The sequence below is a fragment of the Gavia stellata genome, chromosome 7 (assembly GCF_030936135.1).
Source record: "Gavia stellata isolate bGavSte3 chromosome 7, bGavSte3.hap2, whole genome shotgun sequence".
In the NCBI taxonomy this organism is placed as follows: Eukaryota; Metazoa; Chordata; class Aves; order Gaviiformes; family Gaviidae; genus Gavia; species Gavia stellata.
In genome coordinates, this window is record NC_082600.1 from 14,918,975 (window position 1) to 14,989,669 (window position 70,695).

The 70,695-nt window shown below is 46.8% G+C and overlaps 3 protein-coding genes across 3 annotated transcripts in view; all 3 read right to left on the reverse strand.

Annotated features, from left to right (window-relative positions):
- Positions 1-17,014: 17,014 nt before the first annotated feature.
- On the reverse strand, positions 17,015-24,851 carry LOC104251737 (extracellular tyrosine-protein kinase PKDCC). Its single transcript, XM_059819498.1, has 7 exons — positions 24,330-24,851; positions 24,009-24,131; positions 21,624-21,895; positions 20,407-20,486; positions 20,208-20,312; positions 18,529-18,705; positions 17,015-17,118 (listed from the first exon to the last, which is right to left on the reverse strand). Exons 1-7 carry the CDS (start codon positions 24,849-24,851, stop codon positions 17,015-17,017), a joined length of 1,383 nt encoding a protein of 460 aa, XP_059675481.1.
- A 6,133-nt stretch (positions 24,852-30,984) lies between these two features.
- Positions 30,985-46,786, reverse strand: LOC104264892 (cholesterol 24-hydroxylase). The gene is made up of 15 exons (XM_059819704.1): positions 46,659-46,786; positions 43,085-43,162; positions 42,725-42,806; positions 42,098-42,171; positions 41,319-41,405; positions 40,509-40,647; positions 39,788-39,898; positions 38,848-39,004; positions 38,454-38,516; positions 37,276-37,348; positions 36,765-36,849; positions 34,802-34,912; positions 34,449-34,537; positions 33,476-33,542; positions 30,985-32,592 (listed from the first exon to the last, which is right to left on the reverse strand). The coding sequence occupies exons 1-15, from the start codon at positions 46,784-46,786 to the stop codon at positions 32,431-32,433; spliced, it is 1,506 nt and encodes a 501-aa protein (XP_059675687.1). The 3' UTR covers positions 30,985-32,430.
- Positions 46,787-59,693: 12,907 nt separating this feature from the next.
- Positions 59,694-70,695, reverse strand: part of HHIPL1 (HHIP like 1) — a 20,518-nt gene continuing 9,516 nt past the window's right edge. Inside the window, exons 5-9 of the mRNA XM_059819726.1 lie at positions 69,024-69,150; positions 68,038-68,183; positions 64,886-64,967; positions 62,950-63,032; positions 59,694-60,328 (exon numbers count right to left, since the gene is read on the reverse strand). Coding sequence (XP_059675709.1) covers positions 59,724-60,328; positions 62,950-63,032; positions 64,886-64,967; positions 68,038-68,183; positions 69,024-69,150 — 1,043 coding nt within the window. The 3' untranslated portion in view covers positions 59,694-59,723. The remainder of the gene's footprint in view (positions 60,329-62,949; positions 63,033-64,885; positions 64,968-68,037; positions 68,184-69,023; positions 69,151-70,695) is intronic.

Sequence of the window (70,695 nt, forward strand, 5' to 3'; positions counted from 1 at the left end):
GCTGCGCCCCCTGGACCCGCAGCCGCCCCCCGGACCCCCCCCCGGTCCGTGATAGCGACACCGGTAAAGAGCCTAACAGCTTAATCATGTGTAAATGATTTGAATAAATGTAGGCAGCCCGCCACTATTATTCCGAGCAAGAGAAGTGTGTGTAATCAGATCAGCGGTGTGTGTCATACATAGCGTGAGACTATTAGCGAGTTAAATGTTTCAGATGCCCAAACATGCAGCAAAGTCAATCACGGCGTCTAGATCTTGCTGTGTTCGTGATAACGCATGCAGGACTGGGGAAGGGAAAATTTGCTGTGATTTCATGCTCCTGGAGCATTTATCCAGCTAAGACTCTTCTCTGTAGGATTTAAAAAAAAATATTACTCATTAATGTAAATAAAGATGCTTGTCTTTTTTTTGGTAGGCATTTCTAGATGCTTGGTTTCTGTCTACAGTTTTCCATCTGCAGCTCAAGCACAGGCATAGTGTGTCTGCTCTGATTACTGCCTAGTTATACGCACATATCCTTCAGTAGCCTAAACAAAGGTTGGGAACCAATGCTTCAAGGCAGATCTTGGGCTGGATCCGAAGCTTGCCGAAGTCAACAGGACTCCCACTGGGATTTTTATCAGGCCTATCAGTAATTCCCTAATGAAGTTAGCCATTTATCTTTATTAGATGGACTCTTCAATGAATTGATTTAATCTAGAAGGCTTCTTCTCCATGACAGATTTTCAGAGCCCCGTGCACTCCTGCCTCTGCAAGGATCCCAGCCTGCCCTCTGCCAAGCGTGCTCAGCTTCCCAAGGAGCTAATCAACTGGCCCATCTCCTCTCAATCAATAAGCATTTATTCTAATTGAAACCAACATCGACTGGATACCGACCAGGAATGTGAAATGCTCTATAAATAATGTGCATGAGCTGGAGCCTGAGAGCAGGCAGTGGCGGGACTGTCAATGGGATCACTAACTGGGGGACATGCCACCCACCACTCTGTCACTCTCCCAATGCCCTATTTACAGCTCTCACCAGGGAGCTCCCTGTTGTCTTGCTTTGATGATGAATTAATTTCCTCTGACGGATCAACCTCCCAGTCCCCCATTGCAACACCTTGCAGTATGCATTGCCTAACGAGAATTGCTCATTAACATATAAATCATGATGTATTTCTTTTTGGCACCTCAGGCAAAACAATGAGCAGAGCGTTCCCCCCTCATCTAGCTTTTCCCTGGAGGGAGAACTTTCATTGATTGCTAAATGGAAGGTGGAAATAGTGAAATCATTTAATTGTATGAGTCCTCTGATGTGCTGCCGCATAGACTTTAAGTAAGCATATGACTTCCCCAGCGTGTATGCTGTCTTTGTATTTTATTGCAGGATAAGGTACGATTCTTCTCCGTCATAACCAGTTATGATAGTACATGTTCCAGTGTTAGTTTACCAACAATATTGGGGTCTTCTGAATATCCCACCTGCAATGGGGATAAAGCCTAAATTAACAGATAAGGTATAAGATCAGAAATCCGTTGTATCTGTCCAGTCTGTTGTAGACGGATCTGTTTTCTTCGTGCCACAGGGGATATACCCAAGCTGCATGGATACAAGGAAGCTCCGAGTCAGGAGCTGGGCAGCCAACGCTAGCACTGCTCTGTGCTGAAGTTAATAAACCCTTTTCATAGTCAGCCTGGGAAACACCAGCAAAAATACCTTCAGGCATTTAGTGTTTTATATCCAGCTCTGCTACAAACTCGGTGGGTGATGGTAGGTGGCTGCCTCAGTTTTTCTGCCTTGATAGACAAGTTAGGATCATCTGAACTAGTAAATTTTCAGTTCCTAGTATTTTACTAACTATAGCGATTAAAGAAAGTGCCCCAAACTTCCCCTGTTTCTCCTTGGTTGGACTATGCAGCAACTTATTTCTGATTCTGGATTTTCATATGGGTATGTCACAGGCTGATAGCAATGTGGCAGCTGCATCTGTCAAATCTGACTTGAAAATAGGGATAGGAAGCACCACTTTTTCCACTGAATCAGATGAGGCTTATCTTCATGAGAGATACGCACTGTAGTTCCACTTCAGAACTTAATAACGTGGCCAGGCAATGGACCATGCTGGCACCGCTCTTCAGCAGCAGAAGGAAGGAGCTGTTGAGTGCTGGGAGCCTGCAGTGCAGCCCCCTTGGAGCACCCCCTTCCTCCTCCGGAACCGCACCAGAGACATGGCATGCAGGAGCCGCCAAACCCAATGTCAGCATAGCTTCAGTACCTGAAGAAGTAATGAGCGCTATGAGTTATTTCACTTTGATGAACGGCAAGGAAATCCATTGACCACGCAGACTCAACCCATCCTGCATGCTCCTCCGACTTCCACAGCAGTGGCACAACCCACGTAATCTGTCCTTCCCAGGACTTGCAGGGAAGCCTGTCCTGCGGCCTCTCCTATTCCCTGGCATGTCTGGTCGATGAATCAAACTTCCATATGGTGCATTTGGCATGAGAAGCCTGTCTGGGGAACACAGTAGATGGTCTTTGAGGAACAAGATGTGGTTGCTTGCACAATACCTCATCCCAGACAGTGCAGCAGAAAGTCTGTGAGTGTCCGCTTTCCATTTCTGCGTACACACTTTTTACTGGAGTCTCCATGGTTTCAGGGAAGCTGCAGAGAGGGACCTCACATGCCTGAAATATCCACCTAGCCCACCATCTGAGGCCAAGACGAGAAGCATTTCTGAGAGGCTGACCAGCCTGGGGTGGATCTACGACAGCAGTTCCCACCACATCCTTCCCGCCAGCAATACGCCAGCCACCTCCTGAGCTCGGGCAGCCCGGCTTCTCCCCAGAGCATTGCCAGTGCTGCCCCGTCCCTGCCTCTCTTGCCTCCTCCCAGCCCCAGCTCCTGCTCCACAGCAGCTCTTCCTCCGCAGACTTCCTCCTATGCCACGCTACCGATGCTCCTCAGGTTGAGGGTAAATGCAGTTAAATCAGCACGAGTGCTATCTTCTTTTCTTCTCCCACCTTTTCCAGGTAACTTTCTAATTTCACACTAAAATCAGTTGAGAATTTATTTTTTGCCAGTTTTAACAGGAATAATAAGAACAATTTCACTGTTGCCAATTTGCGTTTTTGCTGTCCTACCTTCTGTCAACACTAGGCAGCACCTGACTTTGCCTGCCTTTAAATTAAACACTAAATGCAGCCTCTGAAGTTAAACATGCACAAGCCAGCTAACCCTCCCTTCAACCTTCTGTTTACCATCCATTTGCTATGTAATGCAGGATTTAAAGCAGGGATACATTTTTTTCTTGTTTTGTGTTTACATTAGCGAGATTGGTATCAGTTTAATTAAATCAGCTTACAATCAGTTCATAGCAGGCGCTATTTTCCTTGTGTAGACGGCAGCAGAGCACAGAGCCAGCGTAGCTCCATCCAGCTCTGCCGAGGTGGGGCTGAGCCAGCCAGGCAAGGAGGGGAGCCCACAGCGATGCAGCTCGGGGTGATCACCTCCACCAGCTGTGCCAGAAGGAGAGCTTGGAAATTCCAGCAAGTCTTCTTGGAAGTTGTCCTAAAAGGTGTCCTTCGTTAACATGAAGGAAACGTTAAAATTTTTCATCGCCACTAAAGGAAGCCTGGTGCCATTAGTGCAAGGCGGGCTATAAAATAGGAATAGTTTGTTTGCTGAGGAGCACAAGGCAAGTTCTTCCTAAACCCTTGTGCCTTTTTGCAATGTATGCATCACCAACACCCATTTCTCTCACTTGCATGGAGCGCTATTTTCAGTTTTACAGCTTTTTTGAGGTGCTGTTTGCTTACCAGCCAGGTCTTAGCTGGTGCACCAGCATTAGTCCATAGCTGTCCTGGCACCACCTGGTGATCTAGTCCTCTTCCCCCCCAAAAAAAAATACTAGAAGGACCTGGAGTTCTGCCTGTTTAAACTGCTGAACATTTCCTTCATAATTTTTAGCTGTGGGCTTGAGTCATGGCTGTGGATTCTCTTCTACTGACTCAGATGAAGGGAAGAATTCATCTCCGGTAAAAGGCTGGGTGATCAAAATGATTTACACCCGTCATACATTTATCCCTTTAAAATTTACTGTACGTCACACAGACCCAAATTGCAAATGTCTTGCGAGGAAATTAAATCCATTGTGAGTGACTTTGAACATGCCGGTTCTCTGGGAAGCCTTAGCCACCCTCAGCCATGGGACCAGCTTTTGGAAGGAGCCTCACGATGACAAAGCTGCCCACCAGCCACCATCAACAGAGGTGACCAAGGGTTGGAAAACATCCAAAGTAGGCTTGTGATTGTGGAACCTGGGTGCCTGGCTCTTTCCACCAAGCACAAGGACTTGTGAACAACATAACTCTTGCTCAGAAGAAAGTTCTCAGCAACACGTAGCAATGCAATACACAGGGCATGAAGCATCCAAGGGCACGTGGGATCTCCTCTGTGGCCTCACCAAGGACAGGGCGTGACAGCCTCTTCCCCAACAACCATCACCTCAGTCTGGCAGAGCCCCTGCACAGCTGGGGAACCTGAGGAAAAGCATCTCTGCTTTTGCTGCTGTTGTGGGAAAGCAGATTGTTGCCATCAGTAACCAGGCCATGAGTGATTAGAGAAAAGATGTATGCAACCCCTTGTAGCTGGGGTCATGCAAAATACTTAGCATTTCCAACATCCTGGCCTTCCTCACTGTGCTTTCAAAATACAAGTTAATGGGTCTACAGAATCCCTCCGGGCAGTATTATATCTAGCGATTTGGAATTTTCTGAGGCTCAGAGGCTCAGGTGACTAGTAGTCACCTGAATAGTGCAAGGTGCGGTTACACAATAGTTAAGCATCCCTAACCGGCTGTTTCACCTGGTATGCTTTCCCAGTCCCTCCTGCATGCCTGGTTCCTGGCACTGATGCTTATCTGACCATGGAGTAAGTCAGCTCAGGAAACTAAACTGGCAGAAAACTAACCTGGCAAAAAAAGAGAGTTCCTTTCTGCCAGGTAAGCTCCTGCACTGGCTCATTGCAGGGTCAGGGAGATGGGAATGTCCCTGAGGGCGTGGAGGAGGTATCTTCCTTCAGGAAGAGGGTGACTGTACCAGCACTTACCTAGGTCATTTTAAAGTGATGTGGCAGAGCAGGCTCTGTTGCCCCACCGTGTAAAGGGACAACTAGAGTCAATGCATCGTGATGAAAAGGAGTATCCCACATGTTAAAATTTGAGGTCTTCCCTAAAATTTCTTGTAGAAGAGAGCTTCCATGTGCACTTGTGTTGTTCACATTATCTTTGTGAATAGGTTTGCAAGGGAGGTTGTGGAGTCTCCCTCCTTGGAGATACTCAAAAACCATCCAGACACAGTCCTGTGCAACTGGCTGTAGGTGGCCCTGCTTGAGCAGGGAGGTTGGACAAGATGACCTTTAGATGTCCCTTCCAACCTCAACCGTTCTGTAATTCTGTGAGATTCTGTGATTCTGTGTTGAAGTCCCATTAAATATAGTTCATGAGCAGCTGTAAGCACAGGAACCTTAGGGTGGAAGGCCCCAGCTGCCGGGGTAGAGAGCCAGAGTGCAGTTTCTTAACGTGAGTCAGCCCCAGTTCTCGCTGGTGATTTGGTGGAAAAGCGGGTTTTATGGAGCTCCCTGGTTCTCAGCCATGTTCTCACTGCCACCCTGGCCTCCTGACCACACTCAGGCAGCCACATGCTCTACATCAGGGAGCTCCCCTGACTAAACACTAATGTATTTTACAGGTTAGCGTCTAGGTCGCTAATGCCTGTTGATCTGGCTGGCTGTGGAGCAGCCCCGTTGTAGGTGATGGTGCAAGTGAAGTGGTGGGAAAGCTTTTCCAGAAACATGGATTTGCATTTGCTTAAGTAAAGCATGAAACCACTTGGGCAATGGTGCTGTACCATGGTGCCCTGAGCCATCCCTGACACAGCTCTGCCCTTCCTCCTATCCTTTCCATGTCCTCCTGCCCCTTCTCCAGCCTTCCTTTGCTAATAAATGCTAACTCCTCAGCAGCCTCCCCCCTCCTCTGGCTCTTGTTCAGCCAGCTTTTTCTCGCTAACCTCGCATACTTATTTTCATTTCTTTGCTTGGAAAGTTTTCTGTCATTTTAATGGGTTAAATTGTTTTTCCAGGTAGCAGGAGCTAAAGGTACCTGGCAGCAGCACGGAGGCAGGGGCAGGGAAGGAGATTGTGAGACCCTTTGGTGGTGGTGAGATGCTGCTTTGGCTTGGCAGAGCCAGAGTCAGACACTCTTCTTTGTTCTCGCTCTCTGATTTAATTATTTGCATTATTTCCTGCACTTTACTGATAAAAATTGAGGTTTTTAAAAGGGTATGTGAACTGGCCTTGTAAATGTAATCACTTTTTTTTCCCCCAGCCACTGAACCAATCCATTTAACTGCTCACTAGCCCAAAAGGAACACTATTATATGGCTGGAGCGGGGATAAATACTGAGTTGATAGCAGGGCTGAGATGCAAACCTACAGATAGCATTTGACTTCAGGGGAGCCAGTTGAGGGGAAGAGGCTTGCAGAAGCCCTAATACTCGGCTGTATGGTACCTCAGGAGCAACCCTGGAGGAGCAGAGAGAAGAGCCAGCAGGCTGACAGGCAGCCCCTTCCCATCCCTGTCCTCATGTTTAAATGCAAACAAATGCTGAGAACAGAAAACAGAGAATTATTAAAATATATATATTCCTGCCATTCCCTGCATGTGTTTAATCCTCTTTTCCTCTACCAGAGAATATATTAGTGAGAGTGGGCTCATAATACAGAGGCATCTGGCTGAGACTAGAAAGAGCAGCATGCTTATGCATTATTAATGCTTTAGAAAAAACAGACTTCCGTGGCCTGACTGTATATATTGGATCAGTATGGAATGGCCTTTATAGGATAATTAGCACTGATAACTGGCCCATTTTGCTTACCTTTTGCAATAGAATAATCTCTAGGATGAGGCATGTTTGTTTTGTCCAACAGCAAAAGAGATTATGATTTGAAGTAGCTTTTAATGAGCAGTTAGTGCCCAACACTACTTTATTCTTAAAAGAGAGAATGTGATCTGGGAAGCAGCACAGAGCAAGCATAATAGGGAAAATGCAAATCTCCACCTTAGCAAACCTGTAATCATAAACTGTGTCTTGAGGGATCCTTGGTTATTCGGGAACAACAACGGTGCTGCAGTCTTGCCAGTGAAACAGGAAACATTTGAGGGGAATACAAAATTATAGTGGGGCTTCCTAAGGCATAACTTTGGCACAGAGGACCTGCATTTCTTTAACTGGTTTATGTCTTGACAAATATAGTATGACAAAAGGAGGCTAAAAACCCAAAGCCAGCGCAGCAGAGCGGGGAGCTGTGGGGGCTGCCCAGGTATGAGACATAATAATCAGGTTTATCTTCCAGCTTTGTCTCCCATCCATTTATCTGTTGGAAGGTGGTTAAATCAGCAAGAAACTGGAGGAGGCCCTAATCTTGGGAAGATAGAGCTGCATTCATTCGTGCACTGCTCCTTTTCAAAGGATGAAGTGACTTCGCGAGTATCTAGCTCGTAAATCAGGGGGGGAGAGGAGACAGCTCGGCTCCCCTCTCTCCAGCCTCTGACATGAAGACCTCAGCTCAGCAGAAGGATAGAGTCACATTTCCAGCAGCACACGGTACGCACCAGCCATATCTCTGAGCTCACACGGCCGAGTATTGGCACCAGGCTCCTTGAGTAGGATTCATTTCACATGTCTGTGTCTGAACTGGTCACCCTGGGCCGCTTCTGTAATCAATGGACAGTTTCAGGATGTAATTCATCCCGTGTAGGAGTAGATACCCAATAGAGGTCAAATGCATTGCCCCAGAAAGGGCCTGTCTCTGTTGATTACAAAGAGAGCCGAGACTGCTGCCTCTGCTGTAGCTGCCCACAAAACGCTGGACGAGACTTCACCCCTGTGGCAGAGGTGGCTGGGCACAGTGTCCCGTGTGCCGGCGGCTTGGCACTGCAGCAGCACGGGGCCACGGCCACGTGGCCATGAAGAACCGCAGCTCCACAGCGGAGGTGGCAGCACCTCAGGGCACAGCACGGTGGCACCCCAGCAAATGCCTCTTACCAAGCAGGCTCGTGGGAGCACCACGGCGTCTGCTCAGGGGCTGGGGTGCACGTGGTGCCTTAGGGCAGGGTGTTTCTTCAGGGAAACTGCTGTCTGGGTGCACAGGTAGTCAACGGATATCTGAGGCATCTTGAAATCCCAGATGAAACTGGGGCTCTGCTGAAGCAATAGGATAACATGCATGAAATAGGATTTTTTTACTCGGTTGCAGCAAGATGCACCCTTCCAGTGCAAATTGCTACCTGGCCAGCTTAAGAAACAGCCTCCTCTGGAGGTGACTAATGCATGGGCACCGATCTGCCATGCACAGCTCCAGCAGGTCGAGGCGGCACGGAGCTGCTGTGCTCATCCAAGGGATGTGCAGGCGTGCAGTGACTCCAGCCAGGCTGGGGACGGGCTGCGGTGGCTGTGCAGACACCGACTCACTCCCAGGACTGTATGGGGTAGCTGTGCCACGCTCTGCGGTGGTGCTAAAAACCAGCCAAATCTTTGCCTTTTGGAAAGACATGTCTTTCCGGAAAGCCATGAAACAACAGTAAAACAAGTTACTCAGAAGCCTGCCACTTTTCAAGCCCCCAGGCATGGTGCAGCTTGACAGTGGCTCCCAGGCAAAGCCAAGCAGTCGCATCCACCGCCCAGAAACCCCTGGGCAAGGCACAAGACCTCACTGTAGCTGCTGGAAGCATTGAGGCAAAAACCCATGGTGCGAGATTCACACCCAGCACGTGAGACTTGACGGGTCTGTCGCTTGACAGAGCCAGGCTCCGTCCCCCGTGAATACGGATGACAAAAGGAGAGATGCTGCCAGATTGTTTGGCCTTGCTGTCACTGCAACGGCAATGACACTTGGCTCGAAACCCGGCAGCTCTGGAAGAGGAATCCCAGTTCTTTGTCCTGCCCGCAGGACTGTGGCTCTCCCCCAAATGCACGAGACCATCTGGGTTTCTCAGTGATATTTCCTGTCCCAAGGGAAAGGAGAAGTCCCAGAAATCCTGTTTTCACAGTGTGTTTGAGACAAATTAGCACCTCTCTGGTTGGGAGACTCAGAATATTCAGGCCACGCTTCTGCAGTGTTCGACCCCCCTCCCACCTGGTCCTACCTGCCTCCTTTGCCCCCCTTCAGAGCCCTCTTTTTCTCAGAGGGGGGAAGGAAAGCAGTTTGCCTTGGCAAATAGCTTGCTATGAAAATTATGAATTCAAGAGCACGTGGAGCTTGTGGTTGAAAAGAAACCGTCTGATCAGCAGAACTTTTCTCCCTCAGCTTGTAGGGGCAGATTCAGTCTCAAGGCCAAGCTGCCATGTGGTTATAAAATAGAAGCAGGCCTTGTAAGAACTGATCTAACTTTCTTCAATTGTCTGTGCATCTTTAATCATGTTCACCACTTAAAAAGCAGCAGAGCTGGCAGCTGATAATTAGGCTGAGCCTGCAGCAGCATGGCCAGTGGCCAGATCACATGGCTCCTTTCATCTGCATATTTATGCATTTAAAGGAGAGGAAAACTTTCATAACATTTTAATAACTAGGTTCTTCTGAATCCATAAATCCAGTCCTCCGGGCTTAGCCTACACTCTCTTTCTGATCTTACATAAGTGGAAGAGGGTGGGGTGTTTTGTTTGTTCTCCCTATTCTTTTCCTGTGCATGAACGTGCAAAGCCCATCCTCTCAAGTTCAGGGTCCTCTGGAGGATGGGGGGGTCAGGCAAGGTAAAACTGCGCTTCTAAGGATGAAGGTATAACTTTGATTTGGTTTCTGGCATGGGAACAATTCCCCTTTCCCAAGATAGCTCATCTACAGACTGGCAGGACTGAAGCTCTTTTGCTAAACAATGGCTCCAAACAAAGAATCCGTGATATCTGCATTTGAAACAGAAGCTACGGTGCATGTTGGCCGTTGCACTTCTTAGCAAATCACCGTCAGGTCCAGCCCTAGGACAGCTATGTTTCAGACCATGGGCGGGAAGATGTCAAAACGCGGGGAGCTGGCCCCAGTCTGGGTCTGTGGGTGCTGCTGCTCTGCCTCCGTGCACCCTGCCAGAGAGAGCTGCAGGTGGGCAGCCTCCCTCCCTGCCATGCCTCCAGCCTCCTCCCGCGGGCACGCACAGTCCAGCAGTGCCCGACCGCGGCCAGCCTGCTGCACAGCTCTGCACTGGCCACCAGCCACCAGCCACTGTCCCAGCCACTGCCTTATCTCCTGGTGGGGCGGTGTCAGGGTGATGCTGCGAAGGGCTGTGACAAGGGGGATGCCATCTCCATCTCCCCTGCCTACGGGTGGCAGCTTCCTTGACAGCCTTGGTGACATCCTGCAGGGTCCTTCACAGTGAGGCTTTGCAGACGGTCCTCCCTCTCCCTGGCAGCATCGCCTGGCATGTGCACATGGGCTTTTCCATTAGTGCTGAATGACAGCCACTATCAGCAGGAAAACAGAGAGGTGAGGATGAGAGCCTAATCCTTATGCTCCCATGTTATCTTAGTAAGATGGAAGAAGCACTGTTAAAATAACACGTCACTGAATTCTTTCAAAGATGAAGGACCCAGTTAAAATAAAATAAAAACTATTTAATGAGATGTAGTTCTTAAACACTATTACTTTTATTTAAATGGAAAAGTTAGTTATTCTGTGCTGGAAGCAGCTTCTACCTAAGATTCCCTGGGTGAAGCAAAGAATATTTATAAATGTCTTTACTGGAGGCTTTAATTGTTGTTACCATACAGCAAGCGAAGAAACAAGCCAATTGAAATGATTAGGCCATTTCCAGAGTACATCTTGAACTGGCCTTTAGCTGTGCCAGTAAAACTTTGGGGTTTGACGCTGCTCTAGAGTGTGAGTGAATTTAGGCTGGTGCAGCTGCTTTGTTTCAGAGGTAATGTTAATCATCATAGTCATGTAACAATAGTTTTGCTAGACAAAGTGAAATAGTCAAGCCCTGAAGAATGCAAACCATGGCATTAACTTCACTGGGAGGGACCATGAATTGTTTCTTGTGTATTTAAAGAATCAAAAGAAACAAACAAGGGCGAGATTAATTAGAAGTGGGAGTTCATGACTCCCTCTCCAAGAGAATAAGGAACAGCACTGGACGAGACACAGCAGCAATGCTGAAATGTTTCTTGGCATTTTCTATCGTCTGAGGTCTGGGAGAATTTCCTTTGCACCCCAGCGTCCCCAAGACATACATAAACTGCTTCTCTGACTACCCAATGTGATGATTAACTTGTGTCCCCAGGTTTCATTATCAAGCTTTTAATCTAAGCCTGAACTCTCTGATCTGTCCTCTGAAGTAGTGAGGGAATTTGCAGCCGGGTTTTTCCCAGCAAAGAAAAACAATTCACTTGCTAAAGACCTTATGTGGGAGATATATCTTACAGATACAAGAATTTGGAAATTTGGGTGTTTATTTTGTAGCTTTGGGGGTCGCTGATGTTTTACTTCATTTTGAGGCTGGATCTTACATTTCCAGTACTCTAAGTAGGGCAACAGATTTCAGCCAAAAAGTCTGCGAGAGACTTCCATTGATTTTGGTGAGGTTTGAGGATAAATACTGGTTAATGTAATGTAATGTTGAAATTTGCACTTCCTTAAGCCTTGTCTAGACTTGGATTTGGAAGGTGTGATGCGCGGTGTGAATGATACAATGTAGTGAAGGCACCCTGTTTTTAATGCACCGCTTTTGCCCTGGTTGTTTGCAGGAGGCTGTTACCGCATTGTATTTAGCACTTGCTAATTTAGCAATCATTGACGGTAAACGAAAAGAGAGGTTACAAATGAAAGGCAGGCTGGTCTTGTGGTTACACCTTTCAGTTGTGGCCTCCTGCTACTTGCAGGACTATTTCACCTCTGACAGTATAGAAATAAGGGCTCCCCAGCTGTACCACCACCTATATGTTGGCTGCGAGGCTGTGGGGCTGTATGTGAATGTTGAGGGTGTGGGTCTACAAATCTACAAAAACGAGTAGGTGGGCTGGGAGGGCACATGGGGCGTGGGGGGTGAGTAAATGACAGGAGGGAGAGACCTGAGCATGCAGCAGTCAGGTACGGATTTGGGGGTGAGAGGGGATACTGGTTATGGTAGCTGGGAGTGGATGTGGATAGGGCAGCTGTGGTAGTGGGTGCAGTGCAGGGACATAACTTGGTCCCCAGAAAAGCCAAGCATATATTTCTTAAAAAGCCATCAGCATCTCCATCTCCTCCAAAGCTACGTCGAGAAGTCTCCTCTACCAGTAACCCCAGCACTTTTGCCATCTGGGTTGGCCAGCCAGGAGGGCTGAGGGTCCAAAGGCTCCAAAGCACAAGCAGTTGCCTGGAGCTCTCACACAGAGCCAGGAACTGAATTTCAAGCAGAGGAGTTTGGCAGCTGTTCCCTCTGGCTATCACCCCTCCTTGCTGCACCCAGACTTGTTTGATGTGATCTGATACATTTTCCCATTAGCCAAGAACTATCATTCAGGGCAAATCCACCATCCTGGGGTCTAAGTATTTGCTACAGAGCAGGCAGAGGGGCTCACGGTTGCCTCTCATATAAAACTCTCTTCTGTGAATTTTCCTTCACCACCACCTTCTACACACTGTTGGTGGCACTTTGGTACACTGGGACAATGGAACCAAGGAGAAAGATTGCTGCAAGTGCTGTAGTTAGGGAAAAAGATTCACTCTGAAGTCCTACCAAGCCATCATGATGGGCTATTCTGGAATCTGGAGTTACACTTCACTAATTCCTCAAACTGGATCCCAAACCAGGTCCTTCATCCCAGTAGGACCAAAGTGCTTTGACTTCTAGCCACGAAGATCAGTGCTTGGTACACGAATTTACAGGAGACCTTACAGAAATCAATGTTAACCCAGATGTGTGATTTGGGCCTACAGTTGCCTGTGATAAATTCCTGTTTTCATCAAATGCTCCAAACCAACTTGAAAGTTCATCTATTTGAATGCTGCTTAGAGCATCACTGAAGTTTGCAAAATACGTCATGTAAGAATTTTTTTACAGTGAGAGTGGTGAGGCACTGGCACAGGTTGCCCAGAGAGGTGGTAGATGCCCCATCCCTGGAAACATCCAAGGTCAGGTTGGATGGGGCTCTGAGCAGCCTGATCTGGTTGAAGATGTCCCTGCTCATTGCAGGCGGGGTTGGACTAGCTGACCTTTAAAGATCCCATCCGACCCAAACTATTCTATGATTCTATGAATACAGGTATGACTTTCATTGTTATTTGAACCTAGTCTGATGCACCAGGAGTTGCTTTTTCTTTATTGGGCTCTGTCCCCCTCGCTCTGCTCCTCAATCTGTCACGAAGTCGCCAGTCATGTAAACGCCTGCACAAACATACTGAACATGAGTCATGCGGCATCTGTTGCTGTTTATTAAACTGTGGTTTATATCTTTGGAGTACATGGTATTATCCTTCATGGATGTGGCTTTATCTCTGTTATTACAATATGGAATTAATTAAGAATATTAAAGTTTATGTTTAAAAAAATTATATTCCTAACTTTTATCTATGGAGGCAATATTTTCATATCCATTCTCTCCTAATGGCAGCATCCTTTGGGAAGATGTGATAGACACATTTAGGTAAATATTATTCCTCCAGCACACATGGTTTCCATTGCAATTGATTCCCTGCTGTTTCCTTCCAAGCACTTTCCTCTGTTACATATTCCACAATGGTGGCTGAAATACTGATCAGCGATAGTAGAGACAAATTGACTCCAGCAACTGGGAGTTTTAAGGGCAACAAATGTTTGTATCTGAGGTTTGTACGTACCGTATTTACTGAAATACAGTTTTGAGGTGCGCACTGCAATTTTCACTGTCATTGACAGTCTGAAGTTGCTTGAGGCAGTTATAAAAGGACAGAATGAATAAAGACTGACTGAGTGAGATGGGACATAAAGATACTGCACTACAAAACAGCCACATGGGCCCAAAAGCTGTAGAGAAGATGCTTGCTGCCGTAGCCTCCCCTTCAGCTTGTGAGCAGCCTGGGTGCTCCACACAGACCTGGTTGCAGAAGATGCACCTGAGCTGCTCACAAGCTGCCTGAAGTTTAGGGGTCACAAGCTGCTCGCTGCAGGCTAGCAGAGAATTAATTCTACATGCTTTTAAACTGGCACAGCCATTGGAAAAGGTTTCTTAGCAGATGATAACAGCAAGAAGCAGGGAAAAAGCAGGGTGAGAACTGCTTTTTCCAGCGACTGTGTTTCCTTAAATGCATGTCAAGCTGTATCTCTAGATGCAGCAGGGTCATAAAACATTTTCCTTCATCCAGCATTCACTAGGCGCCATTGGGTTGCAGTGGGATGTCACCCTCAATCAGACTGAAGCCAGCATGCCCACCAGCTGTTACGTGCTGTGGGGAGCTGCACAGAGGCACAAGGAGAATGGGTGCATACACTTTCACCAGCATATTTGCAACATCTTCTAAGTCTCTAGCACATGAACAGAATTGGACATAAATGTATGCCTGTGCCCTAGCTGTCTGTGCTAGTGTGATGAATATGCTCATGGGGGTCCAAGCACTAACAACGCACCTACTCATTTGCAGGGGGTAGACTAAAGGTCCTACAAAAGCCACTCACTGTGGCAACAGAAGATCGAGCATTGGGATTCTTTGAAGCCTGACTTACCGTTTTATTTATTTTTTTATTATTACTATTATTTGTTAAGCACCGTGTGCTCAAAACTTTCAAGGCAGGATGATATAGTCTCTGCTCCCAGGCTGCAACTGCAGGTTTGATGCTGGAACCTCCATCTATACAAGCAACACTGCCATACACTGCACCATCTGCCAAGGGGCTGGACCAGACTGCCTGGCAGGCAATCATACAATGAAAACTTGAGGGAAAAATCAGCAATGTGAAGGGAGCATCACATGACTAAAATACACAATGTTTTTTATCAGGAGAGATTTTTAAGATGGGAAGATCTTTCTAACACAAACTGGAATCACTTCAACTTTTGCATTCTCTCTGTTTCTTCCTCTCTGAAATGACCCCAGGCTGGCCCTTGCCCTTGCTTTGGGGGATGTACTTCTGATTTGTATCTCAGGAGGCTGAAAGATACAGAATAAATTCTCATTACCTCTTGCTAATGTAAAGCACCACACAGCAGCTGCCTGAAGCCCTGCTCAGTGGGGTCAATGTAAAACAATAGCGGACCCCTGGCAGGACCTTTTCTTCAACTTCCACAGGACCCACTGTAATGGAGAGAGCAATCCGTGGCTGTCCATTTAAAAAGCATTGCCTTCACAAAGCCTGCAATAATGTGGCCATCACTGAGAAGAGCCTTCTTGTTGTGCTAACTAGGAATTCTCATTAATTGATATCACTATCAGAGTCCCCAAGCCTCACTGTAAGCGGCAGGGGTTATAGCGCATGAGAAAGCCCCCATGCAATGGCATTGCTGTGGGTTAATAGAGTACTAACGAGCTGAAAGGTGAGATCCTGCACTAGGAAACACAGGACCAGACCATGAAAAACACAGCACAACCCCGGGCAAGAGCTCGGGCATCTTTAGTTGGGGATACCCTGGCTGCCACAGGGGCCTGCATGGAAATAGCCACACCATGGGAGGCTACAAGGAGTCAACAGCAATGTCGCAAGAGCCATCGTTTCCACCCAGCAATGTGGGCCAAGAGGAAAACTCAACACGGCATCGCACAGAGGCTGCAACGTGGCTCTCCTGCACAAGGCCAGGGCTCTTCCCTTGTGGGGGGGTGAGGTCAGCAGTGATTTGGGCTTTCAAAGTGTTTTGTAGCTTTTTGTGCTACAGAAGAAGAGGTACCGTATGGTCACTGCTTCCAGGCACTCCCAGGAGTGGCACATTACGTTGCCATCTCTTACAGCCTGAAATTATACTAACCCCCACCTATTTTTCAGATGCCACATCTACATTTTTAGTGAATGGCAGATGCAGGAGGCTCTTGGGACCAGACGGTCTCTTCTATGCATGTAAGCCTGCAAGTGCAGCCACAGAGCATCCTCCAAGACCTACGCATCCAAGGGGCTCAGGCACATTCGTACACTGCTGAAACCACTCGCAGGTTGTCCTCAGGAGTGGGTGAAGATGCTAGGTGAGCTGAAGGTGGGGAACACTTGCATTTGTTCATTTGGTTGCTGTAAAGACATAGACAATTAAAAAGAAAACCCTTTCACAGCATACTTAGAATAAACGTAGTCATTCTTTATAATACAGTGTAATGCCTTATACATAAATAATTTGAATGTCTCGCTCTTTCACGGAAAGTAACAGAGAAAAACCTTCAAGGTTGATACACGGGAGCTGGCATTACAAATCACATAGGGTCAAACCTAAATCCTGCAACCAGACGTCCTGGCATTTGGTTCCAGAGTTGACCTATACACCACCTCCCTCCCCTGCCCTGGAAGGAACTGAATCAGGGCCCTCCTTGGAAGACCACCCCCATCATCAACCTCTGGTTATGGATCCCAACCCTGCAACCTCGACCCATCGCTGAAATCCAGTCCTTTACATTTGCAGGGGTATGAAATCCTGGTCGGCAGCTGCAGAAGGAGCCATTGCCTTCTCCAAGGTGCATTATCCATAGGTTTTTGGAGGTGACTGAACTAACTAAGCCTACCCAAGCCGGATCCCTTGCAGCTATTTCTATTTCTTGGCTGACAAGCTGGTTACCAAAGCAGCAAGGTTAGGTACTGCACAGTCTAGTGACATTTGACTAAAACTGGGAGCGTTTATGTGGAACAGCAGTGTGGGAACAGATAAAGAAGCTCGCAGGACTGCAATGAGAAATCTGAGCTTTGATCAAGGAGACAGCAGCATTTGACTCTATCTGAGCTGGCAAGGAGATCCCATCCCAAAGCAAAATAAAATATGTCATTCTTTTCAGCAGATGAAATTCTCGCCAGTGGTTTGTTCCTCCCAGGATCATTTTATGTGATCTCACTGTCTTTAAAGTCTTTCCCCTGAGGAAGCCGATCGTTTAATATAGACTACAGCGTTAGCATCCGGTATCAAATCAGTCAGGCTACTCTGAAATGAGGCGAGTGGGCGTCCTGGAAAGGAAATAAAAATGCAAGTTTAATAGAGGAGATAGGTTCACCTTGACCCATGCTATTTATTGCAAAAGACACAGGAACACACTGCTTTCTCAACAGAGGGTCACTCCACCTTGCCATAGATGTGGTTTACACTCTCAGTAAACTCCAGATGCTCACCAAGTGTGCACGAGGAATGCACAACTGGATCCCAGAGGTTTTTACGTCTTGCTTTGCTTTACCGAGCTGCTGAAAGAGGGACTAGCATGTTTCCCACAGCTCTCATTAATCCAAACAGCAAAGTTAGGCACTCTGCTTTTCAGTCACATACTTTGGCATCTTTGACTGCAAAGATGCACTGTAAAAATGTGAGAAAGAAAAACTGCAGCAAGGGAAATGTTAACACACTGCAGGCATGGTGTGGGATGGCAGGGATCAGCATCTGAGCCAGGCGCTGCAGAAAGGGTCTTCTATCCTTCACACTTCTTCTGCATCCTCACCGCCCTTTTAAGCGGGGTTCCTTCCAGTCAGTCACCAAACACAGCGACGAACAGCCACCCCGTGAGGAAGCCAGATGTGATGCATTAGGCTCAACTCAATTCATTGCTGGTGTGAAACCAGCTCAAAGAGATTTATGTTGCATCAGTGTAAGTGCTCTTATGTCACTAGTTAGCCACATGCCAACTGCACACAAACTCACGGAAAAGCTGTGGGTTTGGTAGTTTAGCGTTTTTTTTTAAATGTCATGTGAGCCGAGAAGATGCGATTCTTCAGCACCATCACGAGTGAAAACACTCATTTACCTTATTTAGTGTTTCACTTTATAAGTAACAATTTAGCCCACAATTGAAGTGTCAGCTAAATGAGGTAATTTATAATAATTCTGAAAACATGCTAACCCTAAGAGGCTATAATCAGAGCTAATTACAGGGACATTTTGGAAATCCATTGGTTTGGGGCTTTAGTTTTGATAAGGGGGATAACAACTTGTAAGCTATGATTCTTTTAATTATAACAATAGTAACCACCTTCTTTTACATAGCTTCTTTCATCTCTAAAAACCCCACAGCTTTTTGCAAACTATACATACCACAGGAATCATTTAGCCTAACACCAAAGTGAAGCCATCTCTGTATTAAATAACTGTTTAACAATACCCAGCAGTCCTGTGCAAAATTTGTAGGGGAAAGAAGGTGCAGAAGGAGAATATAATTTCTCTTGTGTCTCCTTACAAATACGCAGGGGATCCTTGGATGCCCACCACGGCAGCTGTCTGATCTTGAGAACAAGAAAGGCAGCTTTTGTATGCGCCCATAGACTCAAGGCACTATGGAGGAGGGCAGCAGCACCACCCCCACTTGCAACTGAGGAAGCAGGGGCACCACGTGGCAGCATCCTGTCACATCTGTCACATCTGTCCAAGCTCACCTGTCCACGTCCGCCGCTGGGTGATGATAAAACTTTGACACTGCGACTGGGCGTTACAAATTGCGGCGGCTTCCTCAGCGCTGTGAACGGAGAGCAGGCATCCCAGGTGGCTGTAGGAGGGCCAGCACTTGTAGTCTTCTCCTTCCACCGTTCGGAAGCCCTTTAGGGAGATGTAGTCTGGGAACAGAAAGAGGGTGTTTAGGGAAACTCTTTGAGTGCACTTTCAGAGACTAGTTACACTATACACTTGTTATGTTGCACTTCAGTGAAACTCTTAAAGGAAATGTGACAGTGATAGATTGAACTGACCTGCTTAGATGAAGTGGGTGGAGCTGCAAAGTTAAAAGAAACTAAAATCCTGACTTTTGGTTCTGCTATGGAGCACAGGACAGCAATTCCCCCATGGATATAAGAGAGGGGGCAGAACTCTCAAGCGTGAAGGGTCAGGGGAGCGACCGCAGGGATGGGTGACAGGGGGAGGCTGCCGCGCAGACCCACCTTTCTAGCAGGGCTCCGGAGAAGCCAACCTTACAACAGCCTCTCCTACAGCTCAGCCCCAACAGCAGAACCAGCTCATCACAGATCCAGCACCGAGTTACACGGGGCATGTGCTGACCCACCCACAGGTACAGGAGATTTAGGAACCCCAGTGGGGGAAAGGGAGGCCGGATCCTGCTCCAGTGGGATACAAAAGACCTGACAAGCCTGAGCAGGCAATGTTCAGGCTATTGGTCACTGACTGCTAAGAGTCTCTCCCCACCTTCCCACACCTCTAGGATGGTGATCATTTTGGCATATTGCTACTGGGCCAGTTGCGAAGCCAACAGGTAGGTGTTGTTGGAAAATACTAGTAATTCCTGTTAAAGCTGCTGGTCCTTCAGTGCAAATGACCGGCTATCTTTGTTCATAACCATGCAAATTCCAATTCTTTCACACATAAAGAGATTTCCTTCCACAAGCCACCATCACCACCCCACCATCTCACGTGAATTCTCAGGAAAATGTAAGCCACAGTAACTAGTGGATTTGGAAGCCTTCCTTTTGATTAGCCTCATCTCTACCACTGAACGGGTCCTTTTCAGAGGAATGCACTTCACAGAGGCTCATTTATACATCCACAGGTCCAAGAGGATGGTCTTCAGAAAAAAGACATTTAGGGGGCACCAAGCCCCTAGCTACTCTGCCACACTCATCTTGGTGTTGTGACCTCCCCACTGTACATTCCTCTAATAACCTGAGCTCAGCAGTCAGAAACCACCAAGTGAAATGGGAAGTTTCAACATCAGCCCAGAAAACTGACCTATTGGTCCATAGGATAAGATGACCCCAAAGAGGAATATGAGAGACCCAGTTTGCTGCTCTGGTCTAGTTGCTTAAGCTATCCCAAATATATTCACTTGAGACACTGATGCACATTATGAGAAGAATAGTTAGAAGCAGTGCAAACATATGTCCATATGTAAGCCAGATTGTCTGCACTGCATTTACTTTGCAAAACAATGCAATCATGCATAGCTCCCATGAAGAAACAACAAAAGGCTGCTCAAAAAAAGACACTTTTGGTGCTTTTCCTAGTGACTATATGCTGCCTGAGTGTATGGGAGATCAGAATTTGTCCAGTTATCACGTTCCTCACTGCCTCAGGAGTTATGTTACTTAAAGCATTCAAAATCATGTACCTTTTAAAAGAAGAGGTCTTTTCTGCAGATAGAGCCCAGACTTGTACAGATGTAAAACCTTTTCAAAAGCTTTCAGGGTTGCATTTATTCCGTATCGTAAATCACCTACATTTAAAGAAAAATATGACAAAGATGAGCAATTCCATGAAATACCATTTAGAAACTTCTAATAAAGAAGTTTATGAATATCAGCTGGTACCTGTTGCATTCAGAATATCGCTCAAAAAGGGTTGCAAAGCCGGTGGTGCAGAGTGTGGCAAAAGATAGGTGAAAAAATACCTGCAAAAAGATCCCACAGACTGGTTGGAATACAGTGGCTTAACTTCCCTAGTGATTAAGTTGTCTACATTTTCCCGTGACTCGATTATCCATATGCAACTCGTAAGTCTGCTTTTGTCATTAAGTTATGTTTGAGCACTTCATTGGCATCTCGCAGACCGTTCCTGTGATTTGGGTTGAAACGTTGGTCCTTGCAGCACAGCGTGCTGCCAAGCACCACGTGAAATCTACCTTGCAAAGGCTCACGCAACGGAGCTTTCCCTCATTCCCCAGGGCCATTTTTGTGCACTAAGCAATGTGTTGCCATCAAAAAAAGACCTGTATAAAAGAAGACTCACGCAAGACCTTTCTGTTGCCCTGAAAAGGTTTGGCATTCTTATTACCCCTGGAAAGGCTGGATACTCCTCTGTTCATTCCCTAAATCTTCTAGAAAACTCCCATTCTACAAGAGACAAGTGTGTTACTGCAAGGCTACAATAATCTATACAGGGATTTGCTCTTTAACACTGAATCCTGCAAATTAGGCTCCCTTACTACGTCCTTTTGTGTAAATACCCAGCTGCCAAGGCTTCCCCCGGTACTTGACCTGCCAAGCATCAACGATGAGTGAAAGTCATCGTGCTTTCAGCTGGCGGCCTACACGAAGTGCTGCAGCAGTCTCAGACTGCTGCCCATTACCTGTTTCATCCCTCTTCCATAGGTGCCCATAGTCTCCATAGGGAGACTCGGAGTCCAAGGGAAGAGTTAGCCAGCCTGTCTCCAACAACGGGGCTCAAAGGTGGTGGGCTTTGGCAGGCAGCCTGCGCTGCCACTGCTTTCGGCAAACACAGCCCATGGACGTCAAATGCCAGAGCTTGTTTGGCAAACACTAAATTCACAGGTGCAACCTTTGGGGCGAGTTTCTAGAGGGCGTTGGGGAAAGGGAGCAGCAGAAGAAAGATGCCTGCATTCTCACCAGACAACAACTACACTATTTTCCTGCCTTATAAGGAAAACAAACTGGCTTCAAAGCAATCCTTAACTACCCTTTGACAGAGGTGAGGAGGAACCACCGCATGGAAGAAACACGAGATGCTAGAGGCTACACGGCAGTATGTGAGCAAAACCCAGATTTTTCCTCAATCCTGCTGGACATACCGATAGGCATTAAAAAGATTCTTCTTTTCATTTATTCCTTCACATTTCCCAACTGCGGAGCATTTGAGAGGAAAGCTTTTTGTAGGGAAGTCGAGTGTGCAGTCATTATCTTCCTTGCATGACAGTTCCTCAGTGCTGGCATCATCCATGTCTGTCACTTTTAGGTTTCCATCCACCATAACAAACTGCCTCGGCTGGAAATCCAAGAGGACTATTGAACCCAGGGGGGAATGTGCCAAGTAAAACAGCAGTTTCACAAGACTCAGGCAAATCTGAGAAAGAGAAGATGAATATGCATGGGAAAACCAGACGAAAAACAGCTATTAAATTGGAAGTAGAACAAAGGGGAGGGCATTCAATGGAATTAAAGGCAAAAAAAAAAAAAGCATATAGTACTTAAAAGGTAATTATATGTATGCTACAAAATTTATTATCAACATTGCCACAGGATTTGACTGGTAAGTAGTTTAGCAACATTTTTTAAAAACGTTCGTATACAAAGAGACATTTGCAGTTAGAGGAACTAGAGGAGAAATCTGTGAGGAAAACAATAGCAGCCTTCATGTTTCAGGAGCTATATTGATTTGCTAGCTGAAATCAGAAGGATTTTTTCCCACTCTGGCATAGAATTAATACATTCCCCTCCCTTCCCCCATGCTGCTCCATACAGACTGAGGCTTCATGGTCATTAATACCAGATTCATGCCTTGCTGCATCACTCAGCAGTATGAATTTGGGCACACAATCGTGCTTCTGAAGAATTAGCCAAAGCATGCAACGCATTTGTTGCCAGCTTTTTTGCTTTTATGTCAACTTTCTGGCAGCAGGGAAAGGTCAGACAATACCTGATCCAGCAGAAAGCTCGGTAAATGATTTTTCAACAAACTACAGCTCGAAGAATGCATATATACTGCCCCAGCACTTTGCTCAAGTAGCTTTTTGCAGCAGTTTTCACTCAGTATCGGGAGCCCTGGCATCAGACAAACTGTATCATCAGGCAGGTGTGCCAGGCAGACCCGCACCACCCCTCGCTGCCTCCGATAGCGATCTGTGCAGGCGCGAGGGTTTGTTCACTTGGAACGGCTCGCAGCATCGCTGGTATCTGATGTGGATCATCAGAGGGGAAACCCATCTGTTTAGACGCCCTAATTAGGAAACAGGACTAGACAGTGCCAGTGTAAGTTCTGAATTAGTGTCTTCATCAGTCAAAAGATTATGAAAATCTTAATGCCACTGTACCAGATCTCACCACCAGCTAATCCAGCATCTTGGCTTTCTAGTTCTACAGAGACTTTGGCACATGTGAGAAGATGAGGTGCTAGGTAGAAGCCAGTATGAAATAGTTTGTAAGCAAAAGTGGAACTCCACAGGCCAAGAGAAATGACTCTGGAAGCTCTGACGCTATTTTAACTTGATTAGTGAAGCAATCATAAGAATCCCAGCTTCACATCCCACAGCTCATTGAGCTCAGTTGCCACACTCCCCCTCTGCCTTGGATGGCAAGGCTCCTTTGCAACATTGCGGACCGCATGCAGGCAGGGATTTTACTTTGGGACTTTTGTTGTGTTTCTATTTTGCCCACAGCATTTCTTATTGACATTAAGGTACCCATGCTTTTACTTGATCCTGTCTTTCCTCCTGGGAACCAGACAAGTAGTTGTGAACCCCCAACTGAGACCTTGAGGCAAACTGTCATACAAGCTAGAACCAAAATAAGTGCCATGTCATAAGTCACTTCTGTTCCTGGGGACCTGAAGAGTCCCTATGCGGGATGCTTAGGAGACAAGGCAGATCTCACTAACAGGGATGTGATCCTAGCACCTACAGCAGGAGGAAAGCAATTTACTAGTGTTTGTAGTACAGCAATACCTAAAGGGCTGAGATCAGAAACATCGTACAAACTCACGGTGAGAGACAGGCTGCTCAGCTTGCGTCCCAAAAAGAGATAATACACAGAAAACAACAGACGCATAGCACGGCAAGGTGGCTTTCCCGAGTCAGACCCAGCCTGCTGAGGGGCCTCGCTAGAAAAGCCCCTCTGTGGAGTGGAACTCTATATAGAGAAAACTAGAAACATCCTATAATACTGGGTATTAAACACCACCCCAGCCCTGAGCAAGATTCGGTGGCCATTTCCTCTCAGGTGTAGCTCTCGTAACACCGCTTTAGAGAGAAGGGATATAACAGCGAGACGCCAGGCCAGGGCTATTTTAATGTGATTTAAAAGCAGCGAAAGCAAAACGATTTAAGGACAATTTGCGGGAGCAAAGAGAGTGTCAGCACGACAATCCCGTTTGCCCCAGCAGTCACCGAGGGGCTCTTCGCATTTACCCAGTTTGCGGTCTAACAGCGACTGATAAAACTCCCTTTGCTTTGTTTTCTTACTTTAAATCTCTCCTCCCAGGGGGTCTGCAGAAGCTGAATCATCTCCAGGGGGGATCCCAGCTCCAGCATAGCTGTGACCCGTATTTCAGGATCGCCGCTGCTATCATAGCATTGACCGTGCAGCTGCCGGGAGGGAAGGAGCGAGCGTCAGAGCGATGCCGCTGCCAGTGCCGGCAGGTCCGGGACGCCCGGGTACGGGGCGGGGGGAACACGGGCGGATCGACTCAGCCCCAGCACCGAGCCGCACCCCCCCGCCCGAAAACTCTCCGTACCGAGGCAGCACGTCCCGCAGCCCGCCCGCTCCGGCGCGCCCCGCCGTACCTGGACGATGCCGGGATGCTGCAGGCGCTGCAGCAGCGTCACCTCCTTCAGCAGCTTGTAGGCGGCCAGGCGGCGGCAGCCCGCCGGCGCCCCGTACCGCTGCACGCACTGCCGCACCTCCCGGCCCGCCCCGTGCACCGACTTGAGGGCGACGGCGCCGCCGCCCGCCAGCGCCGCCCGCGCCACCACCTTGGTGAAGCCCCAGCCCAGCACGCTGACGCCCGTCGCCAGGCTCAGGTCGCCGCAGCCCAGCCCGCCCGCCGCCGCCTCCCCGCCGCCGCCCGCCGCCGCCGCCAGGCGCCGCAGGTCGCGCCGCCGCTGCCGCAGCTCCTCCCGCAAGCCCGGCGGCAGCGGCAGCAGCGGCGGCGGCGGGGCGCCCGGCTGCCCCTCGCCGCCGCCACCGCCGCGGCGGCGAGCCGTCAGCGCCAGCAGCGCCAGCAGCGCCAGGGCCAGCAGCGCCAGCAGCGCCGCCGCGCTCAGCCGGGCGCCCCGCCGCGCCCGCCCCGCCGCCGCCGCCGCCATCGGGAGCGGGGCTGCGCCGCAGCGGGCTCCGGCCGCTCTGCCGCCCGCGCTCCGCGGCGGTGGGAAGGCGAGCGCCGCCGAGGGGGCGTGTCAGGCGGGCGGCCTCCCCCGGCGCCGGGCGCCCCCACCCCACCCTGCGGGGCAGCCGCTTCCCGAGGGGGGCCCGCGGGCGCGGGGGGCAGCGGCGGCACGGACCGCCTGGGGAGGGGAGGTCGCTACGGCGGCGGAGCCGAAGCGGTTCTGGGAGAGGTGGCCCGGGGTGGGAATGAGAGCTGCCGGGAGGGAGCGGTACATCCCCGCAGACGCCCGCCCCACCCTTCCAGCGGAGGCTGCTGATAGGAAACCACGCTGGTGCACGGGCGTGAATTTCGTCAGTCCTGCTAAAGTTAGGGCAGAACGCAGCTGAGGGATGTAAAACAGATTAGAATTAGTAAGAACTGAGATACCACGTTCCTGTGCCTTTGAAAAGTCTCAGGTTAGGTTTCTAAGAAAAGCAAACACTGGCGGTCTCTCTTACTGGAAGGATAAACCCTATTAGGTTGAAACAGCAACACACTGCCGAAAGCATGGAATTGTCATTTTTTCCAGGAAAAAAACCACCAAACCCCTCCTCCACCAAAACCAGCCAATCCAGGCAGAAAATGCAACTTTATCATTTATTTGTGAAGAAATCGATCAGCCTGGTGACACACGGCCAGCTCAGGGTTGCCTTCTGTGACACGCATGTACCTGCACAGAAGAGGAAAGCGTTACCGAGATGGCTGCGAGGAAGCGGGACAGGGTGCCTGCCTCGGCCCTGTCACCCGTTTTATACACGCGTCTGCACCGGGCGCTGCTGTGGAGAAAGTCAGTCGAGTTAGCTTAGGGCAAAGGCAGATGGAGTTATCTGCTTCTAGTTTAGGCGATACGCAGTGAACTCCCCACTGAGTGCCCTGAAACACCAGCCCAATGGGTTGATTCACTTCTCTATTTACCATTACACTGCTGGGTTAGAAATTAAAATAGTGCTCTGCCTCTCCGCCTGGTTTGCTTCGGTTTCTGCCATAATTTCTTCAGTGACATAACCAGCCTGGGGGACCCTCCCCAGGACGGGAGCAGGGTGATGCACAGCCTGATGCGGTAACCTCCTCCTGACAGCACACCTGGGTTTGGAGGATGCACGTCTCACTTTTCCTCTGCTAGCCGGGGTGGCTGCTATTTCCCAACCGCTGCCCTGTACCTGAGGGAAGCAGCTCTGCTGAGAGCCTGCAGTTTCTGCCTGCACCGGGAGGAGACCGGCAGGACACGGTGGGTGAGATTACACAGGGTTTGTCCCGGCCGTCAGCAAGAAGTGGGACCAACTTGGTCCTGCAGTGTTGCTGTTCAACGTCACAGGAGCAGCGTGTGAGACAGGGCACGAGTGGCAGCACCGCAGCGGAGCACAGCTGCTCTGTAAGACAGCAGGAAAAATGAACTCTGAATTCATCAGGACATTTCCAGATGAAACAGTTTGGGAGGGAAGGCAGACTCCGCAGTCTGATGATACATAAAATAATGTGGAAGATCTCAGGCCGCCTGTGCTTATCCATGCACGTATAGGCTAGGAACTGATCCCAGAACAGCTCTTTCAGTTGCTGAATTTCCTTTGTTGCTTTTTAACCTTAATAGCTCTTTAATTACTGCCCTTATTTTCAAATCCAGTATACATCTGTGTCATATTAATGAATATTCATTGTCACTGGAGAGCTATTAAATGCATTTTTACCTGTGTTTCCAAGGGAATAGATGCCAGCTGAGTGTAGTATTATCTAATTTCAGCCTGTCCTCAGCACCGTAATAATATCAAGACCTATTAGAAAAGAATCACAGATACATAAAAATAACAATGATTGATTATTTATTTGCTTTATAGGAGCTCTTAAGGATTCCAGCCAAGACCATGGCTCTGCTGTGCAAGGCTTCTTGCAGACAACGGCAGAAGAGGCGGCCTCGTTTGATGGAGCTGACACCTTGAAAGGGAAACACAGCAAAGTGCTGCAGCAAGGATGTAACAGGAGTACGTGGTCATTTGAGTGTCCTTTAGTTCCTTGGAGGGTTTGTGCAAACAAAAAGAAGGGAGAGGAGGTAAAGAGGGAAGAAATGGAAGGTGAGGGTGAGTGAAACGAGGATCAACACGTACCGGAAGAGCTGAAAAGACCTCACAGAGTTGGACCTCACCTCACCCTGGTGCTTGGTGCCAGTATCCCCTGTTAGGATCCTCAGGGTGGATCCAGCATAATCGCTTACTGGATACTGCTGGTGCCTCAGGCACTGGAGATGCTCCAGTGTCTGCTTGTAGCTTACAGTGCTGTCATCTTCTGAGGAAATGGAGTGAGAGCGAGGCTTAGTTAAATAAAGTCCATTTGAAAAGAAGAAAGCAGTTCTTTAATATTTTTACCGTGGGGACCATACTGGAGGAACAACTTCTCCTGCACCGGTCCAGTAAGTACACTAGCATGGGGTAAAGGGTCCAAGACCCTCAGCTGAACCTCAAGTGTGGGGGCACTATAGATAGGAAGCAAATCCTATAGATGGACCAGAGAGGAGAAGGACAGCTGAAGCATGAGACATCAGCGTGATGATGTTTCCACAGCGAAGGAGAGGAGATGTGTGGAAAGCAGCATTGCTGACAGAAGGAGGGGATGGAGCTAAAGAGGAAGGATGAGAGGCAGAAGTTCAGTATTGGAACAAAATAGCCTGCTAGCAGGGTTAGCCTACTGGTACAGACTGGCTCTAAAGACAGACAGTCTTCAGACTAGTCCAGACTGGAACAGTTAAGTGCCAGGTACGTTCCTAGGCACTGGCCCTTGATCTTCCCCATAGCCACATTGTTAGAGCAGCCCCTGGCCGCTAGCACAAGCAGGGCTTGCCACCAAACATTTTACACAGAGGTCTTATGTGAGAAGGGAAGGCATTGTAGAAAGTTTTCTGAGCCTGCTAGCTTTGACCTCTTAATGTCGTTTTATTTTCTGTTTTCTGAGCCTCCCTGCAGCTGAGTGGCTATGCGCCTACAGCAAGAAACTGAGGTCACAGGGAGCAAAACAGAGTAAAGGGCCCCCCTTTGGCTTCAGTGTCACCTGGGTGCAGCCTCCAAACCTCACCACAAGACAGGCAGTGATTAATTACATATAATGTCATCCAGAGCAGACCAAAGCATTGTCATGGGCAACAGGATGGAGAAACCTTAAAATGATCCTACAGAGATGCTGGCACAATTGCAGTATCCCATTGTGGGCAGTTCCCCCACCCCGCTGGTGCCTCCTTTGTCCCTGATGTGACTGAAGGAGTGAGGAAGAGCAGACCCACTGCCTCAGTGAGGAAATGTTATTCCTCTTCTAAAAGTGCTTCTTTTGTCCCTAAGTCCAGGAGAACACAAGATGTTGCAATTTGGGGGAAAACCGAGAGGAGGCGCAATAGTCCTGCTGGGCCCAGTACATCCCATCCCATCCCATCCCATCCCATCCCATCCCATCCCATCCCATCCCATCCCATCCCATCCCATCCCATCCCTCTCCTGTAATGCAGCAGAAGGAAGTTTCTGCCGGACTTTATTGCCTTTGCCGGCATGTGAGCACTGTGTGGAGATGGGTTGGGTATGTGTTGTGGACACCTGCTTTGTGATTGTCTTGTCTCAATAGCAGATGTTGCTTAGATCCAGGGAAGGCCTCCTGTTGCAGCTCTCATCGTATAACCACCCTGAGTGCAAATGCATGTATAGTTATCCTGTGTGGGCACTAGGCCCATGACATCCTAGGAGCACCAGGTTTTCTGAAGATGCAGTGATCAGATGTGCTGCACACCCCTAGCACAGTGCTCTAAAGCTGCTGCAGTGAAGAAAGCAACTAGGAGCTGGCCATGTCTGGATAGATGAGCCTGAAAGGGAACAAAAGCAGTTCCTGCTCTGCATACCTGGCTCCTGCAATAGAGGACAGTATCTTATGCATTCTTATCTACACTCATTCCCCCAGAGGCTATAGACGGAGCAGAATGCTGTCCACTGTCCAAAAAACATCAGGCTGTGCTATAATTGCAATGACTGTGATTGAATCCCATGCTTCCAAGCTTCTCCTGGCTTCCTGCAAGGGCTAGGAGGAGATTCCTCTCATGCAAAATTTTCCCACTTCCCTCCTGGCACTAATGCTAGCTGGGGTCCTCTCTGGAAATGCAGGTGAGTCTGTACAGGTGGTGTAGGTACAAACTGGGAGTCTCCTGTGCTCCCGACTAGCTGGGGTGAGAAAGGATCTCCTTCTACCATGCCAGCGGTGAAGGAATTTGCCTTCCTCTGAAAGACAGAGGCTCCTCTGGGTGCCTGTCCCCTAACTGGTTCCCTCCCATCCCAAGAGTTCTAAGCAGCAGCATTTTCCCTGTTTCTTGTCTATGATACTAATATAAAAGGGATAAGATCAAGCTCTTGGGTTAGCATAAAAAACCTGCAGAGAAATCCTAGGGGAAGTCCTCCCTCTGAGCACACACGTGAAATTCCTGGGCATCAATCCAGAAGAGGGAGACAAAGAGTTTATAGGTCTGTTGAGGGGATCAAAGAAACCTGCAGCAGCCATGGGTCAGAACAGGAGGAAGACTTAGATACCTCTGATAAAGAATCTTGGGAGTGAGTAGTGCCACCGGTGCCCTCACCTTTGCGGGCAGCTGCTTACCTTCACTCCTCCCAGCTGAGCTTCTGGCTGCCTCCAAAGAGTTCCTGTCCATCTGCAAGTGTGCACTTCAGGGGGGCAGGGTGAAAGCAAGAGGAGCTGCTGGAGGGCAGGCTCCTACCCGCAGGGTGCTGGGGCAGGAGCCGTCCTGAGCAGCCTGGCTTTGCAGTCCCACGTCAACTGAGAAATCTTTTTGTCTCCGGCCTCCAGGCACACCAGACGGGGCTGCGCTGGGCCCTGCCTGGGTGGCACCCAGGGAAAAATCACCCCACCAGCCATTTCCAAATTTTAATTTGCTTTACCCAAGAGTCAGGAAAAGGATAAGAAGGAAATGAGCTGCAGGTATGATACTTTCCTACAAGCAACTGGGAAGAGCACTGGGGAGACAGACCTTGCTCTCCTTTTTTGCCTTGCTGTCCACAATCCCTAGCAGAGTGCTTGGTGCAGATAATGATTGCTTGCCCCAGAAGTGAAGCAAGTTGTTTCTCTTCCCCAGAATAAGGAGAGGCTGTCCTTTTCTGTGGTGTCCAAGAAAGCTGCAGCCCCCAGGTCTTTTTATAGCCCATGGCAGGCACAGCTGTGTCTCCCTAGGCACTTCTGGCCTTAAGTTTCTCAACAGGGTTCGGCAGACCCTGTGCCAGCACCCAGCTGGCATACAGGGCCCCAGGGAGCAGCTTTTCTGAACCTGCTTCTTTTTTTTTGGCGGACAAGGGATCACCACCTGGCTGGGGGTGTGGGATGAAACCATGAGAACACTGCAGGGTGCTACTGATCGCAGGGCATCATCTTCTCCTGCGGCATGATGCCCTGGAGGAGCCGGGACAGTTTGTCTCCTGAGAGAGGGAGCTGTCAAGGCTGAGGAACGCTGCTTCTGTGGGGTGCATGGACAAGGAGAGCTTGCCATCTGCTGGAAAGCGATCAGCATCGACAGGCAGCAGTCTGGCCAGAGCTCTCGGATGCAGGAACAGGAGAAAGGCCTGTGTCAGCAGTCCCTGGAAAGCTGGATGGCATTTGGGCTTGCAGAGAGAGCAGGAAGAGTATCCTCTGAGGGGGGTAAGCACAGAGCAGGCAGAAAGCTCTGGCCTCAGGTAGATCGAGGTCTGACAAAACTCACTGCAGGGTTTTAACATGCTACCACCCTCATTGAGCCCTCCTTGGAGGTGTCGCTGTTGCAGAGGTAGCAGAAGTGAATACGTGTTTGTGTGACTAATGCATCTCGACTCATTCATTAGTAGGGCAGAGCAGAGAGTGGATGTGGTGGTTTCCTGCATTTCCACAGAACGATTTGCCAGTGTGTCAGCTTCCCCCACCGCTCCCTACACCACCAAGATACTTCTCTCCCTTGACATACTCTCAGGATTCAGCCTTTTGTTACGCCACCAGCACATCTAGCCCAACTGGCATTAAGCATCACGCTCCCGACCACGTCAGCTCCCAGGAACACATGTCCACCTGGATAGTCCTCAGTTTTCCCAATGAGATTTATTAATCTCTAGGAAGACACAAGCAGATCTTCAGCATAAAGGTGTGAAGAGCTGGTCTACCAATAGATGGACTAAACCATCCCTAGCAATACAAATATTGGTACCTCTGGGTATAAGTCATATCAATACATTGTATAACATTGCTTATGGTATCAAAAGCCGCATCAACCTTATTGGACTGCTATCCCACTGCTGCACTGAATGAGATGGTGCACAACAGGGGCAGAGCCAGGGAAAGCTCTGGGACATTACTCTCCTGGTGTGGAAACCACCACAGGAACTTGACAGTGTATAGACTGTGTTCTTGCCCTTTTAATTCAAAAAGGTAATAAATAACAGTGGCAGCACCAAATGTCTTGAATTCCCTATATTTCACAATAGAGGAGGCCCAAACTTGTATATTAGGTATCCACGTATTTCTCGAAGGTGGCATTTTCACAGGATTATTTTTTCCCTAGCAGAGCCAGGCTCCAAGTCTGCATGCAGTGAGCAATTTTGGCACATCTGCAGAAGAAGGGGGTGCAGGACCTTCTCCTGCTTCTGGCTCAAGTTGCAGATGTGCTTCTTCAGCAGCAATATAATTTTGAGCAGCATTTGGTTCCAGGCACTTACTTCCAACCCTGCCGTACCTACTAGACTGTCTGGTCCAAGCGTTCATGTAGCTTCATGGTGAGCCAGATGGGGAAAATGATCCAAGTTAAAATAAACCCAGCAAGACCCCCCCAAAAGAACAGTGTCTCAGGAGAATGAGCACAGGCTGTGGGGAGGGGTAGGAGGCAGAGCAGGAGAGCCCCCTTCTACAGCATGAATTGTGAATTTCCACTCTGAATAATACTGGAAGAAAAGTAGGAGAGACTGAAGAAAAATGAGGCAGAAGCAACAGGGAAAAGTGTGGCCAGCCTCTGATTTTTGTTTCAGATTGCTCCTATCAATTGTTCTTCTAATTTAGAGCAGGGATGGGAAAACTGCTTTGACCAAGAGAATAACTCCAAACTTCTCTTCCCAAGATCAGCCCAAATCTTGCATTCTACTAAGTTTTCTGACTTCATTGTGTAAGTAGGAAACTCCCTGAAAAAGGGCTTACTTAGACCATGTTGTGTTTTAAGTAAACTTAGTGGAAACTATCAGCTGGGATTTGAGTGTAGGTTTGTATGGAGCTCCAGGGATACTCCAGTGAAAGGATGTTCTTTTCCAAGTCTGGTCAGACCAAATAGTCTTTGCAATTCTAGATACGCTTCTAGATTGAAGATGCTCACTAGAGTGCCTCTCCTAAGGTTTTCTTCAGTAAATTATGATATCTAGAAAAAATTTCAGTCTAGTAATCCTCTAAAGTGGCCTGCAAAATCTAACCTTTGATTAGTGTGGACATCTTCAAAATTGGAAGAAATGCTACTACTACCATGTCATGCTCCCCTCCCTGAGTAGTCACACCTGGCAGCCTCTTGCAGGGCTCCTTGGCTTTAATTTACACATTACTCCATCTAGTGGCCTAAAGGTTCCAGCATCCAAGAGTTTAAAACTCTGCCCTGGTACCAGCTGGAATTCAAACCTCTGCAGCAATTTTGCCATCACCACTTTCGCCTCCATCTGTCAAGAAGAAAACAAAGTCATCGTCAGTGACAGCAAATACACCTTGGACTGCAGCTACTTAAAGGCAGTGTATTATGTCATGTTGCTTTGTCAATATAGAGATTTAAAAGTTAAATGTTACTCTGTTAATGCAGCTGGCTGAGTTTGGGCAGGAAGAGTTGCCTGGGGCTTCCTGGATTTGAAGACAACTGACAGGCACTAAGATCTGCCCCTGTGTTCATGTGTTAATGCCATTTTGGAAATCAGAGGTAAAACCAAGCACTTTAACCTGAAGATTTTGAGCACTGATGCTTAGATAAAGCACAGACCCAAAGAGCTGGCCTCCTATTGTCCTTCTGAAATGCTCTCTGCCATGCTCAGGTTCTCACATACTTCATTAAATTGTTTCTCCCATCCACGCAGGCCCCTCCTCGCCTTCTCAGAGCCAGTCCTGTCTTGTGCCCTTCTGCCAGCTGATGTTTTCCCTGCCTTGACTCTGCCAGCTGCAGCCACCGGACAGTCCCTTAGAGCCCCTGCACATCCCCGTGTGTCTGACCTCTGCTGGCAAAGGGATGTTGACTGTGATTCCCATCAGGCAGTCTGGATTAAAGCAGGGTGACCCAGGACAGTTCAGAGGCAGAGCAGCATGCTGCCCCATCCTCTGCAGGCACCTTGGCTGCATGCGGGAACGGGTGACATGGGACCAGTTCAGTACATGTATCTCACATGACAGTGTGAGAGACATGCCCTGTTGTGGTCACAGTGGGGATCTTCCCTCTGGAGGGATGAGGGTCAGTGCACCATCAGCGTGGCTGTTGGTTCCCCACCACCAGACACAGCCACCACACCCTGAGCTGGCCCAGTGCTCGCTAATGAAGCGTCATTCCAGGCCTCTGCTTACCTGTGCAAATACCTGCCCAATGCAGGATCGGGGTCCCAGGGAGAATGGAAAATAGCAGTAATATGGCCTACAAAGAAAAATGTTCAAAACTGTCACTCTGACAGCTTGGTTATAAAGAAGCAAGCAAACACTTCATCACAGCAGCAAGGAAATGGTCTAACTACCACCTTACCCAGCTGACTTGTTAAGACAATCTCCAAATTAACATTTCTTTGGTTCAGAGCAGCAATACAGCCCTAAAGCAAGTTTCCTCATCATCTCCACTTACTATATGGCTGAGCTCACAGAGCTGTTTTGTTGCATGCAAACCATATTTCAAAGCTGAATGTCAAGCGTACCATAAATGCTCTCCAGCCCATCACGGGGACGTAACGATCCACCCAATTATTGTTCCTTTGGGCAGCTCTGAACCACGTGAGTGAGGCGTTTGTTCCAGAAGACCAGACTAATGCTAGGCTGAAGTAAAACCCCTGGCTCACGAAGTAGTTAGACACAGGCACCAGCACCAACTATTTAGGTCACTGATGCCTCCCACTGCATTCCAGCTTACTGATGCAGATACAGCTTAGGCTGCCTGTCCATGTGGCTGAAGAGCATCTTCTGTCCCTCGGCCCCTTGTCCCCTCTCTAATGTGGAGACACTTTCAGCTCCCTGGGGCCAGGGCTGCCACACATTAAATGTTTGTATTGCATTAAGGCAAATATTCAACTTGGTTTTGGCCCAAAGCTTTGACCTCAATATAAACATTAAATAACATTAGTATTGGTCTTTTTTGCAAGGTATCACGTGGTCTAAAGAACTTCTGAACAGAAGCTGCACATTATTGCTCTCTATCTGCATTTGGGTAAAGATTTAGCATTACTCATACTGGAATGGAAAAATAGTTTTATTCTACTTTTTTTCCCCTTGAAATCTCTTCCTGTAATGGTTCCTTATTACATATTTAATAACCTGGGAGTAAAAAGAAACTCACTTAGGTGCATCTTTGCTAAATCGGTCTGGATTGAAAGTGAGTGGATCCTTGAAATACCTTTCCATCCTTCCCATTATATAAGTGCTGAACTGTCAAGAAAGAGTTTATTTGCATTAGTCAGGAGCAGCACACTAAAAATGCCTCTTTGGTGTCATAGGTGCAAAACCATAACTGTCTTCCACTCCACAGGCAAAAACAATCCAGAGTCCCAATTCATACCTCAGTTTTGCCCAACATTTCAGAGAGGCTAGCAGAAATATACCCATGGAGTGTTTTGACCCCCTGATACACAGATCCATTACACTTGGATTGACTGCAGCAGCTAAAAGCTGCTGCTGGTGGATGGGACTCACAACGAGCGTTGTGTTTGCAGGAATTCTGACGCCATCGATGACGTGCTCCTTCTCCATCCAGCGTACTGTCCCCGGGACAGGCGGGTACAGCCGCAGTGATTCCTTCAAAACCTGCATCAGCAAAAAGCACAAAAGGTCAGTTAGTTAATACAGTGTAGGAAGCCAAAATAAAATTAATCACCTCCCTATGCCCTTTCGCTTTAGCTAAATAGGAGCTTTTGACTTGTGGAACAGATGCTGGTGTATCTCCCTTGGACTCCTGTGGACAAAATACATGGCTAAGTCAGCCCCTTCAGGCCTGGTTCTTTCTTACAACTGGTAAAATACAGAGAAAAAGAAGCAAAAAACACAAGACATGCCATGCATTGAACAGATCTAACACCTCAAGTCAGGTCAACAACTAAGTGAAAAAGTACTGGGAAGCAAATTCAAAGTGAGTATCTAAGAGTGAAGTCTCATGCCACTGATAAGCTGTTCTTGGCACCGGCTGCCACGAGGATGGGTGGTTGCTCCCACCTTCTTCCCACTCCAAGCACTGTGCTCCCACTCCTGCCTTTGTCCTGCTTCTGCAGCTCGGGCAGCTGAGCCAGGTCAGAGCGCCAAAATGACAAAAAACAACCTGGCAAAGGAAAATGAATAGGGAACAGTGAGAAAAAAATGGAGTAAGACCAGTTCTTTTGGTGGCAGTGAGCTGTAAGAATGGCTTATTTCATCAAAGTGAAACCTAATTAACAGTGCACATTAGCATCGCACTGCAAATGCAATTAACGGTGTGTATGCACGAGTGGATTAATGAAAAAGAAGCATGGACAAAAGGATTCAGAATTGCCTGAGTGACAGGGGAAGAGTCCCATACTCCAGTAATGGACTGGCTCTGACCAAGGGTGACTGTGATTTTGGTTGTACAGATCCAAGCTTGTTCTGTTAAATAAACGGTCTGCTTTGAGAGGCTCTCATGTGATCTGTCCCAAAACTGAAGGGCTGAAAACCTCCTCCTAATTGGAGTGGTGTAATTGTGACGATGTTTGGAGAAGCCTAAGGAAACCTGCTGATTTCTGTAACCACAGAGACATGCCTTATGAGAAATACACCTTTGAAATCTATCCACTGTCAAAGCACAGTGATTTGTGGGATGGGACATGGCAAACGGTAAAACACCACCACCCACCTCAACAGGGTAGTTTAAGAGAAAAGCGATCATGGCAGACTACTAGAATCACAGGGAATTTAAGCAGGGAGAATAGCTAGCAGGACTGTGATTCAGCCTCTCCTGAGGGCTACTGGTGTCCCCCATCTTGTGAAAAAGAATACGCAACACAAATGCTGGCAAGTAGCCAAGCCCTAGCTTTGCAGTTCATTACACACCAGCATTTCTACACACAAGACCTCTTTTAGGACCAAACTTTTTTTTCCCCGAGTGACTGAAGACAGTTTCAAGACTGAATAATAAAATATTGAAATTGCAAAATATAGCCATTATTTTTGGATGTCCTCAAATCCCGCTGAGTTTATGGTGCATGATGAGATCATAGCTGGAAATGCTTTAACAATAATCAAATAAAAATAGAGCTGTGAGTTTGGGACGTAACTGGGACTCAGGCACAGGTTGGGCTTGAAGTTGCAAACCCGTCTTAAAATACAGCTATGGTTTCAGCTTAAAACAGGTAGGGATTAAGCAACTCCACTCTAGCTCCCAGCTTGGTAATAATTAAAGAAAGCAGTGAAGGAATTGCGTGGAATTTTGGAAAGAAATTCAAGGAGCTTCCTTCCCAGCAAGGCTGGGCTGCTGCAAACGCCTCATGGTACCTGCTTGCCGACTCTCTGGAGACAAACACCATCAGGATCAAATATTGGCATTGCTTTTAAAATTTTTAAAGTGTGGGGCTTCTCTTGGCAGTCCCATGAGATGGCAGGAGTGCTACCAAACAGCTCTGACTAGTATTTTACCTCACTCCTAAAGTACCTGTGATAAGTAGGTTAGTTTGCCAAGATCCTCATAGTCAATGTCTCTCTTGGCACCAAGAACTTCATCCACTTCGGCCTGAAGCCTGCAGTTAAATTAAAAAATGTTAGTTGCAGATGCCCATTTCTTGCTAGGCAAGTTGGCAAATTACATTTTTTACTTTCCAGACACTGAGTTGGACTTTGACTCCTGTCCTCAGGCAAAATGCCTATAGACTCCCAGCCAGCTTGCCTGAACTTGTGCCTCATATCAGAATGGAGTAATGTTTGTACAACGCAGCTGAATCGGGCAGGACTCATAACCACCTTTGTATAAAGTCTTTGAAAAAAATTACTTAAGATTAATTATTCCAATTCCATCTAAGCTTTTTTAACATTTTAGATATATTGGGACTATGAAGCGGTTTATTTTGGAAGGAAGGCTAGAATTTATTGGGAATTGATCCTAGCTTTTTAATAATCCTTATAATTAAGTTCACCTTGAAATTAACAGCAAATTGGAGCACACGTACCTTTCCAGTATTTCAGGATGCTGAGCCAGTGCCATTACTGTAAATGACAACTGATTGGCCGTCGTTTCATGACCTAACAACACCAAAAATTGGTTTAAAGGTTAATATGAAATAATAACATGATACAAAGATGGTCTACTAGTGTGATTGTGAAGAGGAAACTTTAAACGTCAGGGCCCGAATGTTTCATTTCAAGTATGCTAGATATTAAAGGAAACACTGAAAGGGATGCAAATTCTATGTAAGGAGCTTTCAAGACTGACAAGAACAAGACAGAGGTGGTAAAGACACAAGCCGTCTTGCTCAACTCAAAGCTGCAGTGGCTGCATACAGCACCTACTGGTTATGAGCTCCCCAACAGGAGGGCCAGTGAGGTTCAATATTTGCCTTGTCATACTATGGGACACACAGTCCTGCCAAGAAGCAAGGATTTACTGGTTTTGAGGAAAAACAGAGCTTCTAACCATCTTTCTTTGAAATGTCTGCTTTATGTGGACAGTTTTCATTTTTTCATGGATAGGCGTAAGTATTATTCTAAAGCATTACAGAAAACAGACTTCTGCAAAGATGCATTTGTTGTAATAACATCTTTCTTGTGAAAGCACAGTGTTTTGACTTCATCTTCTTAGGAACCTACTGACTTGCCAGATCAATCTTTCTACGTCGTTTACCTCACGTATCATCTCGGCCCCTGCTTCTTCTGATAGGCTTGACAGTGCCCTCTCCTACCAAGCGTTGACTAATGCTCTTAAGGCAAGAATGGCATTTAATCGTGTGGGTGAGGCGATGCAAAGACATGTGGAATATGTTAAAGATGCTTTCAGTGGGGTTTAGCAGAATCTGGAGGAAGGGCTAGAACCCCATGAGGAATAGCCTTGCACCCCAGCAGGCAATGCTGCCCTCTGCACCGCAGGTTGGAAACCACTGGCCTGGTATTATTTGCTGTGTTGATATGACCAAAAGAGGATAACGTATCATTTGTCTATGAGAAAACTAAGAATTCTCTTCAGACCTCGCCCAGCTGGTCCTACGCCAGTGTAATACTGCTGTCTTCCAAGTGACTCCTGGTTACAGCAGCCTCACATGGAGAGAACAAGAACATTAATCATGACCCTGTAGATGGCCCAAGAATGAGTACAGCTTCCCACATGACGTATCCAAACAAAATAGCTACCAACCCGCAACAAAGAAAGTGATAAAGTTATCCAGAATGCTTTCATCATCTCTAGTTTCCTCCAGAGCTGTCAAGAGAAAAAAAGCAAATGAGATTAGAAAATGTCCCCGTGCCCCAGCTGGAACAGACAGAATGTTCTGCCCTGTTTCGCACATGTTGTCTGAGGTGGCATCAGGAGGGGATGCTGAGCAGGCAGCTCAGCGGTGACTTGTGACCAGTATTTGATCCAACACAAAGGAACAGGGACTTTTCAAAGCAACTCTCACTATCTTCAGCATGAAAAAACCCTCCTGAAGACAACCGAGGATCAAAGTTCAGATCCCCAAAATAAGCCTCCCCAAATCTCATGGCAAAACATGCCACAGACAAATTAACTCCAACAGCAATGTGTCCCCTACCATCTCCTTTCAGTATCTGCGTAAGAATATCCCGTGTGGCTTCCTTCCCATTCTGGATGGCCTCTCTCCTCTGGTCAATGCACTCCTTCCCCACACGCCGCAGCAGCCTCACACTCTCCTTGACCTCCTTTACCAGCTTCTGTTTCCCTGGCATGTACTGAATACAGAATTTCTTTAGTCATTTTAGTCCTTTTCCTGGTAAAAAATATTGCCAGTGTTATTTTTCAAGCGAGCACCTTGTTTTCTGCTAAATGACATTTATCACAACAACGTCTCTCCACGGAACAAAGTGAACATCCCCAAGGTAAAAGGTTTGGGCTGAAATGAGAAATACTCCAATCTGGGCATGCTGATAACCTGCCTTGTCAGAGATGATGTTTTGAGCACCGTGAGCAAAATTCCTCACCTCTCCATGGAGAGAAACTGCAGCATGCAATACAGAATCTCACCTCTGGGCCCAAAAAGGAAAACAGGAGCTCTAAAAGCCTGAACTACAGCTTTCATGAGAAAATGTGGAATGATTTTTAACTTAAATATTTCAGATTACATCCATAATTTCCTAGTATATGAATTTTGGTCAAAAATATAATTTTTTTTTATGGTAAGAAAGTTCAAGTTTCTTCCACCTTGAGTGAAGGCTGCCATCCTTCTTGGACAAATGGCAAAAATTTCAATTTTTGGAGTGATGGGGGGGAAAGTGTGAAAACACATGAGAAGAGGACACATGCAGGGGGGGAAGGGAAGGCAGAAAGACAGAAAGGAAGTGTTAAATGTTAATTTTGCAAGTGTTTTAAAGCCCTAATGAATTTTATCTTGATGCACGTTGGTGGGCAAAAGCTACTGATGACCCTTTCCTCGTGGCACAGCTCCGGCTCACTCGTGCAGGAGCAGGGGCTCCAGCTGGACGCGAGGAGAGGACCGAAGTGAGGTGCATACAGACCTGCACGAGGGGGATGCGTGTCTTGGTCATTCCCTCCAAAACCATGGTCACAGCGTGCGGGAAAGGTGTCTGGTCATCACTCAGTGCATTTAATTCCAAACCAAAAGCTACCTGAGGAGCAGGAGAGAAAAAGGCAGCAACTTGCTGTATCCTCCTGGCTCCCTGGGGCTGGGATGTAAGAGCAAGACAGCCTCACACTGCCACCTTTTCCCCTAAAAATACCTCAGGCTAGATCCTGCCTTGCAGGAGGCTGCGAGGGAAGGGTAATATCTACATTAGGCTTCCTCCTTATTTGTGGGGATTAATAATTTACTATTACTCTCCATTCATCCCAAACTGTTTTGCACAGAGAAGGGAAAAGCCGGCGTAAGGCAGACTTCGTGCTAACATATAAAGGTAATAATACAACATCCATATGTAAATGAGCACTCGTGTGCCCCTTTTGGTGCGGAGGGGTGTGAGGGATAAGGCTGTAAGGGCTTTTGCCAAGGGTCCCCATCCTGCAGGCCACACCTAGGCTGTACAGACCCTTCCCTAACTGCCCCTTCCTATGGCTCAGCCGAATGCAAGTGGCACAGTTAGTCCTTCAAGTCTTCCGGCACTGCTGAGTAGAGGTCTTGTTCTCTGGCTCCGGCTCCTGATCCCATCCTGCTGCCAGTACCTGTTACTTCCATTCCTTCCTGCCAGTTGCAGAGGAAACAAGAAAGTAGACAGCTGGTACCTTTGCAATGATATCCATAGTCACCCGGTTCATCATCGTCAGCATGCTAAACTCTTTTTTTCCATCTGCCTTTTCCTTTAGCTTCTCCATCAGCTCCTCTGCTTTTTCATTAAAAGTTTCCATCAGACCAATCAGGTAGCTGAACAATGAATAAAAATGAGTGATGGAGGCTCTGAAGAGGACATCTTTGCTCAGGCAAAATTACCTTCATTATTTTCCATAGAAAACTGTAAACATTTTTTCTATTTGTAATAAATTTGCCTTAATACTTTAAAAAAGCGAACAGGTACAATGAGCTAAATTATTCTTATAGCAGCCCTGCTCCGTCCTGCCATGCAAACAATGGCTTTTGTGGCAAAGGGCTTCGGCCTGTGCACGCCAAAGCAAACGGACTTTATCTTCAGACCCTAAATGCAATGCATCAAGGCACACACAAGCAAACCAGACCAACCCCCTGCTTATCAATCACACTGTATCTCCCATAGGGAATCACTCAGGTGAATGATGAGGCTTGCCCATGTCAAATCCCCGAGGTCTTTTTTCCAACAGGATAAGGCAGCCATCACCACACTCCTGGATACACAACCCTAGGACTTTCCTGCCATTACTGAGTTCATATGGGTGTCACTGCCCCATGGGAAGTCTGGTCAAATTATACTTGTCATGGAAATGGTGCACTGGGCTAAGTAAAACGTGATTTTGGCACTAAATGTTTTTTTTTTTTTTCTCTTTCTAAATATCAACAACAGGGACAATAATGAAAATACAGTAGAAATAACAGCTAGATCATCCCAGAGATATTTGCCTTACGTTCGGCTGAAAGCTGGATCCATTATCTTCCGCTGCTTGTGCCAATGCTCATGGTTGCAAACAGTTACCAAGCCATTCCCTAGAAACCTAGCATTTAGGAAAACAAGGAAAGGAACAGTTTTCAGCAAGGCAGCCAACCGAACTCTGTGTAGTCACAAAAATAACTCTTCTACATCTACTTTCTTGTATTTTTCCCATGTGTAGGGAGCACCATGCTGCTTTGAATACACAGTTGTTGCATCACAGTGGACAAGGACTGAACTGCAGATATGTTTTGCCTGGTAGGTGTGGACTGCTAAGTCCAATAAGATGCTGACACATTACAGCTGTTATGCAAATAATTAATATAATAACTGGATTATTATATTTTTATAAGCTTCATGCTAACAGAGAAAAATCCCCTTTTTGTTATTGAACTTATGCATGGGAGTTTCCAGTTCCTCAAGGAATAATTCAGTGCTCTAAAAATTTAAGTGAGAAGTTTGATGATGGTCTTGAGCAAACTATTCTGAGACTAACTGAACATCCACAGGGGGAAAAAAAAAAATATATATATGATTGAGGTAAAAAAAATTTCAACATAACCTCCTCTCTGACTGGGAAGACATTTGATTCGACATATAATTTAATAGGTACATGCTGCTTACATATGTCTGGAATTAGTCATTAATCCCCACACTAAGGGAAATGGTCCAAGTCAAAATAAGTGTCATGCCTGTGACATTATTAATCTTTCACTCATTTTCAGATCACAATGGCTTCAGATGGGTTTCGCCTACCTCTCACCAAATATGTTGAAGATACGACCGTACACCAGCCGATCCTTTGGGTACTGTGGTGACATCAAGAATTTCTAAAATCAAATCTCAGGTCAGTGAATACTGAGTGCAATCTGTTTCCCAGACAAAACATAAAAAGCCACTCACACGTTCACTCTTTTCCTCCTGTAGCAATAGTCTGAAGACGAAATGAATTAGTTGGTGTGCCCTGATTCCCCAGTTCCCATGCTGCTAGCTTGTTTTGCATGCCTCTAGCACTTTTTGCGCAATGACCCGAAATCTCACTCTGTGGTTATTGCAAAGATTTAGAGGAAGAAATTCAGTCCCTTGTGCCTCACTCATTTGAGATATGAAGCTCTTGCAGAGAGTCTGCTTTTCAGAAATGGTGGATGCTTACTCTATCTGCTGTTTAAATAAAGGCAACAAAGTAAAACAACTGACCAAGGAAGAAAATAAATCAGGACAGTGCAGAGAGCAGAGCACCTCATCCTCCTAACCCAGCCAGAGCCACCCTCTCCGCAGGCACAGACTGGCTACACCGTGCTGCCCTGAACATCAGGCACCACCTCTCTCTTTCTGGAGGGATGGACCGATCCCCATTGTCGATTTGGCTTTATTTTGCAGTACCTTCACTCCTTCAGGACTCAGAATCAATACTGTGACTCTGTGAAAGGCATTAAGCCGTACAATAGGTCCGTATTTCTCTGCCCTACAAGAAGAGAAGGGGGGAAAAAAAAAAAAGAGAATTATGGTACAAACCACCAACATGTAACAGTTCAGACCTAATACCCTCAAAGGACCAAAGCAGCATATACTGGGAACTACTGCAGTCTTCAGCGAATAAAGCCATTAAGAGAAAGATCAATGCTCTCTCTCTCTAGGTCCTCTACCAACCTTCTGAATGTAATTCAGGGCCTCTGTGACTTGATTTCCCAGTTTGTGCTACAGGGCTACCCCGTTTGATGTTACTGATGCGTCTCAACTTACCACTGCAGGAAGAGATCATGCATAAACTCCTGTTTCCTCAGCATTCGCCAAAAGATTGGCAGATGTCCAAATAAAAAGCTGCAGAAAATGAAGGTTAAGAGTGTCACAAGGATGCCAACATAGGGTTTTGTATGGATTGCAATCCTTGTTGCTCAGTGATGCAATACTAGTGTTGCTCATGTTTTCCTCCTTGTAAGGGAAGATAAAAATAACACCTAGCTGTGCCAATGCCCAGCCCTCACATGGGTAAGCTGGAGACCAGGGTCAGGCTGGTGCACTCGTGCAGCCAGGAAGACCAGTGCAGAGACACAGGACAAGGTCTCTTTTGCTGCTGTATTATAGGAGACGTTCAGTTCTGGGTGGGAGCTCCCAGCAAACTGCTTTGCTCTTTGCCTAGCTGACTGAATCTCCGCTGCAGCTATTACGTTTCTGTATATGCAACAGATATTTGCATTAAGTATTTTTTAATACATGCTCAGTCCTGGTAAGCGTAACTTTGGTTCTGTCAATGGAGTTAAACTAAGTAAAATTAAGAATGGTCTCCTTCTGTCTAAAGCCACGTCACCTCAAATGCTGAAAAAAAGAGAACAACCTAGAAGGATAATCACTCGTCAGTATGGAAATGGCAGAAATGTATAAAAAGGGTTAACTCTTCAAATACAATAGCTGTATTAAAAAGTCAGAGATCAATTCCTTCCTTTGGCTGCGAGTGGCAAATTCCCATCGGCTTTGCACACATCTGAAGGAAGATTTGGCCAAGCTCCTCTCTAAATGAAGCAAGCTGTGCTTGAGATCTGTTTTCCATTTGAGAGACAGACAGCCATGCTATCGTCCTTTTCAGTATAAACAAGCTATAGGGGAAAAACAGGCTCTTATTTTATTTCTGTTGGAACCAGGAGGTGCTTAAAATAACAAGCACTCAAAGTTACCAAACATCTACAGAAACTTTTAATACTTCACTTGTTTGACTCCTCCATTGTAAGTGGACTCCAAAAAGATGTGAAAGCCCCAAATATGACAGATGAGTCCTTCGTTAGCTAAAGCTCCACAAACCGCTCTATCTGCACTGCACAAAGCAAGATCCCACTTATGGCTCCTCTTGTGTGACACATGAATCCTCAGAGATATTTTTCATCCCCTGTCCCATCACTACCCAATTAAGTCAGGTGTTACAACAGGCCTAAAACATTCATCCGCTAATGAGAAGTTCCAATTACTTACTGCATGCCATGAAAAAACTAAACAAGGGCTTGGTTTGGGATATATAAGTATGCGACACTATCATCTGAAAACATTTATTTGCGAAGAAATCCCTTTTCCCCTTTTCTTGCTATTGGATCTTTAACATGAAGCAAACCTTTGAAGGGACAACCTTCTCTTTCCACAGGTGAGCCATTCACATGGTAGAAAGGACACAAAGCCACTAGGACTCACTTTTCCAGTCTGTCCTGCACAACTCTCCTTTAGAGATGTGCTGTGTTAGTTCTGATAAAACAGATCAGCCCAGGAAATCAAGGGTGTTAACTTAATGTTGTCATCATGCAGCCATGACCCTAAACAAGGTCTAGGGTTTCGATAAGATCCTGTTGTACTTCATCCTAAAACAAGGCTTTCTTAAGCTTTTATCAAAGGGAAAGAGCCAAGGGCAAAGGGAAGGTCATGTATCTGGGACAGAATAACACCTTGAAATGATACAGGCTGGGGGCTGGCTGGCTGGGGAGCAGATCTGCTGACCACAACCTGGGGGCTTGTCCCAGTGGACAGAAGCCAGCCTTTGCTTCTGGTGCTGCTCTTCTCCAGTTTACCAGACACAGTCTCAGCTGAGAAGTGTTTAGATTTGGATGAATCCCATTTCAGAGTAATTTGGGTTGGCAAGGTCCTCTAGAGGCCACCAGTCCGGTCCCCTGCTCCAGGCCAGTCAACATCAGAGCTATGTTACACGGCTCAGGGCCTCACCCAGTCACTTGTGCCAGCGTTTGAGCACTCTCATGGTGAAGGCGTTTGCCTTACACCTAACGGGGATCTCCCTTGAGACAACATGTGCCCATTGCCCCTTGTCCTTCATTTTGCAACTCTAAGGACAGTCTGGCCCCACCTTCTCAAAACCACCCATTAGGTAGCTGAACACAGCCACTGGCTCCCCTCCGCCCTTCAGTGGCCACTTCTCCACCCAAAGCAAGCCCAGATCTCAGCATCCCCACCATCCTGGCTGCCCTCCACTGGACTCACCCCAGTTTGTCAATGTCTTTCTTGTACTGGAGAGACTACCACCACACACAGCACCTGGCTTTACCCTTTTTTTTTTTTTTTTTTATAATTGACTTTTTAGAGCCGGAGGTATTTGATTTTCCTTACCTTGGACATGTAGAAGTGGAAGTGTTTGTGTGACAGGTACTGAAATGGGGGTTTTGGACTGTCCCTGGCAATTTAGACTTTTGAAAAGTTACAAAGTACTGCGAGCTCACATGACATACTAGCTGCCACCTAGACATACCGGTACTAGAAACCTTCCTGGGAAGGATCCTAGGGTGATGACTAAAATCAAGCCTCAAACCCCGAAGAAGGGACAGAAAAGCAGCCACAGGGTTCCTCAAGCTGCCAATATTTTAAGGTGTTACTTCGCACCTTGAAATAAACCTAAGGACAAGCAGGTTCAGGTATGACAAAATCCATCCTCTCTCTAATCTTAGTATCTGGCCCTGATTACACAAGTGAAAGTTGGAGTTAAGCAGCCAAGCTTGCTGTCCCTGTAGGACTGTTTGGTAAGACAGTGCTGGTGCAGTGCCTCTTCCCGTGGCACGTTATGCATACGCACCCAAAGGTGAGGTTGTATGGGAAGCCCACAACATTCCTGGAAGAACTGTGTCTCCTTGTGACAGCGCTGCCACTACCCTGAGGCAGCTACCTTTTTGTTTTGTCTTGTTTTTGTTGGCAGAAACCAAACACCTAGCTCATGAGGGAGAGCAGGGAAGGTGCCTGGTGGAGTTAGTGTCCATGTGCCCCTTGGAGCTGTGTGGGAGGGCAGGTAGCGCCGGCCCAGTGCAGAGAGCCCCTCCTGCACGGCTCACGCTGCTGTCAGGTCCCTCTGTGGCATCATAAGCAAACCAGGTGGGCAACTCTGAAGTGCTCGTTTCATGCTGCTGTGGCCACCTGGAGCGACCAGCCGGGCAGAGGCAGCCCAAGCCAGCCAGGCAGCGCGGCAGGGCGGGGCGGCGGGACCCCCGGCGACGCCCGATGGTGCCAGCCTTTCCCGGGAAGCAGGCGCCTGTGTGCGCTCTTCCGAGCCCGCCTGTGCTCCTCGACGTTGTCCCTGCCCGCACCGGCAAGGCCCTGGCCCGTCCCGGCAGGTCGCCCTGCAGAGACACGGGCTGGAGTGTTTATCTTCCGCGCTGACATCTTCTCACGGCTCGCGTCTGGCAGCGGCACCAGCCAGGGTGCAAGGTCCACCGCTGGGGCCACCTCGGGGACGGCCGTCGGGGCTAACGCCAACGGCGGGAGTCGCTCTGCAGACGCCTGAAAACCCCACCGCAGGTGCCCGTCTCCTCACCCCGACCCGGCCTTGCCAGCCCCTTACCTCTCCCGCGGGACGCCGGGGATGTGGTCGTACTTCGCGTGGATGTACTTGACGTAGCCGCAGTACAGGCCGCAGGCCAGGAGGGAGAGCGCCAGCAGGAGGCCCCCCGCCGCCCCCAGCGCCTCCATCGCCCGCGGGCGGCCGGCTGCCAGCGCCGCCCCTCCCCAGGCAGCGGGCGGCCTGCGCGGCCGAGGCGGGCCCGGAGAGTCCCCGGCTGTGGGGAGGGCTGCGGGCGGGGCCGGCCCCGCTTAAAGAGCCCGGCGGCAGCGGGGCAGGCGGGGGGAGGCGGGTGTCGGGGGGCTGAGCAGGTGGCCCCGCTGCGGGTCCAAATACACGGGGCAACTGCCTGGCCGGAGTATATTTTGAGGGGGGGTGGGGGTGTGTGGGGGGTGTGTGTCCTTCAGATGTTTGTTTGCAGAAGGTTTTTAAGTAAGGCTCATCACTGAAGGCTCTTAGACGAGCGAAGCCTCGCAAGTCAGGGAAGACAGAGGCTCTGTGTTGACTTTTAACTGTTCAAAATACAAGGTGCCAGGGGAATATACTGTTGATGCTGTAGGAATCAATAGATGAAGATTTTCAGAGCAGTCTGCTTTGGGGCCCGTGTTACACAACGTACTCATTCATCATCGAGACACAGGAATGAGAGACGATACAGTTTTATTCAAAAGAGGTGATCTAAAGCTGACTGCCGTGAATTGCATAAGGATCGCAGGACACAAGGGACCAAGCCATAAAAGGATGGAAATTCATTTCTGGTAAATGAAAAGTAATGCACGAGGAAAGGTAAACTATGTATATACATCCAATCCAGTTACATATATTCACTGGTGGCACCTACTCAGGAAACATCAGCTTAATGCTCGGTACAGCCCAAAGAAGCAAGCAGTGCATTGGCAGTGATTAGAAATGGGAGAGTGAGCAAAACAAGATGCCTGACTGTATTAGTATATAAAGGACTATAAATCGAGAGCACACCCACTGTGTATGAATACCACATGTGTTCTTCCTCCCAGCTCAGCAGAGGTGTAGAAACAGAGACAGAACACATTAGGCATCCAAACTGGAAAAAGGTTGGCTGAGGGAGGTTATGACAAGGGTCTGGAAAATCATCAGTGGTTTGGAGGTGAATAAAGACAAACTAATCATCACTTTGTATAATTCAAGAACAAGGAGGCACCCACTGAAACGATCTGGCAGCGAGTCTGAAAGAGGAAGAGATTTTTCACGACAAATTGTTAAATGGAGGAACTCATTGCAACAGTCTGTTGCGGAGGCTCAATGAATAAATGGGCTCATGAGAAGCCAGGGAAAGTGATGGGGGATGGATCCAGGTGCTGGCACTGGTTTCAGCAGGAGATCTGCACTCTGGTGATTCCTGGGAGGAATGGCAAGACCCCAAATGGCCCAAGAAGACCAAGAGGATACACAAACCACCCACTGCATCCTGTCTTCCCATCCTGCCCTCAGCCCAGCAGCCTCTTAATCCCTGCAACAATCTCCATAGTCTCCTGTAACAGCTCCCCCTTCTTCCTTCCTCATTTGAGACCTGCTGCCTGCAACCGAGGCCCGTTCCCGTGCTAGCCCCTGCCAGCTGGATCCTGGGCCCAGTCCATCCCTTTGAAGGTTGCCCACTTTGCATGCAGGGTGGCAGACACTCCTCTCCACTATCCCCATGGCTCTGTCTGCAGCAGGAGAAGGAGAAGCAGGACACCCTGCTGCCCTTTAAAGAAAAGCAGCACACCACTTGCCTGTCAGGCTTTCACAGGATAACTCCATTCATGCACTATTTCCCCATACAAGCTTTACTTAACCAGCTGGAGACAGGATACTAAGCTACCGGGATTTTTATCGTGTCTGTTTTGCTACCTGTGGGTCTCTGATGTTTCTCACCGTCATATGGGGCTGCTGCAGGAGCTTTTGTCCCCGATGTTTCCCATGGGCTGCCTTTCCCCTGCTCCCCTCCCACAGCACCTTCCATATGGCCGTGCCTCTCCGCAGCAGGAGGGGGAGGATGTAACTCATGGCACCCCCTGTTTTTGTCCATCTGATGCAGCAATTATCTGCCAGACACCTCCAAGAGTCAGCTCACTTCGGTTTCCAAATGGAAGCAATGACTGTGCTAAAAGGCCACTATCTGCAGGTTTTACTTGGTTTTCTTTTGTCATTTCTGCTTGTGTAAATAATTTTGGATCGGCTGTTAATGACAGAGAGGCAGCAGGGAGTCAATGGTGAAGGGGAACTTAAGGTGCACCTGTAGCAGCTGGGACTCTGTGTGTTGTTTATGCTGCTTTCCTGTGTGGATGCGTGTCCATGTATCCCTCACTAACAACTTAGTGGCTAACGCTTACTGACCAACTTCAACTAAACTTGCCATGGAAACACATACCACAAAATGCTCGAAAACCAGGCAGATTAAAGGAATTGCACTAGCTTTGTAGTGTGAATTAGGCTAAAGAAAGACTTGGTATTGCAGACCTTAGAGGATGACAGGGATTTCCTTTTGAAGTCCCCACGAACAAGCACTTCTCCCAGCAGACATGGCGAAAGCCTATCCACCTTTGGGTTTCTTGGCCTGGGCAAGGGCAGGAGTTGGGTGCTGTCAGCCCTGCCAGTCACCGGGGAGGCAGAAGGACCAGAAACTCATTGTAAAACTGTGAAAGCTGTGAAAGCCTGTCAGGAGCTCCTGGGCTTTTACTTTTGGGTGGCCACCCAAGGTGCCCTATGAGAACAAACACACATGATCACTTCATCCACAGACTTCCAGCCTGTGGGTGGGCAGGGCTGCTCCGCTGGGCATGCTTGGTGGCCAGCGTTGTTTTTCTGGCTTCACGTTGCATAGCACATTGGTGGTAATGCCACATTATGACCTCAGAGAAACTCTGACTCGTGATAACAGTCAAATGGTACAAAATGTTAAAAACCATTTGTCAGTATAGAATGGACCAAAAGCTGGTTGTATATTTTAAAATATTGTTTGGATTTCTGTTACATTTAATCTTAACATTGATTTTTCTTGAACCGATAGTTCCTTCTTTGGTTTGAAATAATTGAAACAGCCCAGGAATTATTTTCCCTTCTGTTTTGGGTACGCATGCTTTCACACAAATTTTTTTTAATCTGGAAATTACATTGTCATTATGTTCTCAAAGACCAAAAGTATTATCTAATTACTGTTTCTGTTTATCTTCATTGAAACTCAATTTTTTTTTGCCTGTTGAGGCTAGGATTTTATAACCTCTTGTTTTCAGAAAAAAAAGCTAACATTCCTTCCCATTTAGTCAGGCAATATATACCATGATCTCATGATATGAATACCCATCACTAGGAAAGATACAGCTAATCACAAGAATAGCATCACCCAGAGAAAGTGCTTAAAAAACTGAAGCTAGGTAATGAAACCACATCTTTAAAGCCACTCAATGAACTTCCTGATGAAACATTGATTTTCTGAGTTTCATCAATGTTTTTTTCAGCATACTTCAAGAACAGATCGTAACTATCTGTAAGGTGTTCTTTCATTTGCAATCACTCTCAGAATAATTCCTGTAGAAAATTCCTGCTTGTACCTTGTTTGTGAGCAGCTCACAGGGAGGTGATAAAATATTTGGCATTTTATACATTTTGATGGGATAGAAAGGCCATGCAATATAGTTCTGATCTCTGAGTAGATCAGGCAAGCTCTCAGAATAAATCTTCTCATGCAGATGTAATTATCAACTGATAACTCCCCTTCCCTAAGTATTCAGCCTGGATAGATTGCAGAAATTACCTTATATTTCAGGCTTTAAAGATAAGCTTTAATAAAAACTTTTGTTTGTATTCTAACAAGCTTTAATATAACCTTTTGTTTGTATTCTAATGTGTTTCTATACCCTTGGGTGAAGGACATGATACCAAGGGACTGTCATGTTTATTATCTGCCTGGGAGTCACACGCTGCACTAAGAAGGAGGGAGTGCCAGTGTGAGCACGCTGAACTTCCCCGTCTGTCACCTTTCTGCTGGGGACTGATCTGCCATCGCGTGGACATTTTGCCAATTTGCATGTTCCCATAAACATGGAGAGGAAGAGAGACTTGGGAGCCGAGCAGAAGAGCAGAGAGCTGGGAACCATTAACTGCTGTGAAGTTACAAGGTGCATTTGAAAAATTGATGGGACATGGGGTTACTCCAAACTCCTGCTCTCTTTTCCTTGTCTTTTCATAGCCATTTAGTTTGAAAACATCTACTGTTCTCTCTCTCAAGGTCCAGCATTGTATAGGCTGTAAGTGAGGACAGCGAGGAGAAGGCACAGCATAGGCATCTCTTGTGCTGGGAAGTGCCTTCTGCAGCATGCAGTTAGCCAGAGGGCTGGGTATTCTAGGGCAGTCTGAATTTTACCAATAAAATACATTTCTAAATAAAGAGCTTTTAATTTTATTGTTAAATGTCTCCATCTGTTGTGTGCTATTGGTTAAGTGCAGATGGTGATTAAATTAGTACCTCTCCTGGAGAATTTACAATCTAAGAATTCACCCCCTGCCTAAAGGTCCATATGGAACTAGTGGGGGCCTGGGGCTAGCATGAGCACTGCACTTCATCCATCTCCAGCGGAAATGCAAACTTTGGGACTGGTTTTACTAGGCATCTCCTCCTTTCCTAGGCAGAAACACTGTCCAGGTGGAATCGAAGGACCGACTGCTGTTAAGGGACTTTGGTCCTTCTGCCTGGCTTTGGCGGCTCTGCCACACGTGGGCAGTCCCACAGGAAGCACTATGTCCCACACATTCATTGTGTCTGTACACAGTGTGCCTTCACCTTCCTCTGTTTGATCATCTCACATAGGTGCTGTATTGTAGCAAATAATCATTTGCTTTTAATAGTGCAAAACATGAAGTTCTGTGCACCAAGGATTGGAAAGTTCAGGACAGAAAATGTATATTCTCAAGCTTTCTTGCTGCATGACTGCAGCTCAACTTACCATTGAATCTACCATAGCCTGAGGGTTCATAGAGATTCTTATTTTACCCATCTTTGAACCTGGGATACGAACGCCACGGTGCCAGCAGACAGTCATCCGGCTCAGAGCAACACCAGGAGAGGAATATAACCAGATTTCAAAATATTCATTGAAGCACACCTCCAAACCCCACCTTGTTCTTCTGATGGCCAAGTAAGAATATCTGAGCTCCCTGTTTTTTTACTATTATTATGACAGCCACTGTGAAAAGTAGTGAGGCAGATGAAGTTATTTAGAGTAAGACCATATAGAGTTTTTTACCAAAATAGGAGACACATTTACCTCAACCTCCCTCCCCTTAAATGGTCAGTGATTGCTTTGCTGTTACCAGTCATTTGCAATGTATGGGGAGATATTTGCTGCTGTGTGCTTATGGTTACATTCATTCATACACCAGCTCAAGGGAAAAAAATTAAAATGCATACTTTAATGTAAACATTTGGTTATTCTTACTATATAAAACAAATTGCAGTATTATAACTAATACTACAACATACGGACTTAAATTGTGTTACCAGCACAATTCAATACATGACCCTATTTTAAATCCCGTTATTAATAAAATTAAAAGAAAAATGTTACTTTGCTCAAAAGTAAGTACATAACTTTCCTCAGCATATGTATAGATATATGTGGGTATAAAATATAAAGCAGTAGGCCAATTCTGCTGTTATCTGTATCAGTGTGAAGCATAATTAAATCCATCCAAGCCAAAGCTCACGAGGGTAGTTACAATGTTTTTGGAAAGAGAAAATTACCTATTGTTTTAACCTAATTATCAAGGAACAGGAAATGGAAACAAGGCATCAAGTTAGTAACAAAAACTCGACCTTCTGTCTGATGCTGGGAAAATCAGCTCCCTGAGCGCAGAGTCCCAAGTCACAAAACCTGCTGGGGAAGAACAGAGCATCTTCACTGCTGACCCAGCGGCTGCTGGGGGGTGAGGGCTGCGGCTGGGCCACTCTGGGGGAGGACACCTCCAGCGGATGGGACTGTGAGATGAGGCTGCACGATGGCATACTGTGTAATGCCACCAGCTATGGCATGCAGGAAGAGGCAGGTGAAAAACTGAAGTGAGATCTTTCTTCCATGATAAAGTTTGTAGGATAATTTCCTTTCCTACTGCTCTTGCAAAGTAAAACCTCAGGTGATGCAAGATCTTTTCAACCTGCCTATGCAGAACTGTAGATGGCCTGAAAGACTTCCACAGTTCAGGACTTTCCCCATGGCCCTCCCCATGAGCCTCTGGGACCACAGCTCCCAGAACAGCCCCTGCTGCTTCCTCTAGAATCACAGAATCACAGAATCACTAAGGTTGGAAAAGACCTGTAAGATCATCAAGTCCAACCATCAACCCAACACCACCATGCCCACTAAACCATGTCCCACAATGCCACGTCTACACGTTCCTTGAACACCTCCAGTGATGGTGACTCCACCACCTCCCTGGGCAGCCTGTTCCAATGCTTCACCACTCTCTCAGTAAAGAAATTTTTCCTAATATCCAGCCTGAACCTCCCCTGGCACAACTTGAGTCCATTTCCTCTTGTCCTGTCGCTAGTCACTTGGGAGAAGAGACCAACACCCACCTCACCACAACCCCCTTTCAGGTAATTGTAGAGAGCGATAAGATCTCCCCTCAGCCTCCTCTTCTCCAGACCAAACAACCCCAGCTCCCTCAGCCGCTCCTCATAAGACTTGTGCTCCAGACCCCTCACCAGCTTCGTTGCCCTTCTCTGGACACGCTCCAGCACCTCAACGTCCTTCTTGTAGTGAGGGGCCCAAAACTGAACACAGGATTCGAGGTGCGGCCGCACCAGTGCCGAGTACAGAGGCACGATCACCTCCCTACTGCTGCTGGCCACACTATGTCTGATACAGGCCAGGATGCTGTTGGCCTTCTTGGCCACCTGGGCACACTGCTGGCTCATATTCAGCTGGCTGTCAATCAACACCCCCAGGTCCTTTTCTGCGGGGCAACTTTCCAGCCATTCTTCCCCAAGCCTGTAGCGTTGCATGGAGTTGTTGTGACCCAAGTGCAGGACCCGGCACTTGGCCTTGTTGAACCTCATACAATTGGCCTGGGCCCATCCATCCAGCCTGTCCAGATCCCTCTGCAGAGCCTTCCAACCCTCAAGCACATCAACACTCCCGTCCAACTTGGTGTCATCTGCAAACTTGCTGAGGGAGCACTCGATCCCCTCATCCAGATCATCGATTAATATATTAAACAAGACCGGCCCCAAAACTGAGCCCTGGGGGACTCCGCTTGTGACCGGCCGCCAACTGGATTTCACTCCATTCACCACGACTCTCTGGGCTCAGCCATCCAGCCAGTTTTTTACACAGCGAAGAGTGCACCTGTCTAAGCCACGAGTCGCCAGCTTCTCCAGGAGAATACTGTGGGAGACAGTGTCGAAGGCTTTACTAAAGTCCAGGCAGACAACATCCACAGCCTTTCCCTCATCCACTAGAAGGGTCACCTGGTCATAGAAGGAGATCAGGTTGGTCAAGCAGGACCTGCCCTTCATGAACCTGTGCTGGCTGGGCCTGATCCCTTGGTTGTCCTGCATGTGCCCTGTGAGCGCCCTCAAGATGAACCTCTCCATAATCTTCCCTGGCACCGAGGTCGGTTCCTTTGCTCTCTAAGGTGTCTTTAGGTGTGATACTGGAAAAGTGGGCACAGCACAAATAGTCTAAAATCTCAGTTTAAAGAATTGCTACATGCATAGGAATGAAGTACCTTGCACTCTGCAACTCATCTGGCATCTCCCTAAAACCACAATACACCATACACGGTAAAAGTAAAGGGGAAAAAAAAAAAAAGTGAGCAGTCCAAATACTAGTGATATACTCACTGTGTTCAAAAGCAGGTGCCAAAAAATAAAATAAAGCCATCATTTTGTCTTCCTATAATTTTGATCAGCTCCAAAGAAATTTCTGTTTCTGTAGCATCCAGAAAACAAATTATCAAAAGACCTACATGGTCTTACAATGGGAAGTTCAGACCTTTAGAAAAAACAGCCACCTTGGCTTTAGATTTCACAAATGCTTCATCTACGCTAGTGAATTAAACAGAGTCATTCCTTGGTTATAAGGCCAACTGGTAGTGACTCCTGACCTACCCCAGGGTGATCTGGGAGGGTGCAGATTAGCCGGGCCACAGGCGTGCTGGGGACCACACAGCTCATTGCCTTTCAGTGCCAGGAAGTGTTTCCTGGTGCCCCGTCATTCACCAGGCAAAAAAAATCCTTTCATTTGACAACCAAATGTGCTCCAATCTTTTCTGGCTTTGGGCATCACATCCTGACTTGATCAGGATAAAGGCTTTTGCTGTGTGGAAAGAAGGTGCTGGACCTTGGCACCTTTCAAGGCCATCAGAGCCACCTTGCTCAAGCTTGACATGCACTGTTGTACCGTTGTCTCCTGTCCACGCCTGGCAGATGTGGGCAGGAAAACTCTCAGAAAAAGTAACTGCTCATAATAAATGAGCTAACCTAAAACCAGACCTTTTGCCACAGATTGAGGTACACTGGATACAGGAGTCAACCATATCTTTGCAAAACAAAATCTACAGTGGGCTTCGATGTTAACTTACCCAACACTGCCAAATACAGACCTTTGCAGTAATTTTCACCCTGAGTCGGTTGTCACCCAGCTCATATATACTGAGGTCCATAAGGACTGGAGGAAGAAAGCTGATCCTTCTCAGTCAATAAAATTTTCCAGCATGGACTGGGCAAGTAATTGGTAAGATGGTTAATAATAACAAAAACAATTCAAGGGTTTAGTCATTGCCAACAGCTAATGCTCCTGAGGAACAAGCTGCTGATGTCAGTGCTTACAGCTGGCTGAACACTAGAGACTTTTTTTTCTCCTTAAAAATAGCATCCCTGTTTGCCACATTATTGTTAAGGAATGATTGCCGTTTCCATTGTAGCTGCTTTTCTGACTATATTAAAGCATTGCTCAAGGCAGCTCTATAGCTGCACCTGTGCCCCAGAGTAACATCTAGACATGAAAAACCCCGGGAAAGTAATGTACAAGGCAGCAAGGTATTGACACACGTCAAATGGGTTTGGGGTCTCATTTGTTTAACAAAGGAAGAATTACGAATTCTTAAAACTTAAATTTGGGATGCAGTTATTAGTTATCAAATGATGCTTACATCTATTTTCATACAGCAAAATGTGTGCTTATATCTGAAAGTATCTAAGGGAGCCAATGCATCCTCACATGCCAAGCTGACCTTTTAAAGAGGTCTGTTGGCATCTTTCAGAGAGGAAAAGCAGGCTTGGATATTGGTATATTGTGACTGGTTTTCTTCTCTGCACTGCTGAGTTTCTAGGTTGATCATAGCCAGACAGTGCCGGGCTGAGCTCACGCACAGCAGGATGGATTTGTACTGGGGACCCCCCTACAACCATATTGACGCTAACAGGTTAAAGAAAAGGTAGGCTCTGCTTGGAGCATTCCTGGAAGTGTTTTGCTGGATTTGGGCTGTGGGCCAGCAGTGCACAAGCTGCTCCCTTGGCTGTGCTGAGGCCCAGCACAAAGGTGAGAGGTGGGGGAGAGGCTGGTAGAGGAGATGAAGGCAGGAGAAACACCATGGCAGCTTGTGAAGTTGGGCCCCCAGGCTGATCTCTGCATCTGGTGCCAGTGTCGCCCACAGTGCCATCGCTGAGCTTCCTGAGCTTGAGTCACGGCTTCAGTGCTATTTAATTACAGGCTGCTGTGCTTAGTAATGTGATATATGTGCCTCGTGCTATTCATACCCTGCAGCCTGCCACAGAGAAGCTGGGCAGACCCCAAGCTCCCCCCACGTGGGGGGTGTCCTCACGGTGCGTTCCACCCAGGGCTCAGCACCCAGAAGGGTTTTGCCAGCATTTGAGCGAGTATCCCCGCTGCAACACCCTAACTATTTCAGTCTCTCTCCATAGCTTGGCAGCAAGCTCTGAAGTTTTTTCCCAGATACTTGTGGGAGAGTTGGTCTATCGGATGCTTTGGAAAGAACACGGTAGGTTCAAATGATTTTGGCCTGAAGATAATGTCTATACCACAGACTGCAACACAGCGTGGCAGTGCTCGGGCTGGTTGCTGGGTACCAGAAGCAATGTAAGTGGAAAAAAACCTGAGCTCTGCACAGAGCTGCTCTGCCTTGGAGGCAGAGAAGAAGAGGTAGCAAGGCTGGGTCTCCACTGTTCCCTTAGAGATATGCTGGGTCCTCCATGTGATACAGCTGCGCTAACATAAGGAAAAGAAAAATGTGTAAGGAAAAATGCAGATGCTCCAGCTTCAGTCACAGAGGTGAATCAGGAGAGAAGGCAATAAACTGTGTTGCTACTAGACAGAAGTCTGGGACTGCCACATAACACATGCAGAAGAGCAGCTGCGCTGTGGTAACCAGCATTATTCTGGGCTATTTTAAGATCTTTATCCTGAATCAGCATCCAGGTGGTATACTGGCACATTCAAATGAAGCAGCAGGGTTTATCAGTTTATCTAAAGCTCAATTTGTGTGACATCCTGGTATACAAGTGCATTTTAAAATGAAGAAAAAAGCTATCATTAAGAATCCTATTAAAAAGCAGAGGATATATTAGGTATTTAAATGCATATGTACTTCGGGCTTTGAATAGTATAGGCTCATTATTTAAATACCAGGGAACTAGGCTGACAAATATCAGGATTTAGAGTAGATATGTTTTAAGCTTGGAAGGGACCACAATGGTCAGAAATATCTTCCCAGCATCATAACAACATACTGAGCTGGCAGGCACAGACATGCACACACATCCATGCATACTGAGCTAGCAAGCACCTCCTTGAATGCTTTCCCCACTCAGTGTAGGCTGGGAGAAAGGATAGGAGGGAAAAAAACTTATTTGCAAGTCTTGTCTCTTCCTCTGCTGATAAATATTTCCCATGTGAAGGCTGCGGCACCCACGTAACGCCGGCAGCAAACACCGGGGGTGTACAGCTCTGTGTTTGCCGTCAGCCCAGCCATGGCACAGCTCTTACGTACGGCTGCTCCTCGTGGGATGGTTTCCATATGCCTTTAGCTGTCACCAGAGACTGTGTGCCACTAAGTGACTGTCAGCCACGGGTTGGTGGCAGTCACCACCAGCAATATGCAAGAAGTAGGTGACCTCAGGAGGCTCCAATGGGCTACAGCAGGCATAGGGTAACTAATAGTTAAATCAAAAAAGAATACTTAAGTACCTGGGAAATGATGGCAAAATTCCCATCTAATTGGTGTATGGCAGACATCCTTGCATCATCTCAATTTAGAGTAACTTTTGTTGTGCAGGCCTTTTTTCTACCCAGAAGTTTTAAGGTATAACTTCGACTAAGATTCCCCTTAAAATCTCACAGCTAGAGCTAGCTGAAATTTGTCTAAGGAGCCAAAAGACGTAAAAGAGGAATTTGGAAAAAGAAAGATTATACCTCCACTTTCCGTTTTCTTCCAGCCCTCTAGTCCCATCAGCTCAAGAGGTGCCAACTTTTCTAACAGAAGACTTTACGAAGGGCTCTCTTGTTCCCTGAACATTTTGATGTGCCTGAAGTGAATTTCTGCACTTTAAACAGATGCATTTGCACCTTAACTGTAATGGGAAAAGCCTAGTGATGCTCTGGTGCCTAATGGCATTTGTAGGTTTTCCAGTGAAATGAGAGTAGTATTTTGCAAAAGGCACTTTATATGTGTATTCTCCGCTTTATACTTCTTAAGAAGTAGGGAGACAGTGCTATTTTTCTGATCGTCTTTTTTTGTATAGTGAAGGTGTTCTTTAATATCAAAAAGTATTTAATGGGTACATCAGAAAGTTCAGGAAAAATATTTAAAATAAATTCATTTACCATAGACAGCAATGTTTTAGGCTTAAGAGGACACTGTCAAATTGAAATTGGGGAATTAAAATAAATAGCCACAGTAAGAGCTTTAGATACAAGGTTTTGCTTGTGAACTTTTCTGGATGCACTAGTCATTTTACATTTGTTTCATTTTGTCTTTCTCATGTTCTTTTGTAAGCAGCAAGATAAAACCTATCCTGATTACACTGGGGAAAAAAATAACCAGGCAAAATGCTATCGAATGCAGAGGGACCTCAAGAGGAAAACATGTGTCTCCAATCACCACTCAGGTGAAAAACACATTTCAGACAAAATGAGTTTTGGGGTTTTTTTAATATCCTTTAAAAAGGGGTAAATATTACAGGATTATTACCCCAGTACATTACCTCTTGTCTAGTCATTTACATCTGTGAAAACTGAATGCAAAAAACATGTGGCTTCACAATGTTTGGGAAAGTGGCTAAACGTGTAAGTATCTTCAGGGTTAAACTGGATAATGATCCTGTTCAAGTAAAAAAAGCCAGATTTTCTCTTCACTTAGGCTAGTGTAAACTGCAGAAATATTTTCCAGGCAGCATGCTGTGATTTTTTCTAATTTATCTGATTTTGCTTAGACGCAGTTATCTTTGATAACCAATAGGCTTATACCAATATAAAGTATTACAGAAGAATAATTTTCCTTTAAACTAGTGCATGGAAAGTTAACCAAAAATTCTACTTTTGTTTTCTGCAAAGAAAGGCACATATTTATGCATGCTTAGAAACTACCACTCAGAGCTACAGGTGGCAAAGCAAGCAAAACAATGCAAACACTTCCATAAGAGCAAAACATGGTCATTTGGGAATTCATTTTTTGGCAAAACATTGTGAAGCATGGCTGAGGAATGTTGTATTTTGAAAGGGGAAAGGGCAACAGGATGCATCTCTTTTCTAATCTATAATGGCTGATGTTTGGGGTTTTCTTCTTATTAAAAAAACCTCCATACAAATGCAGTCCTTGCCCATGACATACTCAAGTCACTGCTTCATTTTACTTTTTCTTTCCCCCCAAGGCAGATGGATGGGGATGAACATGAAGAAAACAGCAAGATCCCTTCCAACAGATGCAGCACCCTCAAGGCAGAGCACACCCTCCTCAATACTGACACTGGTTTAGAGAGTCGGGCAAGAAAGGGACATGCTCCGAGTCCCTCAGCTGCCTTCCCCACCTCCTCTGTCACCAATCTGCCACCTCCTCCCGGCTGCACACCACACCGGCATCCTCCTCGTGGGAGCAGTTGTGCGTGCCGACGTCGGCGTGGGCGCACTCCAGCAGCGTCTTCTCCTGCCCGGAGCACTGGACGTCATCAAGGAGAATGCGAAGGGAGGTCCCTTCCCCAAATTCTGCCTTCTTGCTGGCCCGCACCACGTAGGGGAAGCCCAGCTGGCGGCACACCACAGCGGCAGCGGGCGAGCCCCAGCCGTCGTCGCACACTGTGCCCCACTCGCCGTCGATGTAAACCTCCACCCGGCCCCAGCTCCGGCCACGGCGCTGCTGCTCCATCAGCCGCACGGCGCCGTTTCGCAGCAGCCGTGCCGTGCCGGGGGGCTTCTTCTTCCTGCGCTGCCCCCTCCTCTCTGCTCCCTTCCTGGGCTTGGGGGCCCTGCCGCTTGGTGCTGGGGTGGTGGGCGTCCTGCTTCGGTTCCCCGGCGGCGGCGGGCCTTGGCCCACCCAGTCCACAGCCGGCACGTGGGGGGCTTCAGGGTCTGGCCTGCCTCCCCGTGGGGCCTCGGTCGTGGCCTTCAGCCGGGGACGCGGTGTTGGTGTTTTCACAATGAGCTCTGTTGGAGGAAAAACCCAGGAAGCCATGAGTCTATCACTCTACAGACGCTACTTAAAGACAACTATACAAAACCAGCCCTGATTTTTGACTTATTTAACTCGTTTCTTGAAATTTGCTTACTCGATCCTGTTGAGAAGCAACAACGCTCCCAGTGAGCCAGTATTTCCTCAGCAAAAAATGTCGGCTGCTTTTAGTTAGCAGAGAGGACTGCAGGGCTTAATGCCAACCAGTAAGCTTCTCCCGAGAAGGAAACTCTAAGCAGTTTATTGGCAAAACCTCAGCCTGGCTATTAAAGGGTGGGTGGGTGCTGGAGTTTCATGGTCTGAAGAGGAGTTCCCCACCCTACCCTTCTCCCCTGCTGAAAGCATTTTAAAGACAGGCACTATTTCTGCTCTCCTCTTCATTACCAATGATTGGATCGTTACCAGACCAAGAGCGCCAGACTCCCCACTGGGCCAGATGCTTTATTCAGAGGAGCTGAAATCAGGAACATTCAAAATCAATTCTCTCTGGCAACTGGAATGTGCAAAAGGAACGGAGTTGCCAGGACAACACATAAAACAGGATTTGGGGTTGGGCTTTTTCTTCCTTATGAAAAAAAATAAAAGAGCCTTGAACTCTGAAGAGCTGAAAATTCTTTGCCGTCACAGTTTCCAGGCGTTACTGGACTTGCTTATTCACAGGCGCTCTATTTTTAGCTTAAAAATAAGTTTTAGCTTGTCAGAAGGAAGCAATTCAGAATTACTCAGAATAACAATCTACTGAGCTGGGACAGGGTCACGTACATTTGCAAAGACATCATGACTTTTTGAATTATATCCTAGATTTTTCCATTCTCATTCATCATTTGCTTTGTAGTACAGAGACGAGGAAAAATAGTACTGTCCTATTTGTGCTTAATATCTGTTGTCCCCAAAAGACAAACCCTTGCAGCTGTCCAGTCTTTCCAAGTAACGCTCTTTGGAGAGGAATTGTATTTGTGGCATGAAAATATTTCCCTTCTTTGCAAGCTGAGGTTCTGAAGGCAAGAAACAAATGTGAAAGCCTTACCTGTGCACACCTCAGGCGCTGGAGCCTTATCTGACAAAGCACTTAAAAATCCTGGAACTCACATAATGATATGTTGGACTGCGTGAAAACTATTGGTCACCTGGGAGTGCTTTTCACCTCACTGAATCAAGTTGTTATTATGCATTACTCTTTGCCAAGCTGTTTATTAAATACACTTCCAACAAACGCACTCGTCAAGCTAATGCAAGCTGCATGCCTTGGCAATTCTGTTACATTCACACTAAACACTAACTGAAAGAGCAAAATATTTACAGCTACACATCCTGTTTGCATGCTTCTGAACCAAAACCTTCATGCTTGGTTTTCACCTACACATGAATTTAGTTCTTGAGACACTTAGCAGAATCCCTCCCACTGTTTCTCAGTTTTATTTTATGATGAAAACTAGCTTGTAAACAAACCCAAAAGATTTAGTTACATGTGTAGTCTAAAAATCTGAACTTTGGACTTGCATAGAGAATAATGCATAAGCAGAAACAGAGACAAAGCTGGTTGAACATGAACCAAGTTAATAAAGTTTGGAAACTGTGTGCACAACTTGCAAAGGAGAATGTTTCTGAAGATGTGCTGAGTGCTCAGGCATGTCAACAGTTAACAATTAGTCTTAGATCTTGTTCCACCTTAAAGACTCAATCTTGCAAGGTGCTGAGTGCCCTCATTCCTCCCTGAAGTCAAAGCTGTAGGAACTGTCAATGACTCAAATGCAGTGTAACATGATTAATGTAATTAAAAATTAAATAAAAGTGTTCTGACATTAGAGATCCTACAGTAATATTGACTTCATGACAAAATTGTTAGAGTACTGCCTAGGTACTTACATGTGTAAACAAAATGCACAGGGGAAAAGAAAGGTGATGCTGCCTAATCTAATTTTGAGATCCTAATAGCATATTTAGGGTTTTGCGTTTAACATAAATAGTACTTAGCTTGCTCCAGACTACTCCAGCTTTAGCAGTACAATACTTCATTCAGTATGAAGCAATCAAAAAGCCCTGGAGGGTTTGGATAAGCCAAAAGTTCACCTGAATGTCTGATCACGGCGATTCTTTTGAGAGCATTTTCTCATCCCATATTCTCTCACTTAGAACTAACAGTGACTCAGCCCTCATCTTGCTCAGTGAGCTATTTCCCAACCCCTTAGCCATCATATCCTTCAGCTCCTGAAGTGCTCCTCACTACCTGAAGGCACTGCAGAAAATCACTTATCACTGAAAAGCACCACTGAGCACAGGATCTCAGTTCAGAAACAGTTATGGGGAAACCAAGTTGGTGGCAATAAAACAGGTACGATGTAGCATGGAAAAGGGAAAATGTACAGGGGCAGAAACTACAGAGAAGATTTCACATGGCCAGGAGAGGGAAAGTACCTTAGGCCTTATTTGAACCAACTCTTCATATTCAAAACAGCTGGTAAGAATTAATTTTGAGGATACTCTAAAGAGTGAAGTTCTGGGTGGTCTCCACGCATACAGAGATAGTGCGAGCCTGGAGTCTGTATTTACTGCCAGCTAACACGCACCAATACTAAACAGCAACAGTGACACTTACTCTCCTTTGGCACAAACTGGATGAGCTTGCTTTTTACTTTCACTGGCAATGGCTCAACTCGGCATTTTCCTGGTGGTGCTCTCCTGCAAAAAAAGGGACACATACAGCACACAATTAACTCCTTTCCCCTGGCATCGTCAGCCTTTGATTCCCATTGTTCTTCAATGAATGTAATGCTCATTGGAAAAAAAATTGTCTGTTCAGATGATCCAAGTAAGCTCTTATAGTGGAAAACATAATTAAACAATCACATATCTCCGTTGATCAAAGTCCAAATATTCACAAGGCAGTGGAGGCCTCTGGCTGTGTTTTCACTTGCCATTGCTGAATCCATTAAGGAAATAAAACACTGGCAGGTTCAAGCATTACAGAAAGAGATTAATCAAACTGAAAATAAAAATCGCAAAACTAGACAGTATGTGTTGAACATCTGACAAAAAGGTCTTGTGTACGCAAGTTTTCAGGTTGTCTTCAGAGAAGCAAAATAACACGCTATTATTCATACATAAAACCCAAACAAAAGACTAACTACTACAGACGTAGTACCAAAAATGCATTAGTTTCAAACAAGAGCTCTAAGTGTCTCCAATAGAGGCTTCGTCTTAGTATGATGCATTATTTTGACACAAATTTGCTTGCCATGGAGGTATATCTCACTTCTAAGAAGTTACATCCAGTTCATCATCACTTTTTCCCATGCCAGCTGGCTCGCTAATCTGCAGCCTTCTTCAGAGGTTTTCAGACTGGTTCAAAAATGCATGATGTTTGCATTCGGAGGGTGTAACTCCTTTGTAATTAGGACTGTTTACATTTGCATTTTGGTGGAAGGCAAAGAGCTCCCCGCTCAACTACTGCCACAGGGACATCCCCTACTTTTATGAATTTTCCTATGAGTTCTTTCTTATTCATATTGCTGTACTCGACACACTAAAGAAACTTTAAACTTAAACTTACAACTTTCTTTTGACTTCTGCTTTCTTTATTTTTGCAAAGGTTGTGTAACACCAGCCTCGTAATACACAGTTTACAAGAAGTCTTCCACTGTGTTAGATAATGGAAAATGCTCCTGACAGAGGAGGAGTCGGAGGAAAACACATGGCAGCTCTGGGGGCTGTTTAACTTTGGGGTCTGGTTCTAACATAAAACAGAAAAGCGGTTTAGTTCAAAATGCTCAGACAGCTAAAGCTGTAAATTTAATCCTTTTAAAAAAATAAAAGCTATAAAAGTCTCACTCTACATGTCTGGCTGAAAGTATTTTGGCATTTTGCCAATAATAGTAATGCTTAAAAAACAGGAAGATGGAAAAAACAGCTATAAGTCTTCCCATAAAACACAACTATCCTCTGCTTTGCCCAATCTGAAGATATGCGCACATGGGATCCAGAAGGTGTAACAATGGTCTAATTTCCTTGTCCAAATCATTTTCCTTTTTAAAACACAAAAAATAATGTACTTTTTGACATTTGTTTCAGATTTGCCTAAGAAAGCACTGCAGGTCACGCTGGGTCAGCTTCAGGTGCAGCTGCCTGGGCACGGGGCTCTTATGGGAGATGCAGATGGCTACAAGGGATGGAGAGGAACTGAGAATAAACACCTTGAGAAAAACTGCCTCCTTCTGGGCAGGAATCTAGAGAAACTTTGCCTGAGAAAGACAAGCCACCTATAAAGGACTCCTTTAGCTTTCAGGAACAAATCTCCCAACCCGCATAACACCAACAGACCCCATAACAAGTCGGTGATCACCAGGCAGCGTAGACTCCCACGACTGCAGGAGCAAAGCAGACCCACAGTGGCTTGCTCCAGCCATTCCTTGATCAAGCTCCACAGAAGGGCCCAACATGGGAGAAGAACTAGTTAGTCAGTCAGCATCATTCATCACATCCACACCTGGACACACTGCACCACGCTTAGGCTTTGCAACAAGAACATCTCATACCTAGAGGTGTCCACCACTTTGTACACCACTCCATTGGGAGCCGTGGCACTTGGTATGCCGGTAGACATGAAGTAAAGTTCCCCTGGGAAAAAAAAACAAACACAGCCATGAAAACTCTGCATGGAGCTTCTGTCCTGTACAGCACAAAGGCATTAACTCTGCTTCACAGTTCAGAGAGCATCAGGAAACTCAGGACCAACGTGGAGATCTGGCTACTGGAAGAAACAAGGCAGGTTTGTATTTGGGTTTGTAGTGAGAGTTCATCTGCAGTCCAGTGGCATAAAATACTCTTAGTGAGTGGGAGCTTTTACATATTGTCATGAAATATTATTTGGACCAATTTCCACTGCAGGTTCAGCTGCCCAGACTTTAGCTGTCATCTCATTCTGATCTGTGTCCTTTAACTTCTCTAACACAAAACAGTCAAACTCTGAATTCCCTTTGTCGAAACAAAATTAAAGGAAATTAAGAATGTTCACACTGTCTTCTGCTCTTTTGGATGAAGCACTCCTTTGGGGTGAATTACAGAAGAACAAGATTTTGCTTCTGCTTTCTCTAGCACACTCACAAAGTGAGATGTATTTCACACGAAAGGCATTTGGTTTGTTACAGCTCTGTCAGGTCACATGGATAGGGCTCGACCTTCAGCCAAACAATGTCCATCACCATTTAGTTGACTTATTTTCTCTTAACTGCATTTCCATCCTTCTCCTGCTGCTGTGCGGGGGAGGCTGGGATAAGCAGTCCCTCCGGCACTCTCTCTTTTGCCAGCTCAAGTGCTTGAGCGGTGCAATGAAAAGCATTGGAGAGAGAAAGTAAATTTGCAATATTTCAAAAAAAAGAGAAAAAATGGAAGAAAAAGAGGCAACAGAGACCTGCTTAGTGAGTGAGGCAGATTTCTTTGGGTGTCCTATGGGTACCCCAAGGGGAAGAGGGAAAGGAGCAGAGGGGTCAGAGTGAGCAAAGGAAGATGTGGGCAGCTGGTGGCAGCTCCTGCTGGCTGCTGAGCCTCCCTCCTCCTCCCTGCTCTCCTGCGCTGCCCTGGCAGAGCTCCTCCGGATGCTCCCAGGGCAGAAACCAGCCACCCCTAGCCACCCCTGGCTGGTTTCTTCCTTTTTCTGGTGGGCTCCATTAACCACAGGCAAGAGGCAGCCTTGATCCAAACAGGGATGGGAAACACCTGGCTTGGCGTCTTCAGTGCAGTGATGTGCGCCTCACATCCCACCCCTCTTTCCTGGAAATTACCAGGCAGAAATATGGATGCTCAGGCCATGAAGCACACAGGCTATATCACATGTGCACCTCACAGGCATAGCAGAGTGCCAAGGGTGTCCCCAACACATTCAGCTGCCACGGGTCGGGGCTGCTGGCTTTATAATGGCTGAGCAATGAGCTGAAAATATAGGTGTCCCCACCACATAAACACATCCACCGCACCAGCCTGATTAACATTCATCAGAGCAACAACCCCAAAAAACAAACACTTCCATGAAGAAAAGCATGTTAAAAAAACCTGTGTGATAAACTTGTAAAAAACCCAGACTTCCAGCACACCAAAAAGGTGAAAGAGAAGACTGTTCACTGCAGATGAAGAAAACTCACTAAACTGTTATCAACAGATTTCTTTCCATTGTAATAAAGCAAACACAAGGCAAATAACTACTTCTGCGAACAGCCCAAATTTCCACCCAGCTCTATTATACTCATGCGCAGGGCAGAAGAAGGGCAGCAGTGTTTTCACCCCCCCCTTGCACTCTGCCCACAGGCGAGGACAAGGGAGACACCGCTCCCCACGTGCATGAGCAAGGGCTGCAATTAACAGCTTGATACTGCTTGATGCAGCTTGATACTGCACTTGGCAGGCCTCTGAATTGATATAAAGCTGATTTAAACTAAGTTTTTCTGACTTCAGGGTAAGATATCCTTCGTGCCACAGCACTGCAAAACAGCTCTGCCTTCCATGAACATTAACCATTAAAGAAAAGGGATTTTAACTCCAAAAAGGATAAAATTCCAAAGTCAACCTTTTGATCTAATAAATCATTTGGATGATTTGCATTTACATGATAAAATTTGCATTTATATGATATGCAACGCATGTTGCGTTTGTGCAACATCCACACCTGACATAATCTGCAGGAAAAACAGAAGTTTAAAAAATGGGGCATTCTGGAAGCAGGTGCTTGCGACCACAAGCCAGGACCTCCCCACAACAGGGCAGAACACAAACTCCTGCATTGCCGAGTCGCACATGAGGCTACTTAGCAAGGGACATCCTCTCCCCATCCCCAGCCAGGAGCCGCAGGCTCTGCCTGCCCCGCTGCGGGGCTGGGCAATTAACCATACCCTTGTACGAACAAAGAGAGCGACCACCAGCTTTCAGCCCAGGACTCTTTATTTCCCTCTTTTCAAATTGCAGCAGCTCCCTCCCAGAAAGCAAAATGTCTCCAGTCTTAAAAACACAGCTATGCAAAGCTCCACTGAGACTACATCCTTCAGTCCTAGGCAAGACAAAATCCCAGCTGGCACTAATAAAATAAGGACTTAAGCAGCCTTTTGCTGATGCCTCACTTGAGACATAACGTAGGGCTTTCATTCTGCTTCACCTTGAGAGGTACGAATATTCCAGGCCAGGGTGAGCAGGTTCATAATTACTGTTCATTACATCTGCTTTCCTGTATCCATTAATAACATCAACAGCCTTCTTGACTAGCCAAGAGCATAGACTTGTTCTCACTGGGGTATCAGCTTCTCAGCCTCTCACGGCCTGCATTCCCCATGGCATGGCACCATAAAGAATGAGGTTTCTTTTCTAAGCTGTGCTTTATTTATTTGCCCTCCACTGTTCCCCATCCCTCCAGAGGGCAGGTATGCGGGCAGCAGCACACCCAGACTCCATCCTGCAGGGAACTGCCTCTCCAATTCCCCCGGCAGTTACTGCGTGGCATGCTGGCCTCAAAATTAGTTTGGTTTGATATTTGGGAGATGCTGGGAATCTCACCCACCGGCATTTTAAAGACTGACAGACTTATGCTCTGCCTCCCCACCACCCGCTGCCTCCCAGGAGCCGTCTCTGACCTGTTCTCGGGTGTTTTACTCTGAAGAGAAACCACAAGCCTGCCATTCAGTGTGACATAAAGTTAAAAGATTACCTGCTTCATCTTCAGCAAAGGAGATGATGTATTGGTAATAGTTATTGATAAGCCCAGGGAACATGCACGTTTGTCCCGTCCCCATGCAGATTTCACTGTACTGCCACTCTCCGGTAGCATGATCCTCCTTCAAAGACATCAGGCGTCTGCAAGGCAAAAGAACACTTCCACAACACAACGAAGAAGACAATTTATGAACATTAATGAGGACACCTGAAAGGATGTTTAATGCTTCCTACCCCCGTTAGCTGCAATAAGAACTGCAGCTCCTCTGAAAAATGGAGGATTGTTCATATTAAATATATTATACACCCCCGCAACACCTTATCTTTCAAGGGCAACACAAGCACATGAAAAAACAATAGGGGAGGGTTTAAGGGATCTCAGGCTATTGGGGGGGACCCTGCCAGAGACACAGAGCGCCTGGCCTCACCGCAGCTCTGTGGCCTCTCTCCCGCGCCCAGGACCCCATCAGCTGGGGCAGGCGGTGCAGGGGCTGTGTGCAAGAGGCCTGAGAGATGCAGATACAGCAAAGGCAGAGGAGGTGGGGCGAAAACAAGGCAGTCTCATGCCTGCCTCATCACAGGTTTGCAGCAACTCACTGCCAACTTTTTTTTCTTTTAATATCTTCAATGCCTGGAAATGTTGCATCAGAGGGTTTTTTTAGGATGCATTCAAATGCTTTTTTACACCACTTTCAGGACTTTAAATGAACATCATATCATTGCAATGTGAATCAGCAACATCGAGGGCTGCTGGAATGCAAAGACCACATTCCTGCACAGCACCACAGACTAAAGGTTATACAAAACATGCCACATGAGCCCTCTGTAATGAGCAGTCAGGCTTTGCCCAGTGCTTGCAACCAGCAAGCAGCAGCATGTCCTCAGTGCTTATACTGCATGAGCACTTGCAGGCAGGTGTAGTATCGCTGCGGGACTTTGGCTGGAGGTACAGCTTAGTGAGTATCTGAAGTATTTACTTACCCACTCATGAAATCACCAAATATGTACAGGCCATTCAAGTTTGGAGACTCGCAACCCCGATAGACATAGCCTCCCGTAACGGATTTCCCCATTTTGTGTGGATATGCGTAAATTGGAAGCACATCATCTGTAGGGGAGAGAAGATCTGTGATTTGCTTTGTTTTACACATGATGCAGGATAGCTGTTTATCTAGACAGTTCTGAGACGAGCACGATATGATCAGGTTCATTTGAGCACCTTAATTAAATGAAGTGCCTATGGAGTCATATTTAGTTTGATTTTCACCTTTTCAGCACCACCTTTGGTAGCCCTGTCTAGCTGGCTGTGCTAGCCAAGGACAAGCTAGCTCAGCGAGACTGGTTGCTGTTTCATTTGCAATATAAGCTGACTCCCTGATAAGCCTGAGTGCTCTCTATCACCCAGACACCTCACCATTCTCCTGAGCCCTTCTCCTCCTGCTACAACCCAGCTCTGTTAGTGCCACTTCTGGCCCATTTCTACACAGCCTGGCTGGTTTTGCTATGAATTTGCAGGTTACTCTTAGAGACACTGCACCCATGCAGGAGACGTTTGCCCAATGCAGCTTTGTTTCAGTGGTGAAAGGGAAAAAAGAGACAGATAACTCCAGACTGCAGGCACTGATGAAAAGCTGTGTCATATGTCAGTGCAAATAGCTTCTGTTTCTTTGAGACAGGGGAGCTTAACCTGAAAGGGCCATCAAATATTTATGGTATGGCACAGGGAAGATGGAGTACTGGCATATTCATTGTAAAATGTAAATTAAAACACAAGACAGAGGCAAAAGAGTGGGAGATGTCCTGATTTTGAGGGTCTCCATTGGATGCTTCCTCCCCTTTCTTTTGAAACTCCTGGGTTACAGGTATCTCCTTGTGGTACCCACCCCTCCTCATCCTCACAGCCTTTCTCCCTGCCCATGTAGCAGATGCCTCCTCCAGTAGCAAACCCAGCAGCTCCACCAGCAGGGAACTTGCACCAGGGGCATTTCATCTAAAGCAAGTGTTTTCTACGCCGCAGCTGCACTTGTAATTTTAAAGGGGCTGTGACATTTCACTGTTCTAACAAAAAGGTCTCTAAAGGCATCAGAAATTGTTCTGAATCCCCAGAGACCTCAGTAAAGTGCTTGCCATGAACGGTCACGCAGGCGCTGTCACACAGGAAAGCACTAAATGGGCTCTTTGATAACTGCTTCAGCAAAGGGAGTGCAAACAATCTGCTCCCTGCTCCGAAATTTTTATAAAAAACACTTAATCACTACCACTGTACTTGTAGCTAAGTTAATAAAAGGAAGGAAGTTAAACTAAGTTAATAAAAGGAAGGAAGTTAAACAACATCACATAGCACATAGAAGAGGAAAAAAATCAGAATCTCAGCTAGTGCAAATCACTGCCAGCCCACTGCCCCGCTGGATCTCTGGGGAGATGCTCCAGCACAAGATGTGGTCCACATCTGACCTTGCAACACAATCCACTGACTTCACACGTGCACCGGAATTTAGCCAGCCAGCAAATACCCTGAGTTTTCCTTTTTGGCATAGCTAAAAGAAAAAAAAATACACTGTACATTCAGTTACCTGCAAAGCAGGCAGTCTGCATACTGGTTGGCCAGCTTATACAGTATGTTTTTTTCTTTTTTTAAAATAAGGACACTACT

Excerpts from the sequence above, each read along its gene's own strand:
- LOC104251737 (XM_059819498.1), bottom strand. The coding sequence starts at position 24,851 with ATGGCGGCGGCGGCGGCGGGGCGGGCGCGGCGGGGCGCCCGGCTGAGC. Across the intron at positions 18,706-20,207 it reads AAGACCTCTTCTTTTAAAAG|ACTACATCTCCCTAAAGGGC; the intron begins GTACATGATTTT and ends TTCTGTTCCCAG. Across the intron at positions 17,119-18,528 it reads CCAGCGGCGGACGTGGACAG|GACGCCCACTCGCCTCATTT; the intron begins GTGAGCTTGGAC and ends TTTCCTTTCCAG.
- LOC104264892 (XM_059819704.1), bottom strand. The coding sequence starts at position 46,786 with ATGGAGGCGCTGGGGGCGGCGGGGGGCCTCCTGCTGGCGCTCTCCCTC. Across the intron at positions 43,163-46,658 it reads CCCGGCGTCCCGCGGGAGAG|CTTTTTATTTGGACATCTGC; the intron begins GTAAGGGGCTGG and ends CATTTTCTGCAG. Across the intron at positions 33,543-34,448 it reads TTTAGCAAAGATGCACCTAA|GCCATATTACTGCTATTTTC; the intron begins GTGAGTTTCTTT and ends TTTTCTTTGTAG.